We start from the raw sequence: 72,089 nt of genomic DNA, 5'->3' as shown, positions 1-72,089 counted from the left end.
TGTTGGGACACATTCTTTTTGTGTGTCCTAGAGTTTGACAATATGAACATTTTTTGGTTCGACTATGTTGTTCTCTTATGTTCATATTAGTCCTTATTCAACTTGACTTAGGCCTCCCCTTTGAGGTTCTTTTCATGTTGGGAATTGGGCATAATATTTGACTAGTATATGCAGACCAATACTCTTCATTTCTGCATTCACCAAATACTCCTTCGTAAGCATGAAAGACCTGTTGCAATGTGTACACATGTGAGATGTACCCAACAAAATCATGGTGAGCATATTTTCATGCAGCATGCACATGGGAGCATGGTAGGTGTAGTTTTTGGAATTTCCCACAGTCACACCATAATTCGTTAAAGCCAACTGCAAATCGGCCTAGTGGTCGTACTTGTCTTGGATTTTTTCTTTCTTCTACCAAAAATTTGGTGTTTCTCCTATCAAAGGAAAGCACTGTATGAGTGTTTTTCCTTTGACTGTGCATCTTCCAATGCTTTTGCTACAACTTCAGAGTATACATGTCCAACAACATCATGGCTTCCACTTACCTGCCTCTATCTGTGAAGAATTTATTTCAATGGGTATATGTTGTTATTAGATATTATGAGATATTATACATATTGTTATCTATTTCTATTTATGTAATGGGCTTAACCCCTATATTTTTTTTCCTTTATAAACATAACCATATGTGTTCAATGTACACAAGGGATTTACCCTATTCTTTTTTTTTTCTTTAATGTGGTATCTGTTGTTTTATTGGTGAACCCACTATTCACTGGAATTTTCCAGCCACCGCCCCATTGCTTTGCTAGAGCTTCCACCGCCGCCGACTCGCCGGAGTCGCCGTCAAAATATCGTCGGAGTCGCCGCCGGAGATGTTGTCGGAAACGTTGTCGGAGCCTTCATCATTGTTGCTGCCGCCAATTGACCAGTGACTGGATTTGTCCTTATCATCTATGGCTTATTCCGTTCCCTCTTCCGCTTTCCCTGCCACTTTGGCTTCTTCCGTTGCCATTATTTCGGATCTCTTTATTTATACTAATTATATCAATGTTCATCTCTTCATTGACAAATTGGATGAAACCAATTATGACACTTGAGCCTCAGATATTAAGTAATGGCTTAAGAGTTAAGGTTATATTGATCATCTTACCTGTCCCAATGTTGCTAAAAATGAGGTTTTTCATTGGTTGAAAATTGATGCTCAATTATGCATTATTATCAAATCTACCATTCACTCATCTTTAAAACAATTTTTTCGTACCTATGAGACATTTTCAAAAGTTTTGGGAACAAGTAATGTTATTATACACCAATGATACTCGACATCTTTATGGTGTGTGTCAAAATCTCCCCACAGTTGTTACTTCCAAGCGTCTTGATGGTACAATGGAGGAATATTTGGGTAAACTTCTTGCTTATTTTCATGATTTTAATGAGTTATTACCTCATGACCCCACTCCTTCTTAAGAACTAGAACAAAGATCCAAGTTCTTGATGTTATTGGATTTACATGGCGTTCCTGATGATTATTCTCATGTTCGTGATCAAGTTTTGGGACCTCCTATCACGCCTAATTTTACTTCCACTTGTTCTACCCTTCTGCGTGTGTCGAGTAAACACACCACTGGTATAATGCCTCATGTTGATGACTCTTCTGCTTTAGTCTCTCAACATAATGATTGTACTCGCTCTTACAAGCCGGGAAAAGGGTGTCAAAAGTGTGACCATTGTGGCAAACTTGGGCATAAAATTGACAGATGTTATGCCTTACATGGTTGTCCTCCTAAATCTGTTGTGGTTGCCCAAACTGCTCATGTGCAACCTTCTACTGTGGACCATACTTCATCTTCATTTGATATCCCAGGCCAGTCTACTATTTTCAATGAATTTCTTAAATGGTATGAGGATCGTTAGAATCTTGGTTCCACTACTTCTGTTGAACATAGGTACATTTTTTATTGGCATTATTCATTCTACTTCCCTTGGCCCTTGGGTTCTAGGTTCAGGTGCCACAAATCACATTTCTGGTAATCAATCTTTTTTATCTTCCCTATCCATCTACGAAATCTGTTGTTGGTTGCAGGTGGAATTTTGCTATCAAAGTTGGTTCTGATGGTATTATTGATCGTCTCAAGGCTCGTCTTGTGGCTAAGGGTTATACCCAAATTTTTGGTTTAAACTATGGTGATAGTTTTTCTCTAGTGGCAAAGATGGCTTCTATTTGCTTATTCACAACCATGGCTACTCTTCAACAATGGCCTTTTTATCAACTTGATGCCAATAATGCCTTTCTTAATGGGGATTTGAAGGAAGAAATTTATACGGAGTAACCTCTCGGTTTTGTTGCTCAGGGGGAGTCTTCTGGATTGGTATGTTGTCTTCGCAATCCTTATATGGATTCAAGCAGTCTCCTAAGGCTTGGTTTGGAAATTTTAGCAATGTCTTTCAACATTTTGGTATGACTCGCATTGAAGTAAATCATTCAGTTTTTTTATCTTCACTCGAGTGTTGGGTGTATCTATCTTATAGTATATATTGATGACATTCTTCTTACAGACAGTGATCACAATGGCATCTCACAAGTAAAACAACACCTTTGTCAACACTTTCAGACCAAAGATCTTGGGAAACTCATATATTTCTTGGGGATTGAGGTAGCACAATCCAATACTGGTATTGTTATCTCTCAAAGAAAATATGCATTAGATATTTTGGAGAAAATTTGGTTGATGAATTCGAAATATGTGGATACTCCCATGGATCTCAATGTCAAACTTTTACCCAATCAAGGGGAGCCTCTTTCAGATCTTGAGAAGTACAGTTGATTAGTTGGAAAATTGAACTATCTCACTGTTACTTGCCCTAATATTTCCTTTGCAGTCAGTGTGGTGAGTCAATTTCTTAATTCTCCATGTGAAGATCATTGGAATGCAGTCATTCGTATACTGAAGTACATTAAAGGCTCTCCTGGAAAAGGTTTGTTATATGGTCATAATAAGGATACTAAAGTCGTTTGTTATTCAGATGCTGATTGGGCAAGATCTCTATCTGATAAAAGATCAACTTCCGGTTATTGTGTCTCCATTGGTGATAACTTGATATCTTGGAAGAGCAAGAAACAAAGTGTTGTTGCGAGATCTAGTGCAGAAGCAGAATATAGAGTTATGACCTCAGCTACTTGTGAGCTTATTTGGCTTAAACAGTTACTTAAAGAATTGCAATTTGGAGAGGTCACTCAAATGACACTTATATGTGATAATCAGGCTACTCTTCATATTAACTCAAATCCAGTTTTTCATGAAAGGACCAAACATATTGGGATTGATTGTCATTTCATTCGACAAAACATTATATCGGGAGATATCAAGACTGAGTTTGTTAATTCAAGTAGTCAATTATAAGATATTTTTACTAAACCCTTACGAGGGCCTAAGATTGATTACATTTGTAATAAGCTGGGTATATATGATCTATATGCACCATCTTGAGGGGGAGTGTTAGATATTATGAGATATTATAGATATTGTTATCTATTTCTATTTATGTAATGAGCTTAACCCATATGTTTCTTTTCCTATATAAACATAACCCTATGTGTTCTATATACACAAGGAATTTACCCTATTCTTTCTTTTCCTTTAATAGTTGCCATCACCATGGAAGATAGGTTTCTTATTTTCTTCAAAAAAGAGTTGATCGTCTCAGCCAGATTGGTTGTCATATGTCCCCACATTTGACCGTTGTCCCATGCAAGAGTCCACTTCTCTCTCGGGATATCATCTAGCCACTGAGCTGCCTCAGGATTTTCCTCTCTAACTATGTTGCAGTAGTAGAAAAAACATGGCTCTGTCATTCCATTTGTAATCACTAGTGCAAAAAGAAGAAAAGGATACGCTTTATTTAGTGCGGCTTTTGCGCTACCCGCTTTCGAAAAAAACGCGGTGGCATTTTTGAAATTATTTTGATTTACGAATGCGGTTATTTGAATAACCGCATTCGTAAATCAAAGCGCTTGATTTACGAATGCGGTTATTTGAATAACCGCATTCGTAAATCAAAATTGTTTGATTTACGAATGCGGTTTTACCTTTAACCGCATTCGTAAATCCTTTTTTACCTTAAATTTTGAAGCGCGCCTCACACAATTTCAAACTTTATTTCTCGTCTTTGCCTTCGTTTCGCGTTTGCACTCTGAGTTCGTCTCCTTCTACTGCATCTGCATTCCATTTGTGCAATGTAAGTTTCTTGAACTCTCTTTTTTCCTCTTCATCTTCACAAATATATGCATAAATGTTTTTCGTTTTTCTTATATATGTTTTTTTCCTTGCATTAGTGGTCTCGAAGCACTCTTTCATTGTCTTCGTGGTTTCTTGTGGATTTTTTGGTTTGCTCCGTTGCTGCTTCCCTGTCCGTCGTCGCTTCTGCTGCCGCCACCGTTGTTCGCTCCCGTGACTCTTCATCAATCTTGGCTTCACACAAGATTGACGATGTTTTAAAATTTTTAATTTTTTTTAATGATTCGGCACATACAAATGCGGTTAAAGCAAATAACCGCACTTGTAAATGGTATTTATAAATGCGGCTCTATATAGCCGCATTTATATTTCTTGATTTACAAGTGCGTGTTGATCAAATGCGGTTATAAAGCCGCATTTATAAATTCAAAACAACCGCATTTGTTTTATGTTTCTGCACTAGTGAATTATTTGTTGTACATGTAGTTAGTAAATAAAATTGACAAAATCAATATATATAATTTGAAACAGTTGATTAACTTAATGTATAAGGACAATTACCCATGTTGACAACATCTTTCTTTAGTGTTGTATTTCTAAACCACCTCATGAAATTCTGTGTTATGTGCCGAATGCAATACACATGCACAAAATTATTGTTGTTCTAACTCTACCATCTCTAGAGTATGCACTCTTTATTGATTCGTGGCGGTCAAAAATGAGATAGAGACCATCTTGCAGAGTGACATATCTTCGTAGGTTTCGCAAGAAAAAGAACCAAGTCTCAGCAGTTTCACTCTCTACGATGGCGAAGGCAATTGGTAATATGTTGTTCCGGCATCTTGTGCAACTGCGACCAATAACATTCCTCTGTATTTCCCATTCAAGAAAGTTTCATCAACTTGGACCATCGACTTGCAAAATTTGAAACCATCAATGTACGGTTTGAACGTCCAAAATATCCTATTAAAGATGATCTAGTTAGCGTCCAATTGATTTCCTTCATAAAAAGGTTGGGTCTTTATTTTCCAAATAAACCTAAGAACGTAAAGTTGTATTCCATTTAGGAGTGCTGAAATTTTTTTATATAAATCTTCCCAATTAAGTAAAAAATGTCCAATTAGTAGTTGTGGAATAACCAATCGTATTATTTGAGTAAAAAAGTTTAAAGCGTTTTGAGTAAAAAAGTCCAAATTTGGTAGTTGTGGAATAAATCAATAGTGACAACTTTCTTCTCATAGGGAAATAATTATATTCCAATCAATGGACTTATAAGAAGACTTGTGAAAAGACAATTAACTAACACAAACTTGGAACTTTTAGGTTAAACGAGAATTTTGTATAAAAGATAAACCATCAAATTCGTCCTTAAAAACTAGTGAGAGAATTCGAAGTTAATAATTGAAAGATATTAAAAAATAGTGAGAGAATTCTAAGTTAGGATTTGAAAAATAATAAAATTAAAAGTACTTTGAAAATGCATTTAGCAATGCAATTGTTTTGAGCAAGTTGTAATATTTGCAATAACTTCTTCTAGAAAGATGGTTAATTTTTCATAACCGCATAAAAATAGTTCAAATTATAATACAGCCTAATAGTTTACATGAGTAACAAAATAGTGTTATACAAAAATAAATACTATTAGAAATTTTTTATTTTGTGTGATTTTTTACAAAAGTTCATAAAATTAAGTTTTTTTAAATTATTTTAAAAAATTTATGTTTTACAAAATATTAAAAAAAAATCCTACAATAATAAATATTTTAATAATAAAACAGTTTCAGATAGGAAATGAGTTTGTTATAGTAAATTATTTTAGTGTAAATGTACAAAATATAAAAAAAAAAATATTGATCAATATAAAAAGGAAACTTTTTGTTTAAGACAATAAAATATAAATTAATTAACATTTAAGACAACAATTGCTTTACTCAAATGTGAACTATAATTTATTTTCAAGTAAATTTTCATTTATTGATATTTATATTTTAATATAGATTTGTTCTCTTAAGAAAATCGAGAACTCAATTAAGAAAATTTAAAGTTTTATCTCATCAAGTATTTAGTTAGAGACTAATTGTTCGATATGTGTAATAGATAAATAACTCGAAAAGTATAGATGATAATTTATTAATTTTGGACAGCACAAGAAAGAAAAAGAGAGAATGGGAAAAGTCAGAAAAAGTAGTATTACATTGACTGAATAGTTGAAAAAGTGTAGAACTAAACTACTACAATATAAAATTATTCTATTATTCTATGTCATTCATATGCTCAGATGCACTGTATTTATAAAGTGCTGAAACAAAGAAAATTATGCACCTTAACAACTGCACAAAACTTGACCCACCTAACTCAACTAGTAAAACTACAAAAATATCCAAATCTTGTAAAAACTACTTCTTTGTTGCAACCCAGCTCCAAAATTTATGTTCTGATATTCCAACTGAAATTGTGAGTTAGAATTCCAACAAAAATCAGAGACATCTATAGAAAAAAAAAAACATAAATCAAACAATCAGCTGAATTTAGTGCAGGAAAATACAGGTTTTTTAAAAACCTGCATTTAATCTAATTTCTTGCAGAAAATAAATCTAATCTAAAAACAGAAAATAAATTTAATCTAAAAATAGAAAATAAATCTAATTTAAAAATAGAGAATAAAAATAAAATAAACATTGAAAAGATACAATTAATCCAAAAATTAAGACAGAATTGAGTTATATAAGTAAAACTATAAGTTAATAACACACAAAAGCATTAACAAGTGTATCACATAGATAACACATAAAAGCATTAATAAGTATATGACAGACACAAACAGATCACAAAGCATATTGGAAGCAAATAAACACTTTGTATTTGATGTTCAAGTGAATGTCTTTCCAAAAACTTCTTGATAGATGAACTTCCAGTCACATATAACCACATAATAAGGAGGATGAAGACCTAGAGTCTGTTTACGGACTTACTTACAAATATGAGTCTAATTGAGCTTTTGTCTATTTTGTAGGCTCAACCAAGAGGACAACTCTAGAATGAAGGAATGCACAAAGCATATCCAAGAAGACCTCCAACTTATCAAAACATAAATCAGAGCTTTGGTCAGAAGAACAAGAAGATTGAGTTTCGGCTGACTAGTCAACATTATTTTTGGGCCAAGCTTTAACTTAAATAAATTGTATAAAGTTATTCAGGATTTTATGAGCCATATATTGGGTCTAGTAGAATAAAATAATTGGACCAAATGTTAGGGCCACATAGCATAGGTTTTTGGGCTTGTATTTTGGCCAATACTAGAATAAGTCTAGTTAGGGTAAAAATTAAACATTTTTTAACCCAATGTAATCCTAGAACGTCTAGGGTATAATATAGGACGAAAATTAGCTTGGCAAGGAGCACATGGACGTCCACACAAAAACCTAGGAGTGAAGAGGATTTAGCATGAAAGGTGTGACCTAAACATGGAAAACATGAGTCCACATGACACCTCATTGGAGAGTTTTATTTTGAATTTTTAAATTTTGGCTCCAAAATGTTTAGCCCTTTCTCCAATAAATTGAGGTGTTTGGCTCATGAAAACATAGATCAAATATATGAGTGTTATGCTGCCAAATTGCAAGCCTAAGCACTCTCTTGTCTAGCCTCACTAGAATAGACACTTTTGTCTCCTTCTCCACCTTTTCCAAGTGATATGCCTGAACCAATCACTCTTCCTACTCTCCATGCAACTCCAAGGAATCCATAGCTCCAATGGAGCCATCCTTGACATATTCCTTTCATTAATCTTCTGCCGATCTCCCTCAAATTTAAAGAAAAACTCAATTCGGATGAGAGGATGCTATCATTTGGTATATAGAGCTTTGATTCTTCAAGAGCCAAGTGTCTTCTCTCCTAATTTTCTTTTTTTAAATCCGTGTTCTTCCTATGGTGTTCTGTTATATGGTATGAACCTTCCATATTTTGTTATATGGTTTTCTATTATGAACCTTCCATACTCTGTTATATGGTATTTTGAACCATATTTTTGAAGCAATCATTTGTTACACTTTTGTTCATATTTTTCCTTTTGCATAGAGCTTCTTGTAATCAATCTTTTGACTAAGAGGCTCTTCTAAGAAGTTATCACCATATAGCTTTTGTACAATTGTGCCAATTCCATAGTAAATCGCTTCCCTCTTAGGATAAAAGCAATTAAGAACCCTTTCCTAGTGATTGCATTAAAGATACTGACTAGATTGATGGACACTTCTTTATACTAACCTAACATAGTTCCAAAATATCCAGACCAAATCCTGGTAGATGGTTTGATTCAAGAAGGAAACCTTGAATACAACATTCAAGATCCACATTAAATTCCAAAACCTCTTTCATGAAGTTGTTGTAGATCATATATACAAAAGGATTTTTAGGTTATACGAAACGATTAAAAATAGTAACTGAGCAATGGTAATATTAAAAAGATTACAACTTATATTTTTCTTTCTAAAATTAGAGAAATTAAAACCCTCGAGAATGTAAATAATCACATGCTCAAACAATTTTCAATCAAATATTCAATCAAAACATAATCTAGTATTCACGAAATTAACCAATATTCATTAATATAAATAAACTATTCAGGAAATTCAAATCAAATGTACAACAAGATTTGTGGTCATTCCCAATACATGAAGTTTGGCTTTACAAAAAAAAGGATATTTAATCATCAATCACTTTTACCGCCTAGACTATCTAAATGCACACGCAACTTAGACCATCTAATACTTGAAAATACTATATTATCTACAAGTAGACACAATATAATTGCAAATTAATCAAATGCATTACGAAGTATGCAGTATTTTTAGATACATTTAACACATACAAATATGATTATATTGTTAGAATATGTGGCTTGAAACAAGAGGGAAGGTGAATTGTTTTCACAATATTTTCTCAAATACTGGAGTTAGACTGAAAAACTCAATAAAATTAACTAATTGATTTACCTGTTGAATTGATTATAAAAAGCACAACAAGCATTTAATCAAAATATAAACCAAATGTTTCGAGAATTCAATCAATTGATTTAAACGTAAAACACTGTAAAAAATATTATATAAAAGATATTAGAGTAAGAGAGAGAGAGGTAATGCACATGAGATTTATACTGGTTCACTTTTAACAAAAAGCTACATCGAGTCCTCAGCACACCACTGAGAAATCACTAAAAACAATCAAACAAGATTACACAAGAACAACCAAGAGTGTTGATCTTGAACCCTACAAGAATACACAACACTCTTAACCATCCACATAATTTAGAAACTCTATCTGAGTTTTTTTACAGTACAAAACAGTGAAAAGAATGAAGTTCAAATACACCTGAGTTTAATACAAATGAAGAACAATAGAATTGATATCCCAAAAACCTTCTTCACATTACAACAATTATCCAAGATCCAAATGTAATCTCCAAGAATGATTTAAAGCTTTATGTTTTTCTGTCTATGAAAAGTGTTATGTTAAATGATCAGAAAACATCTTTATATAAGCTAAGAAAGATTGTTAAAATAGTTTGATCATTTATTGAAATTAGTTTTATCAATTAAAAACAATTTGATTAACATAACACAATTTTGTTAAAAAACATTTCATTGATTTCTGAAAATAAATGACTATTTTCTTGTACAGAATTACCAGATTAAAAAGAGGTTCATTTATTGAAATAACTGGTTGATTTTATTTAATAGAAAAGAAAGAAAAGAAAACAAATGCCCTGGTAGCGGGAAATGGCGGATGTGTGTTGACTTCATGGATTTGAATAAAGCCTGCCCAAAGGATTCTTATCCTCTGCCAAGTATAGATGCCCTGGTAGACAGTGCGTCAGGGTGTAAGTTGCTCAGCTTTTTGGATGCCTTCTCAGGGTACAACCAGATTAAGATGCATCCCATGGACGAGGAAAAGACCGCTTTCATGACAGAAAGGTCGTGCTACTGCTACAAAGTAATGCCCTTCGGGCTGAAGAATGCGGGGGCCATGTACCAGAGGCTAATGGACAAGGTACTCTCCCCAATGCTCGGAAGGAATGTGCAAGCGTACGTTGACGACATGGTCGTAACATCCTTGGAAAAGAGCAGGCAATGTCACTGACCTAGAAGAGTTGTTCACCACAATAGCCAGGTACAAGCTGAAACTAAACCCTGATAAGTGTATTTTTGGCGTGGAGGCCGGGAAATTTCTGGGTTTCCTCTTGTCGGAGAGGGGAATTGAGGCAAACCTCGACAAATGTGCCGCCATTCTGGCGATGAGGAGTCTTGCCACTGTGAAGGAGGTGCAGCAGCTCACGGGTCGGATGGCCGCATTATCTCGATTCGTGTCCGCTAGTGGAGAGAAGGGTCACCCGTACTTCCAATGTTTGAAGCGGAACAACAGGTTCGTCTGGATGAAGGAGTGCGAAGAAGCTTTTGTCAAGCTTAAAGAGTACTTGGCGAGCCCGCCGGTTCTGTGTAAACCTCAAGTGGCAACGCCCCTCAGGTTATATTTTGCCATAACTGAGAAGGCGATAAGTGCGGTGCTTATCCAGGATCAATATCAAGTCCAGAGACCCATCTATTTTGTTAGCAAGGTGTTGCAGGGCCCAGAAGTAAGATACTAGGCTTTGGAGAAAGCAGCGCTGGCGGTTGTGTTCTCAACGAGGAGGCTGCGCCATTACTTCCAGAGTTTTACAGTGTTGGTGATGACTGACTTACCCATCCAGAAGGTTTTGAAGAAACCGGATGTGGCTGGGAGGATGGTGAAATGGGCAGTGGAGTTGTCGGAATTCGATATCAAGTATGAGCCCCGAGGACCGATTAAGGGCCAAGTCTTCGCTGACTTTGTGGTCGAGCAATCCTCCGAAACAGTACAGAACGCCGGGGATGATTTTCGTTGGGTCCTCTCGGTGGATGGGTCGTCTAACCAGCTGGGTAGCGGGGCTGGGGTTATTTTGGAGGGACCCAACGGTGTGTTCATAGAGCAGTCTTTGAGGTTCCCTTTCAAAGCCAACAACAATCAGGCAGAATATGAAGCTTTGATCGCCGGCATTCTGTTGGCAAAGGAAAGGGGGGCAAAGGTGCTGATGGCCAAGAGTGATTCATTGTTGGTCACTGGGCAAGTAACCGGCGAGTTTCAGGCCAAAGATCTGCAGATGGCAGCTTACTTGGAGAATGTGCAAGAGTTGAGGAGGTCCTTTGTTTTGTTTGAAGTGGTGCACGTGCCAAGAGAGCAGAATGCCCGATCTGACCTGTTAGCCAAGCTCGCCAGTTCGGGCAAGGGGGGCAGACAGAGGACCGTTATATAAGAAACTTTGAAGACACCTCGGGCTTTTGTCGCAGATCACCAGGTCCTTCACGTTTGCAGATCGATGGAAAGGACGGTGAGGAGCCATAGATCTCTAACACAGGAGACTTTGAGGACGCCGAGAGTCAGAGCGCGCCCAACGGAAGAGGTAAAAATGATGCAAGTTTGCGCTATCCACGAACCAGATACGTGGATAACGCCATACCAGCGCTACTTGGCAGATGGCGTGCTCCCAATGGACTCAACAGAGGTCAGAAAGATAAAGAAGAGCTCCAGCAAGTTTACCCTCATCGATGGCGAGTTGTACAGGTTCGGGTTTACACACCCTCTTCTTGTATGCGTACACGGAGAGAAGTGCACGAGAATTATTGCCGAGCTCCATGAAGGGATTTGCGGGAGCCACATCGGGGGTCGAGCTCTGGCAACAAGGACTTTCCGTGCAAGTATTTACTGGCCCACGATTTGGGAAGATTGCAAGAGATATGTCCAGCGTTGCAAGCAGTGCCAGCAGCACGCCGATTGGCACAAGGCGCCCCCAGAAGAGTTAAAGTCAATCTACAGCCCCTGGCCGTTCCACACGTGGGGAATCGATATTCTGGGACCCTTCCTGTTAGCGATCAGGCAAATGAAGTATTTGGTTGTGGCGATCGAGTACTTCACGAAGTGGATTGAAGTAGAACCAGTAGCCCAGATCACCGCGCACAAAATCCAGAGTTTTGTGTGGAAGAATATTGTGTGTCGTTTTGGTGTGCCCAAGCGTTTGGTATCAGATAATGGGACTCAGTTTGCAAGTTACCTGTTGAAGAAGTTGTGCTTGGACATCGGAACACAACAGGTGTTTGCTTCTGTGGAGCACCCGCAAACGAATGGGCAAGTGGAGTCGGCCAATCGGGTTCTGCTGAGAGGTCTGAAGAGAAGGTTGGAAAAGGCCAAGGGGTCTTGGGCTGAAGAAGTTCCCCACATAGTGTGGGCATATCACACCACTGAACAATCGGGAACCCATGAAACCCCGTTTAGCTTAGTGTATGGATGCGATGCGATGATTCCAGTCGAAATCCAGGAAAGCTCGCCGAGGTTCCAGAACTTCGTGGCGGAAGACTCGAACGAAGAAAGAAGAATGAACTTGTATTTGTTGGATGAGGTCAGGGAGGAAGCACGGGTGAAGGCTGAGGCAGTAAAGAGAAGAGTTGAGCGTAAATACAACTCCAGAATAAGGCCGAGGCAATTCAGAGGTGGCGACTTGGTAATGTGGAAGGCCCACCAGTATGAGATGGAGAACAAATTATCGCCCAAGTGCACAGGACCGTTCAGAATAACCGAAGCACTCGGGAACGGCGCCTACCGCTTGGAGACGTTGGAAGGAGGGGCGATTCCTCGCACTTGGAACGCCACCCATCTCAAGTTTTATTACAGTTGAAAGCATTGTAAGTAGCGATTACTTTGAACAGTTAAGAATGTTTCAGTTTGAACAGTTTTTCAAGGGGGCACTCTTTTTCCCTAAGAAGGGTTTTTAACGAGGCCACCCAATAAAGAAGTTTTTGAAGTTTATCAAAGTTTCCCAGTTATTAAGTTTGCATGCTCATAGTTTTTTAAGCTTTCAGAAAGAGGCTTTATCGCCTTTGTGTAGTTTTAAACAATGGTGAATCCAAATCGCATGCATCCAGTACAAAGTTTTCAAAGTATGAAGTTTTAAACCCTCATTGCCACCTGGCGATCGGAGGTGCAAGTTAAAAGTTTTAAGTCCTCATCGCCACATGGCGATCGGAGGCATATGAATAAAAGTTTTTTAAGCCCTCACCGCCACTCGGCGATCGGAGGCACAAGTGTAAAACTTTCTAACCTCCTCGCCTCGAGCGAGTGTAGGCGGGAAAGAGATTAAAAAGACCTCCTTGCCTCGAGCGAGTGTAGGCGAGAAAGAGATTAAAAGACCTCCTCGCCTCGAGCGAGTGTAGGCGAGAAAGAGATTAAAAGACCTCCTCGCCTCGAGCGAGTGTAGGCGAGAAAGAGATTAAAAAGACCTCCTCGCCTCGAGCGAGTGTAGGCGAGAAAGAGATTGAAAAGACCTCCTCGCCTCGAGCGAGTGTAGGCGAGAAAAGATTAAAGTCCTCCTCGCCCTGAGCGAGTACAGGCAAGAGCAGATCATAAGACCTCTTTGCGTAAGCAAATTGAGGCAAGTTGAAAGTCTTCAGTGCATCTAGGGGGTGAGGAGATGTAACCCTTGGGCAAGTTGAGGCATCAGGAAAAGTCTTTCTCACCCTCGAGTGAGTTCAGGCAAGATGAAACTGAAAGGTCAGAGGTGTTAATGACCTTAAGTGCAGGAAAGGAAGGTCGATAGAAGACGCCTTTTCCCTTGAGTGAAACATCAATATTGACCTAGTAAGGCCAGTTAAAGCCTCCACGCTTGCGGGCGTTGTGAAGGTAGTTAAAATCCTTCTCGTCTTGAACGAGTTCAGGTGTGGCGCAGAGGGTGGAAGAGGTTACAAGCTAGCTGAGGTAGGATCGTAAAGGAAACCTCGCTACCTAGATCATCGTTCTAAAACTCAGGAAGGCAGAGAAGGATCTGAAAGGCAACTCTTCCCCCAGATGAGGGAACAATGATCAAGGTCAAGTTGTTTCAGAGTAAAGGCTTGGGGAAGGCAGAGGGGAATCCGTTGAAGGTAGTCCTCCCCCCCCCCCCCCCAAGAATGAGCAAACTTGATAGCTCAAGATATGAGGCAGCTCCGCAGAGGACGCCTTGGCAGTTAAAAGGAAAATAGATTCCGTGGAAGCCTATGGCTTTGTGGTTGAAGCTCGAAAGAAGAGGTACATGGCAAGAACTAAGCTAGCAGAGTTCTAGGTGATGACACAGAAATGTGCATGACACTTGGCAATTCTGGCGAACGATGTTTCAAATATTAAGATTGACCCAAGCCTACTTCCCAGAAAGTGATATTGCATTAAGTGTTATTGTTACGAGCTAATAGTTTGTTCAGTTCAGTTGATTTTCACAGAATTAAGCAGCAGTTGGTGCTAAGTTGATTTCTTTAAGACAAAAGTTAGTAAGTTATATCAGATGATTACACAACAGATAAAGGCGAAACCATGTGCGTATTTATGTGTATCCAAGCAGTTTGAGCGGAATGAAAATAATTACATATAAGTCAAAATTAAATACAAGAGTTTCAAAAGCAGTAAAGTTGAAGCGGTAGATAGGAGCAGCAGTTAAGTCGGAGGCATGATTTTGCCATCTACCACTTCATTGTACAACGAAAACTCGGAAAGGTCAAGATCGGAAAATTTACAGGCGAACTGCTCCAAAGCTGCTCCAAAGCCGGAAGTAAGAACTTGGGCAGCCTCAAGCTGAAGCTTGTCGATCTTTGCCTTGAACCCGTTGTTCGCTTCACGAACCTGGGTGATTTCAAGTTGAACCTCGTTGTTCTCTCCGCGAACCCGGGTGATCAAAAGCTCAAGCTCGTCGACTTTCTGCTTGAACCCCCTGTTCTCTTCACGAACTCGGGCAAGCTCGGTAGCCGTTTCGCTCAATTCTTTGTTTGCCTTATCCCGATCTTGTTCAACTTTGCCCAGAAGAGTTTCTCGTTCGATCGACCTTTTCTCCAGTTTGGACATTTGATCTGCGTCGGTCCTTCGGGCCTCCACCAGCTCTGCGATCTGCTTCCTCATAGGAACGATTTTGCTCTCCAACTCAACGGCGTCCTGAAGCTTGTCGTGCAGTTTCTTGCGCAGTTCTTTCTTGTCCTCACGCAAGCTCCGGAGCTCTTCATTGAGAGCGTTTTCAATCCACGAGAACTCTAAGCCTTGCATCATCATGTCGCATTTGACCTTCTCGGCTTTGGCTCTCGCAGTGCTTGCCACCTCCTGGTGGATGCGGCAATCGAGCTCAAGTTTGTCCAAGGAGCCTTTTATCCCTTCGCCGACGATTTGAGGAAGGCATTCGTCGGCCATGGCATGTAGGCGCACGTTGAAAGATTTCAAGGCTTCTTGGAGGGGAGTTGGAAGGCCCGGTGTTGGAGGAGTAGGTAGGGGTTGGTGCTCACCACCACCCTCGCAAGGTTGGATGGCAAGGGGAGCCTCGAGGCGTGGTGGTGAGGCTGGTAGTTCTATTGCAGCCTGGGAGGAAGCTTGTGTATCAGCAAGCTGTTCAGGCGCAACTTCAGCAGCCGAAGTGTTGGAGGCGAGAACGTCCCTAGCGGACTCAAAGGGCGTGGAGGCACTGGGGGGATTCTCGGCGTAGTCAGGAGGGGCGACCTCAGCTGCTGGTGGCTCAGTTGCAACTCCCCTTCTCCTTTTGCAAATCAGCCCGTCCTCGGTGCTCTCGTCCGCTTCCTCGTCTGATACAACCCTGGGGGCTTTCCTCTTAGCCCTTTTGGGTGGTAGTTTTTTCCGCTCAGGGGCGGGAAGAGCAACAGCGTTGGACGGGCCAACTGGCGGAGACTGGCCTTGGGCAGCGGCGATCTCCGCGACAGAGTTTGGGACAGTTTGGGAGCCCGCCGCAAGATTGTGGAGCTTGGCTATGGAGCGTAGCTCTGCCATCCTATCCTTCCCCAGCATCATATCTGCATAAAGGGGCCAACAGTTACCAACCAGCACAAAGATTCGACAGTTAATAATGCACAGGAAGATAAGCAGTGTAAATCAATGCGTGGAAAAAGTTAAAACCATACGCAAGTCAGAACAGTAACATCAAAGTAAAGACAAGGTGATGCAAGTTTGAACTAGGGGAACTCAAAAACTTAAGGACAAACCTATGTGAACATCCAGTTGGCCTTCGAGAAACTCGTAGTTGATGATGGAGGAAGTAGGCAGAGTCACGTTGGAAGAGGCAACTCCTTTCCAGAAGTTGCACAAGTCTTTGTCGAGCTCCCCCATTTTTTCTAGCCTTCCTGAAGCTTGACTCCTTCTTTCCCTTGTTCACCCAATACAAGGGAAACCCGTCGAGGAGGGAAGGGTCTCGGTCGTTGCAGCGAACGCGCACGAATTTCCCCTTCTAGTCCTTATAAGATTGCTGGAAGATGGAAAGGATGGACCTCCCAGCAACCCCGTTGAGGCTAACCCATAGACGATCGCCCGGGTTCTTGGCCTCGAACAGGTAGAGGAACACGTCCACTGAAGTCGAATGTCCCAAATGTGAACAAATGATTTGGTAGGCCCGGACGAACGCCCAGCTATTGGGATGAAGCTGGGCGGGGGCTATGTCAAGCTCGGTCAGGAGCTCCCTCTCGAAGCGGGTGAAAGGGAATCAGAGCTTGACTTTCTTGAACATTGTGGCGTAGATGAAGCAGAAGGGGCCGCCGTTGCTCCCCTGGTTATCGATGCAAATAGGCTCTCCAGGAGGACAAGGATGCACAAATACCTTATCATCGTGTTCCTTGCTGAAAGAAAGGTGAGTTTGGTCACCTTTCTTAAGGCGGAGGATGTCGCGGTCGGTGTTGATGGATGAAGTCTCACCCAGCACGGCTGAAGAGGCCCAAGGGTATAGTTGCTTGTAGTTTGGAAGGGACCTCACAGCTACGCTGGTGTGAGGTGGGTTTGGTTGCGGTTGGCTGGATCGAGAAGGCACGGGTCTCACGACCTGGCTCGAAGGGACGTTAGGATCCCTTGGGGGGTCGCGGGAGGAGGAAGGGTTTGCCCTACAGGTGTTCGTCGGAGGGTTGCGAGGAGATGGAGGAGGGTTTGGTATAACTTTGGAGCGAGCCATCGGAGAAGCTGCAAGAAGACGAAAAGGGGAAGAGATGAGAGTTTGTAAGCAGAGAGACTCAACAGAAGAGAGGGAGATAGAAGAACAAGCGGGGCTCGTAGAGAAAAGGTATAGAAACCCTAAACGCAGAAAAGAAAAAGCAAAGCAGAGAAAACATCCCACAACGTATGCTCCAGACAGTTAATGGATGATGCAAACCGATTAAAATGTAGCAAATATCAGTGGGAGTGATAAAAAAGTTACCTTTTGATGATCAGAAAAGTGTTCAGTAAGATGGAGATTGAGGGAGTCGAAGCGTTCGCTGAGGTGTTTCGAGAGTTTGGACTGAGGAAGAAGATAATGGAACAGTGAAGTGGCGCAAAGTGTTTAAAAGTTTTGAAGAGTCTCGAACGTTGCGAGAAGCGCAAGCGACACAGAATTATGATCGTTGATAGGTCCATGTGTCGAGCGATCGAAGGGGTTGGTGAAATGTCAAATCCGTGAACAGTATGAGCGCCAGCGCGCACGACCACGTAGGTCGCCGAAAATTCAACCCGTTAGTCTTTTCGCTGAACAAGTCGCAGCTCAAGACTGGGGGGCTTGTGTACCGACCAGGTCATCGGGTATGATGACGTGTTTAGCACGTGACTATGTGGGACGTGCTCAGCAGAACACGTGGACAAGAGAAAGATGAATAGTTCATAAGTGAGCATAGTCTCCGATTCGTGGAACTGGCGTTCTATAGTGAACATGGTCGGTTGTCGCCGGATTTCTGTTTGATCGACGCAGTAGGTAATGGAAGGTCAGGTGGTCTGACATCGCCACAAGGAGCACATCGCCGAATCTCCCAGTAAGCTTAGTTGGAGCTGGTGGAGGTTCAGAAGAGTAAGTTCAAGCGTATAAGTTCAGTAAGATGATTGTTGCGCCAGCATAGGGCGTGAAGGTCGTGTGGGTTGAAGGGAACAGCTTGCCCACCAGCGACAGGATTCCCAGAGTGGACATTCGTTGGTGGCAAGGTTTCCTCAGCTAGAACATGCATGGCGTAGCAATAAGGAAGGTGCCACTTGCGACAAGCGATATCACAGAGATGGTGCACTTTGCTGCATCCGATACTCGCCTTGTCAGGTGGTGCTCCAGAGCATATCACGGCTAGATTACTCCTTGAGTAGGAGACTTAGCCGCGCGACTGGTTATTACACAGAAATAACGCTCAAGTTACCCCAACCCAGATGACGATACGTGTAGGGTTGGATGCTACCTGTTACCCCAACCCGGATGATGACACGTGTAGGGTTGGATGCAATATGGAAACGACGCTCGAGTTATCCTAGCTCAGATGATGACACGTGTAGGGCTGGGTGCTACCTGCTACCCCAGCCCAGATGGTGACACGTGCAGGGTTGGATGCGAGCCACGCGTCCAAAGCGTAACTGCCTGGAGAGAGAAAAAACCTAGCTATAAAGGTAAACTTAACAGAATTTGCAGAGGTACATTTTTCATTACGGCTCATTGTTTTGGGTTGAGTACACTTTAGTACGGTTCTGCAGAGTATATTTCTCTTAGTTTTTGGGTGTTCTTGTCACTGACTTGAGCGTCAGAGCGCCACCGGCCGCAGAGGCGCCACCGTGTGTTTTTCAGGTTCTGAGATAGGCCATCTGTGGAGTGGACTTGAAGGGCACGTGGTGTCAAGCTGGTGAGGGAGAACGTGACGAGGCAACGCTCTTGCGCTAGGTCAACCGGCAGGAACAACAAGTAAGAAGATTGAAAAGAAGGGCAAAGCAAGAAGACCCTTTGGGAAGATAATGATGATTCATCCTCTAGTTCATCATCAAAGGAAGATGAAGAAGCCAATCTATGTTTGATGGCAAAGGAAGAATCAGAAACAAGTAGTGTAAGTTCCAACACTTCCATTAACTTTGAAAATTATAGCCAACTTCTTGATGCCTTCAAAGATACTGATGAGGAAGCTAATAGGCTGGCCATTTCGAACAACCAGTTGAAGGGATTGAATAATTGGTTGGAAAAAAGAGTCAAGACCCTAGAAGAAGAGTTGAACAATTCTAAAACTGATTTTGAAAACCTAGAAATGATTTACAAACACTCTTTTTCTAAGTGTGTTGATTCAAATTTTTTTGAAAATTGTGAATCTCTTCAAAAAAGAACGTCCACTATCTTTTAAAGATTGTGGACAAGTTTTCCAAAGGCCAATCCAATCTTGAAACTGTTTTTGTTTCTCAAAACTATGTGTTTGGAAAAGCTAGGTTGGGGTTTAATCCAAATAGCAAGAACAAACTATTTTCAAAACCCTTTACCAGTTTTTTTGAAAAACAACTGATTGTTTGTCGAAACAACCGGTTAAAACATGCTTTTACTGCATGAAAATGGGCCATAGTGTTAGATTCTGCAGAGTGTGGAGGTTTTTTATTTCCAAAGGTTTTTTAAAGTGGGTTCCTAAGAATTCTAAGATTCCTAATGTTCTAGTTAATGCCCATGGACCAATATTTGTAGGGGGAGCAAACCTTGCTTTTTTTATCTTGTTTCTTGCAGGGAGTTTGATGGCAAATCAACACTTGTGGTACCTAAATCGTGGTTGTTCTAAACACATGACAAGAGAGAAAAGAAAGTTTGTCAAATCTACTCCTTAAGCAAGAAAGTCATGGGGACAACAACAAAGGTATTCCAGGGAGTTAAGAAAACCTTGGGTCAAAGAAGAATTGCTCTGGTGAAAACTAATCAAAGTAATGTTTGTTCCTATGGTTCAAAAGTATACACCTTACTCAGATTCTTGACAAGTCAAAAATTCATGTTTTATTTTTGTGTGCTTTGTTTAGTTTTTGTTTAAGTTGTGTGTTATATGGTGAAAGCAAGTTTGATGACCACAAAACAGTTCAAATTGTATGTTGCATGACCTGGGGATAAGTATGACTATTTTGGAGGGGCAGGTCCAGCAGATGAAGCAAGGTCATTTACAACTGTAAATGGGATTTTTAAAACATAGCTGGATGAGTTGCTAAGAAGAGAAGATTGAGCATAAAACATGGTTTTATCTTTCTAGTTATTTCCTCTCAGTTTGTTTAATTTGTTTATTTTTTTAATTGTTTAATTTTCTTATATTTTTAGTTTTATTTTATTTGTTAAGTTGTTTTTATAGTTTTATTTTGTTCTTAAATAATATTATTAGAATTGGAATATTAATTTGAATTGTGGGGAAATTATTAATTAGATTTTGTGTTTAAAGATTAGACTAGTGAAATGATATAGACACGGGTTGTAAAAGAAAATGTGTTGATTTTAAATTCAAATGTAGTTGAGATTGTGGTATATGAAAATTAAATAGGATGATTAGTTGGAACAAAGAATTGTACTCGACCAGAGCGCTGGGCTCAGTGCTCTGTGATCCGACATCCGCACCTGTGTCAAGCAAGTCAGCTCGATGGTCTGGTCAAGTTAATGGGCCACGTAAGTTGGCCTTAGGTATGTGTGCGTTGAGGTTCATTCATATACTCAATATGTATAAGGCCTGGTCAACGAAAAAGTGCGAGTGGTGTGTTTAGTACATTCGGGTCTAGCACAAGTAAAATAATCTCTAAAGACGCCTAAAGCCCAAGAGCGCTAGGGTTTTGGGGAATAAGCTGCATGCATGATACGTAAAGGCTTGTACGCCTACAGTGGACAGATGGGCCCCTGATGTTGGGACATGAGTTGGTACCCCGACAACCATGCTGTTAAGATTATTCACTCCAAGGAGAAAGATTTTGTACGGTTGTCGTACTAAGATTGTGTGATTGTAACAGACTCTCCTCCCATCAAACCTACTTTAACTCGAGAAAAGGTTCTCGTGAGAGAAGGGTTGTTACAAGAAGTAACCTAAAAGCAGTCTATAAAAGGGACTTGAGATCACTGGTAAAGGTACACCGTTTCTAAGACTGAAACTACTTGCTTACTTACTCATTGTTTCTATAAGCCCTGTACTGACTTGATCGTCAGAGTGCAATCAAAAGGTAGGGCCCCCTCTGTTTTAAATGGAGTCGCGTTCCAACATTTAAAGGAAAGAGCAAATTCCAGTAGAGACAGACGGAGTCACAATCTGTTCCCAGAGTCAATCGATGACCAGGTCAACCGGCAAGAATAGATAAGCTATTAGGAATTAAACTAATTAAGCCTAAGAATTAAATTAATTGTTGCATTTCAACCCGCTTATAATTCCACACTGTCTTGCTCCTTCAATCTTCTCTTCTTTGTGAATACATCGTTCATAAATTTGGCATAAGTGGGCATCTGTTCCAAAGGTCCAGTAAAATAAATATTGATCTATAATTGCTTAAGAATTTCACAAAATCTAATAAATTTTTGCTATATATTCTTCCTCGAGGGAACATGTGGGTAAGGTAAATCTAGAATTGGAGCACTCTGTTTTACACTCTCTATTTTTTTCTTTTTTTCTTTTCTATATGTACACTTTCTTTTCTTTTTTTTCTCCTTTTCTTCTCCTTCACACTCAATTTTTCTTTCTTCCTTTTTTCTCTCCTCACAAACAATCAAATTGTCTTCAATCCTGATGTGAGTTGATTTTAGAATTACACATAGTATGCGTTGCACTTCTTTATGAGTTTTTTTTAATTTTAGCAGAATATGGTGAGAAACCCAAAGAAGATCCCCACTGGACACGAACTTCACCAAGTGGTTAAGTGTGAAGGTTCACTTCTAGAGGGCAAAGAGAAAAACACAATATGGGGATTATGATGATGAACATAAATGGTGGAAATGGAAAGAACATAAGATGAAGAATGACAGGTAATAACCAAAATTAAAAGACAAACATGGAATCGTAAAGAGGAATGGAAATTGAAGACACAAAAAGGAAGATAAAAGGAGGAAGGGATGAAGAAAGCTTATGGAAGAGAAGGGATGTCAAGTCATGCCACTTGGAGAAGAAGTACTCCAAGATGAGTGGTGAAAGAGCCGCCACTTGAAGTGCTCACACACTCAAGATAAGACCCACTATGAGAACTCTTAATTTTCACAAAATATCTACTGAAGATTTTCTTTACTATATTCAAATTCAATGTGTGAATACATGGAGGAAGGCACCCTTTATATAGGAAGGAGTGACTTGGAGGGCAAGATGAGTGAGGGGTAGAAAAGGAAGCGGGAGAGGGGCTACCTAGGGTGTTTGTCCATGGTAAAAAATGTCCCTTAAGCATAACTTCTAGAAGTTAGGTTAAAATGCATAATTCCAGGTGCACGTGTCATGAAAAGTGGTTTGGCACAAGCCCATTTTTCTAAGTACAACAGAACACGTTCTTATTTGAGTTTGAGGATTCTTCAAACAGCTTCTATAGTACTGCACTTTGTTGAAGTTTTCCACCACACCAATGTTTCCTTTATTGATTCTCAACCCAGCATATTTTAATCCAGTTACAGCAGCCCATACATCATGGGTAATCTCCATATCTACACCTTTAACATGTGAAACAAGAATGTTTCCTTCAAATTTCAAGTTTGTGTAGAAGACCCAAACTAGATATGCATATATGTTCCCCTTCATCTCCAAGAACCTCTTCAGCAGCTGTTCCTTGAGAAGCCTTCTCACATTGTCCAGCTTTTGGATTTTCAACCAATCAAGGGAGACAAATTTTGGATTGTTTATCACTTTTCTACTTGTTTCAAAGCGATACTTCTCAATCAATTCATTATCTCCTGAAAACCAGCCCTCAAGACGTCCTCCTGACCTCACAACCCTAGTTTTAATCCTCTTTCATGTAGGAGGAGTGGAATCCATTAAAGCAGAATGAGAAAAAGGCACACACACAAGGAGAGAAAGAGATGTTGCAAGAGATGAGCCAATGGGTTGTTTTTGTGAAGAAAAACAGTTGCAATAGATTTTATAGCAAAGCAGAAACCTTATTTGATCCTTTGGTGATTGTGGGTTTTAGTCTTCAAGGTAGAAAAATTGGTCCAAGCCTTGCATAGAAAATGTCAGCCCAGAGCAGAAAATCACATGGTCAGCACATGTGATTTTGACTAGTCATAAAGGCATTTGAATTTCCAAGATATGGATCATATTCCTTTTATGACAAGATACAACTGCCTCCTGAACTAGATCAGACTTTCAAGAAAGCGTTATTGACTCAAGATCCCTTTATGATTAAAATCTGTAAAAGACAGAATGTATAGAGAAATTAAATCAATTCTTTATAGTGCTGTCAGATGAGAAACAATTGGTTGTTTCAAGGAAACAATCAGTTGCTTTTCTGCAGCAGTTAACAGAATGTGAATTTCAATCATAAACTGAGAAAGGTTCAAAACAAATGTAATTGCTCATTTGTAAATGAAGAAATTAATCATGAATTAGTAATTTGAAAAGCAAAGACAAGGAAGGTCTTATCCTTTTGTTATGAAGTCCCTTCAATGAGTCATTGTTTGTGATCAAGAATGCTTCTTTTAATCCAGTTCCAGACACACTACTTTTCTTCCAGAAGCTTGATCTGCTAACTCAGGACTTCACACTTTACTCAGTATCCCTGCATCATAGTGAGTTCAAGCAACAAGATTTGGTCCCTTAACGAATGTGGGTCCTTTTGATTTACCTTTATCATTTGAAACTTCACAACCTTTGGGAATCCATATCACGATACCTTTAGGAACAAAATATTTCCTAATTTTATAGAATCTGACAGAATGGCCTCTCTTCATGCAGTAAAAGCATGTAACAACCGGTTGTTTCGATTTAACAATCGGTTGTTTTTCTAGCAGTTTTGAAAATGACTTTGAAAATTTATCTTGCTTGTTCTGTGGATTAAAACCTAATCCTGCTTTTCCAAAAACACAATTTTAAGATGCCAAGACTTTCTCAAAGTTGGATTTACCCTTTGAAAGCTTGTCCACAGTTCTAACCAGATAATGAACTTTCTTTTCAAGATTTTCACAAACGAGAGAGTCACACACATGAGAAGAGTTTTTCCAATGCTTTTCAAGAGTTTCAAGATCATTTTTTGACTTTTCCAGTTCTTCTTCAAGTGTCTTGACCCTTTTTTTAAACCAGTTGTTCAAAATCGGTTGTTTGAGAGAGCCAATCGGTTAGCTTCTTCATAGTTTCTTTAAAAGCTTGAAGTAATTGACTATAGTTTTCAACACTTAAGGAAGCACATGAACTTACACTACTTGAGTTGCTTGAATCATCATCTCCTTCTACCATTAAACATAGGTTGGCTTTTTCATCTTCACTTGATGAAGAGAATTCATTTTCATCCCAAACAATATATGCTCTTTTTTATTTTCCCTTCTTTTCCTTGTAGCTTGACTTCTTCTCCTTACCTTCTTTAATTGGGCAATCAGCTTTTATATGCCCTTGTTCACCACAACCAAAGCAAGTATAGTTGTTAGAATTGAAATCACTAGTTTTCTTGTTTCCATACATTTCTTTGTTGGAATCTTTGTTGCGATTTGTCTTCAAGAACTTACTAAACTTTTTGGACAGCAAGCTAAGGTTTTCTTCCTCACTTTCATCACTTAAATCTTGTTTACTCTTGTGCTTGGTAGCTTTCAAGACAATGCTCCTCACATGCTTGTCTTCACTTTCTTGAACATTGAGTCTATTCATATCCAACTCATGTTCTCTAAGCTTACCAAACAATGTGGTCGTAGTCAGGGATGTTAAGTCTTTTGATTCAGATATTGTTGTTACCTTAGGTTGTTAAGATCTATCAAGACACTTGAGAATCTTGATGTTTAGTTCCTCTTTATCAAAGGTTTTCCCAAGGCTCATTAGATGGTTGATGATGTGAGTGAACCTCTTTTGCACTTTAGCAATAGATTCTCCCTTGAGCATTTTAAACATCTCATACTCTTGTATTAGAGTATGTTTCCTTGCTCTCTTCATATCATTTGTTCCTTCATGGGTGACTTCCAAAGTGTCCCACATCTCCTTGGCCGATGAACATTGTGAGATCCTGGAAAATTCATCCGAATTCAAAGCAGATGTTATGATATTCTTGGCAATACAATCAAACTTGGCCTTTTTATTTTCAGCATCAGTCCATTGGGACAAGGTTTTTCAATAGAAGATCCATCCTTTTCAAATTTAGGAATAAAAGGGTCATTTTCAATTGCATCCCAAATTCCTTTATTAAGAGATTCAACAAAGATTTTCATTCTAACTTTCCAAAATTGATAATTCAAACCACATAACAGAGGTGGTATGTTAATTGAGGCACCCTCCCCAAAAGGTAGTTTTTCAGCCATAGAAAACAGATTTTAGGATCAAACTTGAATATTTTTCAAGTATCAAGCTCTTGATGCCAATTGTTAGAATATATGGCCTTAAACGAGAGGGGGGTGAATTGTTTAAGAGGGGTTTTTGAAAAAAAATTCAGCTTGAACAAAATTCTTTGTGTGAATCCAGATCAGAATTTCAGTTAGCCAAGAATTAAAGCACAAAACAACAAGGCACCAGAAAAACAATTGGTTGTTTCTGCGAAACAATCGGTTGTTTATACCAGTAAAGCAATAACAGCTGAATTTAAAAGAGTTTAAGGGAAGAAAGAGATACACCAATAGTTTATACTGGTTCACTCTTAAACCAAGAGCTACATCCAGTCCCCAGAAGCCATTGGGCTATCCACTAAGCAATCAAAACAGATTACACACAAACTACCAAAGTAGTGACCTTGAACCCTTCAAGAAACACACTCACTTTGGCACAACACACACCAAGAGTATTGATCTTTACCACCTCAAGAGCACACAACACTCCTTGGCAACAACTTCAGAAAATACAAAAGATTCATAAAGACGTACACTTGTTTACAGAATAATCTGAAATCAATACAAATGCAATCATATTCCACTCTTTCTTGAGAAAACCCAAAGCTTGATTGAATGTTCAAAACTTGAAACCAATCTTTACTTACAACTAAAAAAACAAATTTGTTTCACTTGTTAGTTTTGAAACATAAAGAAACCATTTATACTTTTCAAAGATTGGTCAAAGCATTTGATAGAGGAGCGTATTCAGTTGGAAATTACTAAAAGCACATTCAACCATCAAAACAAAATTTTGTTAGGATTTTCAAAGAAACAATTGGTTGAAACCACGAAAGAACCGATTGTTTTGGTTTGACAGCAAGTCAACCAACCAAAACAGTTTTCAACCTTTTCAAAAACACCTAAGAGTAAAACAATCGATTGTTTCGACAAAACAACAGGTTGTTTTTCACTTAGTTTGAAAAACACTTAAATTAAAAAAGGTTTTAAAAACACATTAGTTTTAGATTCAACAAAGAGTGGATTACACTTTTAAACTACCCAGATCCCACCCCAAACACAGCAACAACTCCAGCCTTGCATCAAACACTTGGAGTTGGATTCTTCAAAGCCCTTGATCACTCTTGATCAACACTTTTTATCTTGTTTTTATGGACTCAAAAGTTCCATATCTTTTATTGTTTTTTTGCACGCATATTCTTTTGTTGTCATTTCACTTTTCACTTTTCCCAAAAAGATGTTGGTTTTGGATTCAAATCACATGAACACTTGCATTGTATGTTTGGAATTAAATCAACCACTACTCAAACAGCTTTTAATTTGATTTTAACTCTTCACAATTAAAATAAAAATAAGTAGAATATAGTTAAGACTCATAGAACACTAAGAAAATAAGACTCAAGCAAAAGATGTAAGGAAAAAAGATTTGACACAAAATAATATTCAAAAGTGGAATTTAAAGTGCTTAATGAATAAAAATGCGGAATTGTAAATAATAAGAATTAAAAGGCGGAATAGAAATTGTTTGAAGGTTAAAGCAAGAATTTAAATGTGCTAGAACTTTAAAGATAGAAATCAACTCAAAAGCAATTAAGCACAAAATAACCATGCTCTAAATACCACATTATGTGAGTTCATTTTAGAGTTGCACATTTTATGGTGGCACTTTGTTTATGATTTTTTATTTTTAAGCAATGCAAGGTGAGAAACCAAAGAAGATCTCCACTGGAAACGAACTTAACCAAGTGGTTAAATAAGTGTGAAGGTTCACTTCTAAAGGGCAAAGGGAAAAATACAATATGGTGATTATGATGATGAAGATAAATGGCGGAAATGGAAAGAATATAAGATGAAGAATGACAAGTAATAACCAACATTAAAAGACAAACATGGAATCATAAAGATGAATGGAAATGTTAGACATAAAAAGGAAGATAAAAGGAGGAAGGGATGAAGAAAGCTTATGGACGAGAAGGGATGTCATGCCACTTGGAGAAGGAGGTACTCCAAGGGGCTTCATGAAATGGATTCCTAAAGGATGTGAGGTTCCAAATGAGAAAAAGAAATCAATTGGACTCACATTTGTGAAGGGGCCAAATCTTGTTGCTTGAACTCATGTTTGTGCAAGAAATCTAAAGAAGTGTGAAGGACTGAGTCAACTGATCAAGTTCTTGGAAGAAAAATACCAACATTGAAGCTGAATCAATGTTCTGTATCTATCCAAAGGCCCTCAACAGTTAAATGAGGCTTCTTGATCACAAAGCACATGACTCATTGAAAGAACAACTTAAAGGATAACACGTTCCTTATCTCTATTCTTAATTCATGTTTTTAACTTCTTTTTCATGATTAAATATCCTCTTTAAAAATGTTTAATTTCATCTGCTTTGAATTCTTTCTGCTCATGCTTAAAAACTCAAAATCAGTTTTATTGCTTCAGAAAAACAACCGATTGTTTTGTGTCTGACAACATTGAGAAGAAATCAATTTAATTTCTTTTTTGAATTTCTATCCATTGCAGATCAAATTAAAGAAAGAATCCTTGGTCAATGAACCTGTGTTGAAAGCTGATCACGCTCAGAAAGAAGTTACAACAGTCATAAAGGAATATATTCCACAATCTTGAAAATTTAAGAGCTTTTATGACTAATCAAAATTCACATGTGATGACCATGTGATTTTCTACTTTTTCTAACGTTTTCTGTGTAGGGCTTGGTCAAGTCTTTTCTCTCTGAAAATCTGGTACCCACTCATGTCATTGAATGCTTTATGATTCTGTTTTTGCTATAAAAATCTGTTGCAGCTGATCTCTTCCACAAGAACAACCAATTGTAACATCTCTAGCAATTCTTATGTGAGCTTCTCTCTGTTTCTTCTCTGCCATCATGGAATCAACTCCTCCCACCTCAAAAAGAGTTAAAACCAGAGAAGTAAGGTCTGGAGGAAGGCTAGAAGGATGGTTTTCTGGTGATAATGATTTAATTGAGATGTATAGGTTTGAGACTAGCACTAAAGTGATAAACAACCCCAAAGTTATTTGCTTTGATTGGCTGAAAAGCCAAAAGCTGGATAATGTCAGAAGGCTGCTCAAAGATCAATCTCTCAGAAAGTTCTTGGAGATAAAGGGGAACATCTACCCAGATTTGATAAGAGTGTTCTACACAAATCTCAAATTTGAGGGAAACAACCTTGTCTCTCATGTGAAGGGTGTAGATATGGAGATCACATATGATGTGTGGACTACAGTAGCTGGTCTAAAATATTCTAGCCTCAGAATCAACAAGGGGAACCTTGGTGTAGTGGAGGATTTCAACAAATTCCAATACTACAAGAGCTGCTTGAAGAACTAAAATGCTCAAGTTAGGACTTGTTCGGTTGGTGGCTTGAGGCTTGATGAAAGTTTGTTGGCCCTTATTGTGACTTGGATTCTAACTCCAGGGGGGAGCAATCATTCTGTTCTTACAGAGGAGGACCTGGTGTACATCTACTGCATTATGAAGAAGATCAGAATAAATTGGATCCACATCATCAAAGAGCACATGCAAAAGGCAATGAGGTTAAGTGACTATCACTATCCATATGTTGTTTTGATTTCTAAATTTCTACTGTATTTTGAAGTGATTCTAGAAGATGAAACATCTAAGTTGGTCAAGTCAACTCAAGAGTTGAACAATGGATCTCTCAGCAAAATGGGATTCACCAAAATAGGTGGCAAATGGATAAGCAAAGATGGTGATCATGGTGCCTCATCAAGTGTTGCTGCTGATCTTGAAGAAGGTGAACATGCTGCTGATATGGATTTTCAACATGAAGATCAACCTGAAACAAATCAAGATGCTGGACCTAGTGTTGGTGCTGGAAATCGGGAAGATGGAATGCCAACCATGTCTCCTTTTGAGAGATACATGGTCAATAGGCTTGATGGCTTTGCGGAGAACCAAAGGAATCTCCATGATCTATGTGTCAGCAACTTCCAGAGCATTGATAACAGGTTTAACAGCATGGATGCACGCTTCATGACTTTAGATGAACAGATTGAGGCAGTCCAGAACCAGATCTTTGATCTTTAATATGTTGATGATGAATGAAGAGGAAAAAGAACCGGTTGATATCTCCAAACAACCGATTGATTTTTGGTGTTTGTATCAGTTTGTCTGTTTCATGCTTCTGCTTTTTAATTCTGATGTACTAAGAACAATTATCTTTTTCATCTCTTCTTTTTGTCTATTTGTGAAGACAAATAGGGGGAGATTTATGCTGTGTTTGGTTTTCGTTATTAATTTCTGCAAAACAGTTGTATGGGTGAAACCTTATAGGTTTTTGCTCTGATATTTTGCTATGATATTATGCTTTGAATTTCTGTTTTTGTTTCTGTGCTAACCAAATATCGAAAGTTCTATGCTTTGCTTATAACTGTGTCTTGCAGGAACTGCTTCAGATATAACACAAGCATCAGGGATTTGTCTTCATCAAATAGGGGGAGATTGTTGAACCAAGTGGTGTTCAAGCTTTGAAGAATCCAAACCCTTTGAAGGATGACGAAAGGCTGGCTCTGCTTGCTGTTGTTGAGCTGTCTTTTAGATAGGATCTGGGGTAGATTTTTATATGTAATCCACTCTTGATTGAATCCAAAGCATAGGCATTCTCAATCCTTTTCAAAGAAAAGTGTTTTTCAAACTAAGTGAAAAACAACATGTTGTTTTGTCGAAGCAACCGATTGTTTTATACTTAGGTGTTTTTAGAAAAGGTTGAAAACTGTTTTTATGGTTGACTTGCTGTCAAAACCAAATCAACCGATTGATTCGTGGAAACAACCGATTGTTTTTTTTTGTACCATAACAAAAAACTGTTTTGTGCTTTGACTAAGCATTAAATGTTTTTCTAATTGTTTACGCTCCAGTTTTTAATGCTTTGACCAATCTTTAAATGCAATGAATAGTTTGTTAAGATTTGATAACAAACAACAACTTTGAATATATACATAAAAACAAATTTGAGTTTTTAACTGGATTTTGCTTAAGAGAAAAAGTTGAGATTGCTTAGAGATTGAGTTTGATCAAAAAGTGTGAGATAGGATTTTCTCTTGTATTGATTTCAAATTCGTTCTATAACAAGTGTAATCCTTGTATCTGTTGAAAGAAACATTTTGTGTGTTGCTGAGAAGTGTTGTGTGTTCTTGAGGGGATCAAGATCAGTATTCTTAGTGTTGGTGTGTTTGACCAAGAGAAGTGTGTGTCTTGAGGGGATCAAGGTCACTTCTTTGGTTGTGTTGTAAGTGATCTAGGTTTGATTGCTCAGTGGGTTTCCTCAGTGGTTTCTGAGAAGACTGGATGTAGCTCTGGGTTTAGAGTGAACCAGTATAAATCTCTGTGTGCATTTTCTCTATCCCTTAACTCTTTAAATTCAGTTTTGATATTTGCAAACTGGTATAAACAACCGATTGTTTTTTTGGTGTTGTTGTTTTTGCTTTTTGTTTTGGAAAACTGAATTCCTTATCATTTGTTTCTCAAAATAATTTCATTCTTGGCTTAAAAGTTTGCGAAAACCCTCTTTAAACCATTCACCCCCCTCTAGTTTAAAGCCATCCATTCTTACAATTTTTACATAATCAAAGAACATGACTCAAAAATCAAAAAGTAATTAGCATTTTGAAGATTCATTAAATCATTGTATGACTTGTTAGAATTAGAGACCTTAAACAAGAGGGGTGTAGATTTTTGCAAAGATTGAAGATATAGTGAAAGACTATGAAAAATCAATCAATTGGAAAAATGTTCAGCCAATTCGAAAACTGTTTTTAACTTGATTCCAGAAAAATAATCGATTGTTTTTGCGAAATAATCGGTTGTTTATACCAGCAGTTTAGGAAATCAAAACTAAAGCAGTTTAAAGAGTGTAAAGATAGAGAGATTCACACAAGATGTTTATACTGGTTCACTCTTAACCAAGAGCTGCATCCAGTCCTCAGCTAATCGCTGAGAATTCACTATGTAATCAAACCTAGATTACACAACACACACCAAGTGTGATGATCTTGAACCCTTCAAAAACACACACCACTCTTTGGTAAAACACAGTTTTCAGAACAACCCTTTGAAACTGCACCACACCAAATCACATAGAAATACAATGATTAAGGTAAGAGGGGAATAAAATACACCTTGGGTAAAATCAAAGATTAAAGTTCAGAATACAAGACACAATCATATTCCACACTTGAAAGTGATCCAAAAGCTCTTTGAAATCTTTGGAACTGTTTTTGATTAAGCTCTCTTTCTTACTCCAAGAATACGAGCGTAAAATAACTTTTTTATACACCAACCAAGTGGTCAAAACATTTTTATCCAAAACCAAAAGCAATCAAGATAATTAAAATATACTTTACCCAACTTAACAATATTCTGTTAAGGTTTTCAAAATTTCAATTAGTTGAAATCTCAAAACACCCGGTTGAATTGGTTTGACAGCAAAGTCAACCAAAGTTAAGCTTTTCAAATCTGATAAGTGTCTAATTTCAGTAATATTTCATATTAAAATATAGGCACTTATGAGGATTTATTGCTAATTTACATATAAAATAATCCATAATTTATGAATTTATACCTTTTTACATTTTTTATGATCTTTATTTGAATAAGAGTATTTTATTCCCAAATTTGGTGTTAATTGCAGATTTCTAAGGAAGATTGGAGATATGGATTAAAGATGAATGATTTGAGCTAAAAAGATAAAGATAGAAGGTCCCAGAATGGAAAAAGATGCAAAGAAAGATTGGGCATTTTTTTATGTTTTATCATTTAGCCCATTAGCGCGACATAGGAAACAACCTAACCCTAGAAAACTAGGATAAATAGAGGGCTAGAGGCTCAACCTTAGGGTGCCAGATTGAGAGGAAAACACCATAAAGTGAATTGTAACCCAATTGGGAGAATGGAAGGTGATAGAAGTATGCGTGGCTAATTCTACCCTTTGGGATTGGGAGTAATCTTCTCAAACTCTTATGTATTGAGGTGATATTTTATATATTAATATTCAGTTCTTGATTGATTATTGGTATTGTTGTCTTACTTTTAATTTTCCGTGACAAATTGAGAATCTTAAATATGACCGGGAGGTATTTTTAGGGTTCGGACCTAAACAACAATACTTAACATATTTGAGTGCTAGGAATAGACTTGAAATGTTAATTGTTATTAAACGTCTGAGCTTCGTTCTAAGTTGTTCTTATAAGTATGCGAGGGATCGATAGTTAGGGAACATTCTTAAGGATTTTATATGCGAGGAATCGATATAAATGATTTTTATACGGGTATCAATTTCAATTAAAGAACTTAATATTGACATGCTAATCAAAATACATGAGAGTGAGAGAGATGAAACCTACTCCCTATTTTTCCAATTGAAACAATTAATTCTTTGTCTGTTTTCTTATTGATCATCGCCAACACAACCACTTTCAATACACTTTTAATTGTTTTGTTCTATATTTAGCGATTATTGTACATGATAATTCACTGTTCCTTGTGGGATCGATATCCGTCCTTAGGGACAATTATTACTTCTGACAAATGCGGTGCACTTGCTGTAAAAAGTCATACTTTTCAAAAACCACTAAGTGTAAAAGAACCGGTTGACTCGATATTTCGACAGGTTGACTTTTTACACTCTTTAGAAAACAGATATTTTTCAAAAGGATTAAGATTCAATTAATCTTGGATCACCATAAAGAGTGGATTAACAAATCAATAACTACTAGACACACAAAACACCAACAACACAGGTTTTCAAGCATTCCTCTTGAATTTGGAGACATCAAAGCACCTTGTTCAACATAACTAACAACTTGAGATGAAAGAGTAAGCATATCTAAAGGCTAAGCTATGAACACAATGCTTAGGAAAAGGAAAATGAAAAACATCACAATCACAATTGGCTCCCTCAAGTCCAAAGGTGTTCAACAACCCTTTTCAGTTCTCTTTTTCCAAATCCAAGTGGCTATTTGTTATGTTCTTTAATGTCCTTTACCCTCACAACACTTTCAATCTTCAATAACAAATTCATTTTTCCACATACACTACTTCACACCTCTTATCCAGATTTCCTCTGCCAAAAACAGAAATAATAAGAATGATGAAAAAAAAAACATAAATCCAAAGAAAACTCGAATATTAAAAGCAAAAGGAGTATTTATAACAATAATTATAATTATCACCCATGGCATAAAGATTACAATGTTTAAATATACAAATGAGAAAGCAACTTAGTATGAAAATGACACAAAACAATTTTGACACATTCCCTTCAATATTAATCTTAATATCATAGGAAAAATAATTTCTATTCTAAGATATATGTTCAATAATTTTGATAAAGAGAAACTGAGGTTTGTGAAAATTATTTATAATAATAATAATAAAAAAAGGGAAAATAGAGTTTGTAACACAACAATAGAAGAATATTACCTGTTATCTTCTCTGCCACCACTTGAAAACTTTCATTGCTACCATGATGTAAAGAATGTCTCCTAAATTACTTAATAGCTTGAAATATGCATGACGCCAAGAACGTATTATTAAGATTGAGCCAAACACTCCCCAAAAGCTCATAACAAATCCAATTGTCATACTTATGTAAAATTCACGATTGAAAATCAAATTGTCATTCTCGTGAAAATTAGCAATTTGTTCTTGTCTCGATACTTTATCAATACACAATTTCTTTAATGGCAGTCCACACAGATCAACATTGCCTTCATATTTTTTTGAATCGAAACTCTGTAATTGTGTGCCAGTAGGAATTTTTCCAGATAAATAATTATGTGATAAATCTAATACCGTGAGTCGATCAATTTGAGCAAGACTCAAAGGAATTGAACCAGAAAGTTGGTTTCTTGACAAATCAAGAAATTCAAGTGAGGTTAACTTTCCAATATTTGAAGGAATTTTCTCTGTCAAATGATTTCTTGATAAATTCGATTTCTTGATAAATTCAATGAAATCAATCCAAAAAGATTATCTATTTCTTTTGGAATTTCTCCCGATAATTGATTGCTCGAGAGATCAATGCTTTTTAAAAGTGATAATCCATTATTTTTGAACATTTGCTCTGATCCTTTCCACATCAAGAATAAATTCAAATTGTATGAAAGATAAGTCGAGAAAGAGTTTGTATAGGCCATATACGAATGAACTTGATAATCTCTCAAAGAAGGCACTTGAGTCATTGAGGAGAAGTTTTTTATGCATTTAGGAATTTGTCCAGATAGGTTGTTTAGTGAGAGATCCAAGAGCTGAATGCTTTTTAGATAACAAATTTGTAAAGGTAAAATTCCATTGAAGGAATTATTTCCCAAGCTTAAAAATTGTAACTCTATCAATTTGCTCCCAATCCAATCTGGAATAGATCCTGATAATCTATTTTCTGTCATATCTAGCATCACTAACTTTGTGCAATTTCTCAAGGAAGAAGAGAATTCACCTGTTAAGTTATTGTTTCTCAATAACAATACTTGAAGTTCAAGGAGTGATCCCAGTGAAGTAGGAATTTTTCCAGAAAATTTATTCTGACTCATGTTTAAATAAACCAATGATTTGAATTGGGTCCAACAATCTGGAATTTCTCCAGACAAATTATTATTTGAAAGGTCTAATTGATATAAAGTTCCAACTACACCGCCAGAACATAAAAACCAAAAAGAATCTGTAAATTTATTGTTTGATAGATCAAGGTACAGTGAATCTCGTAAAAATGATGGAATAGGACCTTCAAATTGATTTGAACCCAAATTAAGGTGAAAAAAATGGTTCTCTGGTGACAAATCAGGAATCATACCTCGTAGATTGTTGCATGAAATGTCGATACTGATCTGATCTCCCAATTCAAATTTATTCCAAAACCATATTGGAAGAGTGTCTGATATTCCATTATTTGAAATGTCAAGACTGTTAATTCTCTTTTGTGACTGTATCCATTTTGGAAATAATGGACCAACCTTGCAAGATCTCAGTCCAATATAACCCAATTGAAATGATGGAGCCCAATTTTGACTGAATTTCAAGACTAATGAGTTATCTGATAACTCCAATGTTTCTAACTTTGACATATTAGAAAAATGAGAGTCCTTTATCACACCTTTCAAAGAGTTTGACATTAAACATAGTTCTTCAAGTTGAGTAGGAAACCGAAGATCTTCAGAAATTGTCCCATTTAGCTTATTTCTATCAAGGTATAACCCTTTTAATGAAGGTAACATTGTGAGGGTGTTAGGCAAAGTGCCGCTAATTTGATTCCAGCTCAGATGTAAACGTTGCAATGAGTATCGAACATATTGGGATAAGTGATGGATTATTGTGGGAAGATTTTCACTCAAACAATTATTGGATAGGTCCAATATACGCAAAATAGTAGCATTGTGAAGTGACTTTGGAACTCCATCCTTTAATTGATTCCCTGATACATCTAGCATTTCCAACTTGGAAAAGATTGAGAAATCAGGAAGTGCACCGCTGAATTTATTTCGACCAAGATATAGTTCTCGCAATGAATATCTACAACATCTGGACAGATGATTAAATACGACAGTCAAATCTTCATTCAACTTATTATATGACAAATCCAATGACTCCAAATTACATGTGCTCTCAAATGACATTGGAACACTGTCTTCTAAAGAGTTAGATGCAGTGAACAAATGTTCCAATTGATTGCCAGAAAGATCCAATGATTTTAAGGATGAGAATATTGAAAGGTCAGGTACGGATCCCGTGATTTGATTGTATGGCAAATGCAACTCTTGAAGTGAGTATCTAACACAACCATTAGAAAAATTACGAAGAATTGACGGAAGGTCTTCGGTCATATTGTTGTTATACATGTATAAAGAACGTAGGGTGCATATATTCATGAATGATTTCAAATCCTCACCCTTGAACACATTATAGGAGAGGTCAAGGTGTTGAAGCGAATTCATTGCCAAGCCAAAATGATTTGTTGTGGAGCCCTCCAAGAGGTTACTCCAAAGGTCAAGCTCAACAAGGTTGGAAGTGGTGTTTGCCACCCACTGGAATATCATTGTTTGTGTGAAGGAGTTCTGAGAAAGATCAAGGACAGAAAGGGAAGTAGAAAAATTGAAGTTGGAAGGCTGGAATGAATGGAGAAAATGATTGGAAAGGCCACAGTCAATTAAACTCAGTTCTCTTAGTTTTGGTAGCTTGGCAATCATTTGAAAGTAGCTAGGTGAAGTGTTAAAATTAGTTATGTGTTCTAAGGAAAGATGAGTTAAAGAAATGAGATTTGAGAGCCACTGACCTCCTTCATTAATTTTTAGAGTACCATAGCATCTTCTAAAATCATTACATCCTCCAAGATAGAGCTCCTGCAACTGGGAGAGATTTCCTAGTTGGGAAGGAATGTTTCCTTCCAAAGAATTATATCTGAGATCAAGATGCTGCAACTGGGAGATATTACCAAGCTGAGATGGTACATCTCCTTCCAAAAAATTACTTCGAATATCAAGATACTGCAACTGAGAGAGATTCCCAAGTTCACGAGGGATGGAACCTTCAAGAGAATTACGACCAAGATTCAAGTATTTCAAATGAGAAAAAGAGCCAAACTGAGTTGGAATTTCTCCGATAAAATGACATGTAGAGAGATCAAGGTATTTCAAGTTTGTGAGAGAAGCAAGAAACTCAGGGATGTGAGTGCCTCGAAAAGAATTAGAACTGAGGTTCAAATACTCTAATTGTCGCAACTCCATCAATGACTCGTGGATCTCTCCGCTCATATAACGTTTAGAGTATTCTTGATATTCGAAATAATAGTGTCCAGGAAGGTGGAGGCCTAGAATATGGGCGGTGAGGTTGCTGCAGCGAATCCCCTCCCACTGACAACAATCGGGAGTGGACCAAGAGGAGAGCATAGCATTGGGATCGACAATGGCAGCCTTGAATTGGAGGAGTGCTTCCCTCTCCTTTGGAAGGCATCTCATTTTGAGTTCTCCATGAACAACCTGCAACACCACACACACCACAAACATCATCACTTTGAAATTCCTCATTATCATGAGAGAGAGAGAGAGAGAGTGTGAATATTAGAAATACACTGATAGGGCTTTTGAATTTAGCATTCCCAATACCCACATATATACATACCAACTCGTTAGCATTTTTAGTGTTATTTTAGTCATTTTTCTGCTTATTAGAACTATGATTGATACATACATAAAGTAGTAAATAAAATAAATAAAAGGCAACAAATATAAAGTAATGAAAGGCACACATCAGTGCACTACATGATTACTTTTGAAATTCATTTTATTTTTATCTCTTCAAATAATAAAAAAAATGAATGACATTTCAATTTTATATTTATTATTCATTTCAATAGATTAAATTTTTTAATCAGTATTTTATTCAATTCACATAAAATAATATAACTTAATTTATCTTATGCATAAAATAAACTATAAATTACATAGCATCCACAATGAAATTGCCGCCAAATGAAATGTTGTTGGTTTTATAGTATGAACACAAATTTGGTAGTTGTGGAATAAATCAATCATCGGAACATTTTTTAGGGCAATAATTCTATTTTAATCTGACTTCGAAGACTTCTGAATTTTCATTTTAAAGGACAAAATTATATGAAAAAATAAACCATCAAATTCCTCCTTGCAAATAATGAAAGAATTGAAAGTTAATATTTGAAAGATACAAATTAAGAAATTGCTCTGAAAAGGCATTTCACAATGCAATTGTTTTGAACAAATTGTACTATTTGCAATATCTTTATTTGAAAGTTAATAAGATGGTTAATTTTTCGTAACGAAATAGAAAGAATCTTGTACCGTCCCGTCCCCGGGCATTGACCAAAGGTTAAAGTCAACACATGGTGGGAGGGGACCCAAGAAAGAAAGTCAACAGGTTGATCGCTTGGGGCATCGCCAGGTTAAGGCGTCGCCTCGCAAAGGCGTCGCCCAAGAAAGGCGTCGCCTCGTAAAGGCGTCGTCTCGTAAAGGCGTCCCAAGAAAGGCGTCACCAGGTAAAGGCATCGCCTAAGTAAGACGTCGCCAGGTAAAGGCATCACCAAGATAAGACATAGTCGAGTCAAGACGTCACAAAGAGGGCTCGGGCCTCCTTGACAACTCAGAATGGCGACAAAGAGAAAGAAAAAGGTGGTTTCAAGGCCACAGTCCTAGTACCAGTAGGGAGTAACCTAACTCGTGAAGTACCCACGCCACCGCTGGGAAACCTTGGGACAGATACGACCCATGAGGGGGCCACGCCCAGGGGAGAACCACGTGCACGGTACGAGAGAAAGGTAGATCCACTCCCAAAGGTGAATGACTAGAAGTTGGGGCGTATGAGTTGACACCCAGAAAGTCACCCCCTTGCGCCAAATGCACTTCGAGAAAGGAGGGTTTGCACGATGGAATAACCTTAAGTTGTGTTACAGCGCTGTAGGGCCCTCCACGAAGAGTCGCGATCAAGTCAGAAGAACACGTGGCAATAAGCACTGAAAACATCAAGGCTTTCCTAAAAAGTTCGCTAAGGTACGCGTTAATTCAGTTAAGATTCGAACGTTCCAAGGAATATTTTTATACGCTTTCAATGCGCTTTAACGCGTTTTAAATTCGAGAGGTGTATAAAAAGGGACTTTGGGACGTTTGAGAGGGATCCGAGTTTTGACCTAATTCTCGCAGTTTTACACAGAACACAAACCCTAGTTATTTTCGCTGCGCACCCACTGTGTGCACAAGACGATTAGGGCAACACAACTTTAGTCATTCAGTATAATTTTCGACCACCCTCAGAGCATTCAGTCACAGTGTTCTGCACAGGGGTGCATGTTTCTCGCTAACTGACTTGATCGTCGAAGTGCAAACGACCGCGAGGGCGCTCCTTTGTTCACTTCTTTTCAGGTACTCACAGACGGAGCAGATCGAAGGTGCCCTAGGTTGTGAGGACAAGCCACGCATAAAGACAACCCAGATCAACCGGCGGGAACAAATCCAAATTAATACAATTTAATAGGGTACTTGAATAACAAAATAATGTTATTTACTTTTATGTAGACATAAAATATTATATAAAAATAAATACTATTAGAAAATTTTCTAATTTCAGTGATTTTTTTTTTAAATTCGTAAAAATTATGTTTCTTTTAGATTACTTGAGAAAATTTCCCCAAAAATATTATGTATTTTAGTAGTGAAAGCAAAAATATTATGTATTTTAGTAGTGAAAGCTTATGTCACGAGTTTTCTCTTCTTCATAGTATTGTCATCTCATATTACTAGCAAATCAGTTTTTTTATAATAAATTATTTAGGTATAAATTTAAAAAATGTAAATAATATTGAAAATAAAAAAGGAAAACATGAATGAATCTAGTCATTACTGCAAAAATAAATATCGGTCTAGCATACAGATATTAAAAAAAATTAAAAAGATGTTTTTTTATAAAAAAAAATTAATTAAATTTAGGAGACATTTCATGGGTGTCTCAGCTCTTATAAAAAACCAACACTTACAAATCAAAAACATAATTAATAAAAAGAGCATGATACATAAGAGGTTGCAAAACAAAGAGTTTGTTTCCCTATTCCTAGTTAGGCATTAGCTTGAAAGCTGAGAATGCCTCACAAGGATAGCAACAAAACTGCACCTTGAAGTCAAGCACACCAGCTACTCTTTAAAAAATTTATGATATAACAGAAAACTCATCCTAATCTGCACCTGCAAAAAAGGCTGCATCACACCAAAACAGCACCGCAACATCCCCTTAGGGATAGGTTCCTGGCCAGGTTTTAGTCCCCCTTCTTCACTCATCAAAGAAAACCAAAGTATCAACCCATCATACAACTTCCATTTATTAGTTGGTTTGGTGGTGGTTATTCCATCTGATAACAGCACCTTCAGATGCATCTTATGAGCTCCAGACAAAAAGGAAACAGCCGCAACACATGATTTGAACCTACCCTGCTTCTACCAATCAAGACCCAGCAAATCTGTCCTCCAGGCCGCAACTTAAACCAGCCTAGCTTAATACAAAGCACATATTAAGCCCCTTGAGTGATGCCTTGGCTGCCAAACAGGCTCCACAAACACTAAAAAAACCAACAGCTTAATACAGCTCAAAACCTGAACCGAGAAGCCCCTAACACAGATGAAATATACTGCACTTGATGGCCCCATACTACAAACCATTGAACGACACCTGTAAGCATCAACCAACATTTCTTTCACCAAAACCAAGACATCTTTGTCAACATAACATCAGCTTCATGATTACCATTCAGATTATTAGACACATTCAATCCAGCCAGTGCTTGTAAAATGAATATGCCCTACATCTACCAATCTGAACCAACAATAATCCCCTCCAAACAACATCAACATCCATCCTATCTTTTAGACTCCAACACTGTTTCTCATATTCCTTCAGCTTTGCATACACCAACACTTGTTTATCTACCAAACCCAGCAACCAGCTAAGCAAAGCTTAATCCCATCCAACCTTAAGTTGAAACAAGACTGCAACTCTGTTTATAGCATTGTGTACCTCTTGAAGCGCTGTTACCAGCCCTCTGTAGCACCCAAACCTGCACCCAGGACCCCTCTTAACCTAACACTGGTTCACTAAAAGGACCGCAGATACTCATACTGCCCCTCTACCACTCACACCTTATTACTTAATGCTTTTTATACATGTAACCGGATTAAGAGTCCAATCCGCTAAGGAGTAATTAAAAGAGTATGACCTATGCTTCATCTATGACCATGACTTCAGTTGGACCATCTGGAAAATCTCTTCAGCATCTACTACTCCTTGTTTAAACATGATAGTATTTCTCTGGTCCCAAATCCGGTGTCTAAGGGAAGAGTTAACCACTAGACCAAACAAGTTTTTTGGTCATATAATCATTTTTATTATACTTATTATTATTAACATAATTTATACATATTAATATTATTATTAATAATAATAATAAAATAAATTATATTCATATTATTAATATTATTCATATTATTAATATTTATTAATATTATTCATATTATTAATATTTATTAATATTATTCATATTATTAATATTTATTAATATTATTGATATTATTAATATTTATTAATATTATTAATATTTATTAATATTATTCATATTATTAATATTATTATTAATATTATTCATATTATTAATATTATTATTAATATTATTCATATTATTAATATTATTATTAATATTATTCATATTAATATTATTATTATTATTATTAATATTATTATTAATATTATTATTAATATTCATATTATTAGTATTATATTCATATTATTAGTATTATATTCATATTATTAATATTAATATTGTTAATAATAATAAGTATAATAAAAATCATAATCATACTAAACCATTTGTTTGGTGTAGTGGCTAAGTCTTCTTTGAGTTATCTGAAGGAACTTGTTTTCGGATCCCATTCATTGCGAATTTTATATTTTAGTGCCAAAATTTACATACGGATTTAATTCCGTATGTAATTCGCGTTTTTCTTGTAGTGGTAGTTCCAATTCTTCTTAATAAAGTTGAAACTAAAACCATCCGAGCCAGGACTTTTTGAACCTTCGCATTGCTATACTTCTTCTTGCTTTAAATCTGGTTTCAAAAAGCTTTTTTGCTTCAAAACGGACAATGTTAGGCTCCTCAAACCAAAAGCCCCCAACCTCAACACCCCTTCACTTCATTCCTTACTCTCCTCCACCTTAATGAAGAATGAAAAATCTAGAACTAGAGTCACCATATTTGAACCGGTTGGTTCTAGCCTTTTGACGAAGAAGAGATTCTAACTTTGAGTCAGTCTCCCAAAGCCTCCTTACCAAATCGATTCTATTCTGCCTCTCACTTTCCATTGCTAGACCATTACTATCTTGGCAGTCAAAGTTCTCAATATCATGCAAAATAGACATCTTAATAGAATTCAGATTCCCAAAGACATCCCTATTCAATTTTTTTTAAATCAACCTTCAAGAGTTTAAACTTTTCCTTGAGCCCTTTTATGGCGTAAGTAGGACTTCCACTTTTCCTCCATCATCCCATCAAAGCCTCTTTCCAAATGTCAAGCATCAATAGATCTAAAAGGTTTGGGACCCCAATCCTTATCCAAACACTTAATCATCAAAGCACAATGATCAAAGACTTCCCTCCGTTGGACATATCGCTTACACATAGACCAACACTACAACCATTCTTCAGTAACGAGAACTCTATCGATCCTACTCTTTTACATACCGTTTTATTTGAACCATGTATATTTTTTCCCCACAATAGGCAGGTCCAATAACATGTTTGATTCAATAAAACCATTGAGGCCCTTTATCTCACTGGTAAAGTAACCCCATCTGCCCCTTGCCTTTCATTTTTACTTCTTATTGCATTAAAGTCCCCAAAAAAGCACCACACTGCAATTTGAGAAGCTTCTTTACAATTAGACAATTCCTCCCAAAGAAGTTTATTTTCTTTCAAGGTGCATGTCCCATACACATTAACCACACAACACCTGTGCGCAAATTTTTCATGTTGGCGCACAATAGCTATATAACCCTTCCCCATTGAGTGGCTCTCACAACTAAAAGCTTCTTTGTGCCACATAGAAAGAAGACCTCCATTTTCATTATCCCCTCCATTATGAATCCATCTGATTTTGTTGTCCCCCCATAAAGAGTAGCACCTAACATCAGTAACTTCTACTGCTTTTTTTTTCTTGGAGACACAAAAATTCTGCTTCCTCTGTAGACATGCATCGCCTTAGATACCTTGCTTTTGTTCCTCCCCCCAGACCTCTTATATTTAAATTAAAAATCAACATAAAAAACCATTCAGATTTCCCACCTCTAAACTATTCATAAACTCCAAATCTCTCACTTTTATACATTGGAATTCTTGGACCACCTCTTATTACTCCCCATGGCAAGCAAGCCCAATCTGTTTTCCTAGATCCCATAATTTGGTTGGCTCCTCCCTAACTTCAAGGTTGCGTACACGAGCGTTACAGTTGTTAATGTCCCCATCAGAAATGGATGTTGTTAACGAGCCTATTCTAAGCACCAGCTCCTTCCTCGCCTGCAACGATCTCTCGCTCAACCTGACGGACCGCCTTGGGTGGGTGCTTGGCTCCCCCAACTCGCTAAGCCCTTTCATCTTTCACCGTCGTGGAGGTGTTTTACACGTACTTCCCTTTTCTACTTCTTCTCCATTAAGTGAACCTTGCATTTTCAAACCTACTTGCTTCCTTAATTCCACGGGAGGCCCAATTGCTTGTTTAGGATTGGGATGGTTCAACCGATTGCCTGATCCACATCCTTCTTCCATGCAATTAGGTAGCTTCGAGCCTCCTGCTTGAATGCCACCGCCGTCTTCCTCTAAACCATTCTTCCTTCCATTAGAGAGCACAACTTTCGCTTCATCTTCTCCGTTTTGCAATTGGCTCTCTTCAGGGACTCCCCCAATACTTAGATGGGCCTCCTGCTTCCGCTCCTGGCCTAAAGATGCATTGGGCTCTCTTCGAGAACCCCTACATTCTACATCCACCAACAACTTAGCCAACTCAGTATGCATAAAATGGTAAATATGTGAAAGGAAACACGCTTGTTCAATCTGATTAATAAAAGCAACTTCCACAGACTCCTTCTGGCCCTTAGTTTCCTCATTGGTGAATAACAGAGATTCTTTTCTCTGTGAAATAGTGTTTTTCATAGTAGCTCCCTTAGAAAAGGAAACTTTTGTCTTATTCGCACTCAGAGCCTCTCCTCCCTCCATCTGCTCCTCTACCCTCCGCACGTGACCTCTACCTCGCCGCTATACACCAATAAAGTTGTTTTCTCTACATAGGTCTCTAAATTCCGGTACCATATAAATTCCGGTGACACATACACTAGCCTTCGAATCTTGTAGGGTGTTCTTCAATGTAGATATTGATCGTTTGATCATTTATCCTCACACTCTTAGCCATTTTAGCATTACAGTTTTTAAGCAAACGAACATGGAGTCTCGCATACTCCAAGTTTTCCCACATCGTCATTCATTCATCAATGGATACTAGGGACACTACCTCTCCTACCACTTTTGAAAAGCAATCCTTATTCTAGAACGTTATTGGTAGCCCGTAGCATCTCACCCACACAACTTTGTGCCCCGCAACATTCTCCGCCGACCATGGCTCAATGTAATGGAAGACACTCTCAAACCTCTCCTTATTAAGATTAATCAGCTCATCCATGTTGTCCCCTTCTCGTGGAGTAAGAAGGACAAGATTATCCCCCATATACCTCACTCTAACCATGCTCGTACCTCCTTTCACAAATTTGTCACCCAGTTGTTCAAAGTCCAACTCTTCTCTAAACTGCCCAATCACACTGTACTCCATCCATGGTAAAACCTGTTGTTCTGTTTTGATGATTGGCCCCTTCCACCTCCTTTGTCAATCATCTTTGACAACATCTACGAAAGATTTTCTCCCTGTCTTCATCTTCCAAATCTCCTTTGTTCTCTTTTGTTCGTGAAAGACAAGGGCCTCCTCTTGCAACTATCTGGGGTTCCTTACCTTCTTCATATGTTTAACTTGGTTTCACTCTCCATCCTATTGCATTCCACCTCACTCCTCATGTATCTCAGAATGTTTACGTGTAGCTTCTTGTTACCAATGTATATATGGTCTATATCCCTCTCTAGCTGCCCCACATTCCTCACTTCGAAAAATCTAACGAACCCAAATCTTCTCCTCCATTTGTTAAGTCTTCTTGAGATAAACACTTCTTTAACCCTAGCCCATCTTCTGAAAATCTTGATCGATGGAAAGTTTTTCAGACATAGGTTCACTCACCCTATCCTGGTATGTGTAAGTGGGGAGCAGTGTGCATGCATTATGGCAGAACTCCATGAAGGGATATGCGGGAGCCACATCGGTGGCCAAGCTCTCTCGTCGAAGGCCATTCGCGCAGGATACTATTGGACAACCATGAGGGAAGATTGCACAGGGTATGTGTTAGAATGGATGGCTTTAAACTAGAGGAGGGTGAATTGTTTAAAGAGGATTTTCGTAAACTTTTAAAACAATAATGAAGTTATCTCTAGAAACAATTGATAAGAAATTCAATTTACCAAAAACAACAATCAGAAACAGCAGAACCAGAAAAACAATCGGTTGTTTCACCGAAACAATTGGTTGTTTATACCAGCAAACAACAAACAAAACTAAATTTAAAGAGTTAAGGATAGAGAGATTGCACACAGATGTTTATACTGGTTCACTCCAAATCCAGAGCTACATCCAGTCTTCTCAGAAACCCTGAGGAAATCCACTAAGCAATCACAACTTGATCACTTACACAACAACCAAGACAATGACCCTGAACACCTCAAGACACACACTAACACCAAGATTGTTGATCTTGATCCCCTCAAGAACACACAACCAATCTCAGCAAACACAGAAACGAATACTTGTTTCACAGAGTACAAGGATTACACTTGTTACAGAAGATAATCTGAAATCAATACAAGCAGAATCCTATTCCACAAACTTTGATCAATCACAAACTTTCAGCAATCTCAGCTCTTTGAAAAACTCAAAAACTCTTTTCAAAATCAGATTCAGATTATTACTCTATTCTGTTTTTCTGAATTTATTCAAAGATATAGTTTGTTATTAAATCTTAACAAACTCTTAAATTGCATTAAAAGATTGGTCAAAGCATTTAATGACTGGAGCGTAAGCAGTTTAAATCATTTAAAGCTCAGTCAAAGATAAAACCATTTTTCTGTTATGGTCCTAAAACAAACAATCGGTTGTTTCTTCGAATCAATTGGTTGTTTTGGTTCTTAACAATTCAACCATTTGAAAAACAGTTTTCAATCTTTTTCTCAAAACATCTAAGTATAAACAATCGGTTGTTTCGACAAAACAATCGGTTGTTTTAACTTAGTTTAAAAACATTTTACTTTCACAAAGATTGAGATGCTTATGCTTTAGATTCGATCAAGGGATGGATTACAATACTCAAACTACCCCAGAAGTATACTAAACCAGCACAACAACAACAAGCACAGCCAAGGCTTCAACATCCTTCAAAGGGTTTGGATTCTTCAAAGCTTGAACACCACTTGGTTCAACAGTATGCACAACGGTGCAAGTAGTGCCAACAACATGCTGACTAGCACAAGGCACCTCCAGAAGAACTCAGATCGATCTATAGCCGATGGCCGTTTCATACTTGGGGGATCGACATTCTAGGACCTTTCCCTTTAGCGGTGCGGCAGATGAAGTACCTCGTGGTAGCCATAGAATACTTCACAAAGTGGATAGAGGCTGAGCCAGTAGCGTAGATCACAACTCACAAGATCCAACACTTTGTGTGGAAGAACATAGTATGCCGCTTTAGAATCCCAAAACGTTTGGTATTTGATAATGGCACCCAGTTCGCAAGCCAACAGTTGGGCAAGCTATGTACGGAGCTGGGAATAAAGCAGGTGTTCACATCAGTCGAACACCCCCAGACAAACGGGCAGGTTGAGTCTGCCAACTGAGTTCTGCTCAGAGGACTGAAGAGAAGGTTGGAGAAGGCCAAAGGGACCTGGGCATAGGAGGTTCCTAGAATTGTGTGAGCTTACCACACTACTCCCCAGTCCACTATCAAAGAAACACCCTTTAGCTTGGTGTATGGTTCGGACGCAATGATTCCTGTAGAGATCTAGGATAACTCGCCACGTTTCTAGAACTTCGTGGTTGAAAAGTCAAATGAAGAAAGAAAGGTGAACCTAGACCTACTGATTAAGTAAGGGAGGAAGAAAGAATCAAGGCTGAAACTTTTAAGAGAAGGGTGGAGTACAAGTACAGCTCCAAGCTGAGACCTCTGTAGTTCCAAGTCGTGGACTTGGTGATGCGGAAGGCCCACCCATACCAGCTAGAGAACAAGCTGCCTCCCAAGTGGACTGGTCCCTTCAGAGTGATAGAGGCCCTTGGGAATGGAGCATACAGGCTCGAGACATTAGAAGATGAAGCGATCCCTCGTACATGGAACGCAGCTAACCTTAAATCTTATTTTAGTTAAACTATTGCATTGTACATAGTCTTTAGGAGACACTCTTTTTCCCTTATAAGGGTTTTTTAACGAGGTCACCCAACAAAATTCTAGTTTTTAGCTAAAGGAATATATCTTCAAGCATTTTATACAGTGCAGTTACGAACTTTCGCTTGGGTTAGAAGTCTCAAGATCGGGAGAGGATGGTTTGTAGAGAACACCTCCCCCTTGAATGAGAACGCCAAGGTTGAACAGTATGGTTCGCTAGTTAAATCCTTTCTTGCCCTAAGGAGCAAGGACGAGGTCAATTACGAACCTTTTGCTTGGGTTAGAAGTCTCAAGATCGGGAGAGGATGGTTGATGACTTTTTACGGCAAGTGCATCGCGTTTGTCAGAAGTAATAATTGTCCCTAAGTACGGATATCGATCCCACAAGGAACAGTGAATTATCGAGTACAATATTCGCTAAATATAACAACAAAACAATAAAAAGAGTTTGAAATGATTATATTGGCACTAATCAATAAGAAAACAAACAAAGAATTAGTTGCTTCAATTGGAAAAATAGGGATTAGGTTTGATCTCTCCCACTCTCATGTATTTTGATTAGCATGTTAATATTAAGTTCTTTGATTGAAATTGATGCCCGTAGAAAATTCATTTATATCGATCTCTCGCATATAAAATTCTTAAGAATGTTTCCTAAATACCGATCTCTCGCATACTTATAAAAACAACTTAGAAATCACAATCAGACGTTAATGGCAATTAACATTTCAAGTCTATCTTTAGCACTCAAATATGTTAAGTATTGATGTTTAGGTCTGAACCCTAAAAATACCTCTCGGTCAGATTTAAGATTCTCAATTTGACACGGAAAGTTAAAAGTAAAACAACAATACCAATAATCAATCAAGAACTAAATATTAATATATAAGATATCACCTCAATACATAAGAGTTTGAGTAGATTACTCCCAATCCCAAATGGTAGAATTAGCCACGCATACTTCTAGCACATTCCATTCTTCCAATTGGGTTACAATTCACTTTATGGTGTTTTCCTCTCAATCTGGCACACTAGGGTTGAGCCTCTAGCCCTCTATTTATCCTAGTTTTCTAGGGTTATGTTGCTTCCTATGTCGAGCTAATGGGCTAAAAAATAAAACATAAAAAAGGCCTGATCTTTCTTTGCATCTTTTTCCATTTTGGGACCTTCCAGCTTTCTCTTTTAGGCTCAAATTATTCTTCATTACTTTAAATCTTCAATCCTCCCTAGAAATCTGCAATTAACACCAAATTTGGGAATAAAATACTCTTATTCAAATAAAGATTATAAAAAATGTAAAAAGGTCAAAATTCATAAATTAGGGATTATTTTATATGTAAATTAGCAATAAATCCTTATAAGTGTATGGATTTTAATATGAAATATTACTGAAATTAGACACTTATCAATGGTTCGTAGAGAACACCTCCCCCTTGAGTGAGAACACCAAGGTTGAACAGTATGGTTTGCCAGTTAAATCCTCCCATGCCCTAAAGGGTGAGGACGAGGTCAGTTCCGAATCGTTCACTTGGATTAGTCTCAAGATCGGGATAGGATGGTTCGCGGAGAACGCCTCCCTGTTGGGAGAGAACCCCAAGGCCGAATAGCATGGTTCGACAGTTAAATCCTCTCTTGCTCTCATGGAGCAAGGTCGAGGTTAGAAAGAAAACCTCTCCCTTGTTTGTAAGTCAAGGTTAAGAACAGCATGGTTCACCAGTGTCATCAGTAAGACATCCCCTTGACCTAGAAAGGCAAGGGTGAGATCAACAGGAAGACCTTTCCCTTACCCTGCAAGACGAAGGTCAGAAACAACAGGTGAGGGTTTTCCTTATCCTCGTACAACGAAGGTAAGGCCAGTTAAGAGTTTGTGCGCACATCACCAATACCTTAAGACAATAAAGGTCGCAAGAAGGTAAAGCAGGTGGGAGAAAGCGTGCTACTTAGGGCATTGAAGGCATTGTTTGCAAAATTAGTGCAAGTCACCACAGATAACAACCAAGACAAGAAAGCAAATCAGAGAAAAACAGATTTCATTGATAAATATATACAAATTAGCGAAAGTGCTCATCGAGTGGTTAAGATACGAAAAGAGGGGATTACTCCTTGGCAACAAGCTGCCCATCAACGACCCACTTTGTGACATCAAATTGGGAGAGATCCATCCCAGGATGCACGCAGGCAATCTGGGCTATGGCATCTTCAAAACCTAGCACCATAAGCATCATCAACATCGTTGGTGAGCTCTTCCTCAGTCTGCTTCAAGAGTTCGACCGTGTGGGCTAACTCCTCCTCTAGTTGGCCAACGTGGACTTCTTGTGGAGTGGCCCTTTCCTTCAACTTGGCCATCTTGGTTTGCGTCTCTTCAGCTTTCTCCTTCATCTCGATAATCTCGTTCTGAAGGGGCAAAATCTTCGAATGAGCGAGAAGGGCCTCCTAAGATTTCTCAAATTGGAGCTTCTTAGTATCCTTCTCGATTTGGCGAAGATTTTCCAATTCTTGGTGCAAGGCAGTTTCGCGCTGGGAGAACTTCTTGGTCGGAAGGGTTGATTCCTCCCTCAGTTTCAATACCTCAACCCTTAGTTCTTGTGCTTGAGTTTAGGCGCGACTGGATGCGATGAGGAAGGCCCCAAGACCTCTAGCCGTAGGCCCTCCTAGGAGATCTTCATCCTGGCCATCTACTTCCCCGACTTGGAAGGCTTGGAAAACCTCCTGGAGGAAGGAGGGCAGATCAACAGTAGGGGCCACGCCATGACCACCTCCAGGGGTGCTCTCCCCCCGCCTTCGAGAACCACAAGTTCACGGGGAGAGGAAGCACTGGGAGGGTGGTCCCTGAAGGACGGAGCGTGGCCATCTGAAGTCGAGTGGGATGGAGCCACGATGTCAATCCCCCTCTTCCTCTTGAAGACGAGGCATGTGCAGGTATACTCGTCTTCGGAAGCAGTGGCCTCCACCACCCCTTTTTGCCTCTGATTGATGGGGGTTGGTTCGGGAGAGATTGGAGCGGAGGTAGTAGGAGGGGGAGGGCCCGCAGGGGTTGAGGTACCCACGACGGTAAGAACAGCCTTGCGACGAGTGACCAACTCACCCAGTTTCCTCCTTTTCTCTGCATTAAGCATCATATTTGCACAAGAAGGCGACAAAGCATAAGTGCACAAGAAGGCAACAAAGCATTAGAAGCTAAAAGCATGCAACTCGCAACAAATATGAAGCAGAAATAGGAAAGGTACCAATGTAGCTTTTGAGAGCCTTGGCGCAGAACTCGAGCTTGATCAGTTCAGCAGTGTCAAACACCACTCCGAAGCTCGAAAGGGGCTGGCACACCTCACGATCAGGAGGGTCCAAGTCCTCGAGGCTTCTAGGTTTCTTGACTCCCGGTTTCTCCATCCAGTAAAGCGGAAAACCATCTAGCAAAGTGGGGTCATGAATGCTGCAACATATCTTCAAGAACTTCTTCTTGAAGACCTTGTAAGATTGCCAAAAGAGAGTCAGGAGAACTCTCCCTGCCACCCCATTGAAGCTCATCCACAGTTTCTTTCCAGGGTTCTTAGCCTCAAAGAAGTAGAAGAAGACGTCCACAGAAGGCGGATAGCCAAGATGGTTGCAAAGGATACCGAAAGCCCGCACAAAGGCCCAGCTGTTAGGGTGCAGATGGGCAAGGGCCACGTTGATCTCAGTAAGGAGAGCGCGCTCGAACCCCGTAAAGGGAAGGCGGAGCTTGACTTGCTTGAAGACGGTGATGTACATGAAGAAGAAGGGCTCTTCGGGGTCCGCGCGATCGCCAGAGCACACGAGAACGCATCCCATACAAGGCAGAACCTTTAGATATACGTCGAGTTCCTTCCCGAAGACATGGAAATTATCGTTGGACTCGCCTTGCTTGTACGTCTCTATGTCTTTAAAGGTTTTCATTTGGGAAGTCTCGGCCAGAATGTCATCAGGAGCCCATTGATAGAGGGCTCTGTAATCAACGAAGAGGGAGGGGGGATCGGTTTGTTTTTTGTTCTGGTCATCCCGATAAGAAAGCTAAAGAGGGAGAGGAGAAAGGAAGAAAAATGAAGGTTTAGAAGAAGATGATGGTGTGACTCAATAAACCAGAAAAGCAAAGACTCGAAACGAAGAATAGAGAAACGAAAAATGCAGAAAACATAAACAGTCCGAAAACAGTTATGTCATGTTATGAGCATCGAAATCATAAAGCAAGAGTGATCGTAGAGTAAAGATCATACCTTTGAATAAATTAGGTTTCAGAGGTAGAGGTTTTTGAAGAAGAAGAGAGAGCATTTCGGGAACGAGAAATGTTTGGGAAATGCTTAAGTGAAGTAATGAAACAGTGAAGGGAGCGTAATGGTTTAAGAGTTTAAACATACACGAAGGAGCGCAAGCGGCAACGAGCCCTAGCCGTTGATCCTGCCACGTGTACACTGATAAAAAAGTATGGTGAGATGTCACTTCGGTGCACTGTTCACGTCCTATCACCCAGTGCCACGTAGGTCGCCTAGGGCGATTACTTAGTCTCTTCGCTGAAACAAGTTACAACTCAAGACTGGGGGGCTTGTGTACCGACCAGTCCTCGGTCATCGACTCTAAAGAAAACCTCAGACATCAGACATCGGTTTCTGATAGTAAGGAAGAGCCACGTAAGGTGGGCCCTAGAAGTTTGATTCTCAGGCGGAGACAGGCGAGCCAAAGACTGTCGTTCGAGTCAACCGACAAGCGAGTCAACCGGTGAGAACAATACTCATATTACTTCTAATCCACGATTCACCAGGTCATATTTTTTCATTTATTTTTGTTTACATTTTTCTTGATTTTTCCAAGTTTGTTTTTGGTTTTAGACATACGTTTACTTTTTTAGTTATTCGTATGAATTTTTGACTTTTTAAAAAACAAAAGACACTATAAAGAAATATCAATACAAAGATAATGAAATAAAATATTTTATAGGTATTTTGATGTAAGTAAATATTATGGGTAAAATAAATGTAAAGTTGTAACATTATTTTGTTTTTTTTTTTGTATTTTTATAGTAAATTTGAATTGTGGAGAATAAACTATAATACATTTGTAAATATATTTTTATAATGTTTGTATCAACTTAAATGTTGGTATTTTTTGTTTGTTAAAAAAATATAAAAATAAGTAAGTAAAAATTAAGTAAAATTATTTGGATATTTTATTAAAAAAAATATTAATTGAATGGTTTTGTTCTTGCCAGTTGACCTGGTCGCCGGTTGACTCCAAAGGCACGCGGTGGCTCCTCCTATTTCTGGTGGATTTTAAGGTACTTGTTGGATGTTGGAGAGCAGCTCCGTTGGAACAGATGGGGCCCTACCTGTGGATTGCACTCCGATGATCAAGTCAGTTCAGGGCTTAAAGTAAGCAGTTTCAGTCTTAGAAACGGTGTACCTTTACCAGGGATCTCAACTCCCTTTTATAGACTGCTTTTAGGTTACCTCATTGTAACAACCCCTCTCTCACCAGAGCCTTATCTCTAATGAAATTAGGTTTGCTGGGAGGACATTCTGTTACATTGTTACATAATCTTAGCACAACAACCGCACATAATCTTCCTCTTTAGAGTGCACAATCTTAACAGCATGGCCGCCAGGATACCAACTCATGTACCAGCGTTACGGGACCCATCTGTTTTGTAGGAGCCCTAGTCCTTTACGTATCATGCATGCAGCTTTCCCCTGAAAAAAACTAACGCTCTTGGGCCTTGGCGTCTTCAAGGGACATTTGCTTGTGTTATACCCGAATGTATTATACACACCACATGCATGCACCTTCTCACTAAATAGGCCTTTCATATATACGCGTTTCAACACACACATCTCTAGGGGCCTACTTACGTGGCCCACTATCGCGACCAGACCACCGAGTCGACCTACTCCACAGGTGCCAATGTCCGATGTCGATGCCGATGTTCGAAGTCTGGTCCAGTAAAGGTTTAAAAAATAATAAATAAAAATTAAGTTATTCACTAATGATATGTATGTAATAATAAAAAAAATTAAGTAAATAAGTTTATTATTAGGTTTAATAAAAAAAATAAAAAATAAATTACATTTAAATTGAAATATTATGTAAATAATGTGTTATATATAAATATATATCATAAATTATAATAAAAATATTATATAATCATATTTAATTATAAATAAATATAAGAAATTATAAAGATAAATTAAATATGTGGTAACAACGAATTAAAATACAATTTATATATTAGTTAAAGGTGGAAAATATAATACATGAGATTTAAATAACATAAATATGACAACAATGAAAGCATTACTAATTTATAAAAGTGTAGATGTTGATTTGTGAAGATGGTTTTTGTAGGTACTATCCTCAGTCCTGCGCAAATTCTTGTGGTGTTGCACTGCGTAAATTTTTAGTTTGGATAAACAATTCAATTTGTGTGGTTGAATCTTCACGTTGCACACCTAGATTAAGAAGTTGAGTAGTTTTCCAACGATTAATCATTTGTTAGACAACAACAACATTTTGTATTAGCACTGTGTCGTGTACAAGTTTTTTATTGACAACTCTAGTTGGACGACAATAGTTTATTTACGTAACCTGTTTTTGGTCTCCATATTGTAGTATCTCTGATATGTTGTGAAATAGTTGATTAAAAGAGGAGTTATGTGGGATTGACATTCTTTTAGGGTTGACACATCTGTAGGTTAGACCATAGTCATTTCGACTTCCTATTGGATAGGTTCTCCATAGTAGATTATTGCTTTAGTTGAAGTGATTGAGTCTTGAATTGATGTAGATTTGGATGCAGTCAGTACGTTTAGAAGACGTAAAATTTCCTCTGCATATCTTGTTAACTTGACATATACTTCAATCATTGTAGGAAATGGAAATTGAGACTTCCAAGTTAACAATTCTGAAACATTTTTATCAGTTATTATCAGAACAACATCGTACCTCGTTTGCCCTTATGTGGTTTGTTGAGGCCGACGGTAGTACAAATTAATCAACAATGTTTTATCTTGTAGTCCCAAAGTGTCACACACTTTCTCCTTTAAATGGGAGAATGTACAATTATGAGGGATGCGGAAAAATTTAGGAGACGAACATTCAAAGTGGACGCTTTCATCATTTTCTATTACCCGACCATGTGCAAAGACAACAACAAGATCAAAATTGTAAGAATTCTCATTGTTTGTTAAGCAACAATGGTCCATTTGAAGATGAAAGCATAATTTTTGGAAAGAAGGAAGAATTTGTATATATTTTGTGTTAGCTAAATGGTTTCAAAGTGTTGTGTGGGTGAAAACTTGAATCTATAGCTGGAGAATGATTGAGATAAAAATAAAGAGGGTTATTTATGACGTGTGCAATGAACCGTGTGTATTAAATGATAAATTTATTACAAGTATTATCATGCGCATATTAAAAGAAAAGATGATAACCATTCACATTATTCTGTTGTGTGGCCTTAGGAAAAGCAATAATGGAGGAGTGATGTGATAATTCACATTATTGTGTTGTCTGGCCTAAGGAAAGAATCTTTGGAGAGTGATGTGACTATGCGTGTCATTGTGTTGTACAACCTGAGGAAAAAAAACACAATTATAGAGGAGTGATGTCACGATGCACATTATGTTTTATGACTTGAGCAAAAACAATTATGAAGATTTGATGTGACGATGCACATTATTGTGTTGTGTGACCTGAGGAGAAATATTTATGGAGGAGTGATGTGACCATTCTCATTATTCTGTTGTCTGACTTGAGGAAAGAACCCATGGAGAGTGATGTGACAACGCATGTTATTGTCTTGTACAACCTAAGAAAAAAAGCAATTATGGAGGAGTGATGTGACCATTCTCATTATTGTGTTGTCTGGCTTAAGTAAAGAACCTATGGAGAGTGTTGTGATAATGCATGTTATTGTGTAGTACAACCTAAGAAAAACGCAGTTATGGAGGAGTGATGTGACCATGCACATTATTATTTTCTGTGTGACCTGGGAAGAAATAATTGTGGAGGAATGATGTGACAATGCACATTATTGTCATGTGTATCAGTTTTTTCACACATTTTGTACCATTATTAACATTGTGAATTGTTTTAAATGTTTTCATGTTTATTAGGTGTAAATTGTTGTTAATTATTGAAATAATGTAGTATATGTTGACCATAAAAAGGAAAATAAATGAGAAATGGTTATTCATTTAATATTTTTTTGAATGGTCAATTAAATAGTTTGTGCAAAATGAAACATAATTAAAGACGAGAAGTGGACGTTCCAACAATGTTGGGATGCATTCTTTTTGTGTGTCCTAGAGTTTGACAATATGAACATTTTTTGGTTCGACTATGTTATTCTCTTATGTTCATATCAATCCTTATTCAACTTGACTTAGGCCTCCCCTTTGAGGTTCTTTTCATGTTGGGAATTGGGCATAATATTTTACTAGTGTATGCAAGCCAATACTCTTCATTTCTGCATTCACCAAATAGTCCTTCGTAAAAATGAAAGACCTGTTGCAATGTGTACACATGTGAGATGTACCTAGTAAAATCATGGTGAGCATATTTTCATGCAGCATGCACATGGGAGCATGGTAGGTGTGGTTTTTGGAATTTCTCACCGTCACACCATAATTCGTCAAAGCCAACTGCAAATCGGCCTGATGGTCGTACTTGTCTTGGATTTTTTCTTTCTTCTACCAAAAAATTTGGTGTTTCTCCTATCAAAAGAAAGCACTGTATGAGTGTTTTCCTTTGACTGTGCATCTTCCAATGCTTTTGCTGCAACTTCAGAGTATACATGTCCAACAACATCATGGCTTCCACTTACCTGCCTCTATCTGTGAAGAATTTATTGCAACAGGTATATGTTGCTATTAGATATAATTAGATATTATGAGATATTATAGATATTGTTATCTATTTCTATTTATGTAATGGGCTTAGCCCCTATATTTCTTTTTCCTTTGTAAACATAACCGTATGTGTTCAATGTACACAAGGGATTTACCCTATTCTTTTTTTTTTCTTTAATATGGTATCTAGAGCATATGGTTAGGGTTCAATTTTTATTGGTGAACCCACTATTCACTGGAATTTTCCAGCCACCGCCCCATTGCCTTGCTAGAGCTTCCACCGTCGCCGACTCGCCGGAGTCGCCGTCAGAATATCATCGGAGTCGCCGCCGGAGATGTTGTCAGAAACGTTGTCGGAGCCTTCATCATTGTTGTTGCCTCCAATTGACCAGTGACTGAATTTGTCCTTATCATCTATGGCTTATTTCATTCCCTCTTCCGCTTTCGCTGCCACTGTGGCTTCTTCCGTTGCCATTATGTCGGATCTCTGTATTTATACAAATTATACCAATGTTCATCTCTCCATTGACAAATTGGATGGAACCAATTATGACACTTGGGTCTCAGATATTAAGTTATGGCTTAAGAGTCAAGGTTATATTGATCATCTTACCTGTCCCAATGTTGCTGAAAATGAGGTTTTTCATTAGTTGAAAATTGATGCTCAATTATGCATTATTGTCAAATCTACCATTCACTCATCTTTAAAACAAATTTTTCGTACCTATGAGACATTTTCAAAAGTTTGGGAACAAGTAATGTTATTATACAACAATGATACTCAACATCTTTATGGTGTGTGTCAAAATCTCCCCATAGTTGTTACTTCCAAGCGTCTTAATGGTACAATGGAGGAATATTTGGGTAAACTTCATGCTTTTTTTCATGATATTAATGAGTTATTACCTCATGACCCCACTCCTTCTTAAGAACTAGAACAAAGATCCAAGTTCTTCATGTTATTGGGTTTACATGGCCTTCCTGATGATTATTCTCATGTTCATGATCAAATTTTGGGACCTCCTATCGCGCCTAATTTTACTTCCACGTGTTCTACCCTTCTGCGTGTGCGGGGTAAACACACCACTAATATAACGCCTCATGTTGATGACTCTTCTGCTTTAGTCTCTCAACATAATGAGTGTACTCGCTCTTACAAGTCGGGAAAAGGGTGTCAAAAGTGTGACCATTGTGGCAAACTTGGCCACAAAATTGACAGATGTTATGCCTTACATGGTTGTCCTCTTAAATTTGTTGTGGTTGCCAAACTGCTCATGTGCAACCTTCTACTGTGGACCATACTTCAACTTCATTTGATATCCCAGGCCAGCCTACTATTTTCAATGAATTTCTTAAATGGTATGAGGATCGTTAGAATCCTGGTTCCACTACTTCTGTTGAACATAGGTACATTTTTTGTTGGCATCATTCACTCTACTTCCCTTGGCCCTTGGGTTCTAGGTTCAGGTGCCACAAACCACATTTCTGGTAATCAATCTTTTTTATCTTCCCTATCCACTACGGGTTATTTACCTTCGGTTACCATAGCCAATGGATATAGGGTACCATCACATGGTGTTGGTATTATTAATATTTTTCCTTATCTATCTATTGATAATGTTATTTATGTCCCTGGGTCTCCATTTAACTTGTTATCCATTAGTCGTCTCACTCGTTCCCTTGATTATGTTATTTCTTTTACAAAAGATTATGTTTTTGTACAGGACCGGAGTTCGAGATGGATGATTGGCATCAGATGTGAGTCACATGCACTTTATCAACTACAGATCTCTGCACATGTTAGTGCAATTATGGATTCTACATCTCTCATTCATCTCGATTGGGTCATCCTAGTCTTGCCAAGATGTAAAAGCTTGTTCAAAGTTTGTCTAATGTATCTAGTTTATCGTGTGAGTCGTGTCAGTTAGGGAAGCACATTCGTAGTTCTTTTCCTAGTAGTGTCTCACAACATGCTTCATCTCCTTTTTCCTTATTTCACTCTGACATTTGAGGACCAAGTCGTATTAAGTCTAATTTAGGATTTCAGTATGTTGTTACTTTTATTGATGATTATTCAAGAGGCACTTGGGTGTTTTTAATGAAAAACCGTTATGAGTTGTTTTCTATATTTCAAAATCTTACAATGAAATTAAAAATCAATTTGGAATTTCCATTCAAATTTTGCATAGTGATAATGGACGTGAGTATCGTTCTCATTCTTTTAAAAATTTTATGGCTTCTCATGGTATTCTTCATCAAACTTCATGTGCTTATACACCTCAAGAAAATGGGGTAGCTAAGTGTAGGAATAAACATCTTGTTGAAACAACTCGTACTATTTTAATCCATGGTGATGTTCCTCAGCGTTTTTAGGGTGATGTTATTCTTAATGCATGTTATCTCATTAATCGCATGCCATCTTTGATTTTAGATGACAAAATCCCTCATTCTATTTTATTTCCACATGACCCTCTCCACTCTTTACCTCCCAAAGTTTTTGGGTCCACATGCTTTGTTCATAATTTTAGTCCTGGTCTTGATAAATTATCTCCTAAGGCACACAAATGTGTCTTTTTATGGTTCACTAGATCACAAAAAGGATATAAATGTTTCTCACCTTCTCTAAACCGTTATTTTATTTCAACAGATGTCACCTTCAGTGAATTTTCCCTTTACTCTAAGTATTGTCCTTCTCCTTTTATGTCTTCATCTAATCAAGTTAATATTCCTCTTGTTGTTCCTAGTGAACCTAAATATTCACCACCACCACCAACTCTTCAGGTGTATAGTCATCATCAAATGTCTCATCATCCATCAGATGACTCTCTTCTAGTGCCAACACCTCATCCCCATCTGGCTCCGACAGTTGAACCTCCGACAGTTGAACCTCCGATAGTTGAACCTGATCTACCCATAATCCCTCTCCACATATACTGTTTTGAGTTACCATAAACTATGTCAACCCTTTTATACCTGCCTTTCGTCTATTTCTTTTGTATCCATTCCAAAATCTGTAGGTGATGTCTTAGCTCATCCTGGTTGGCGTTAGGCCATGCTTGATGAAATGAATGCACTTTAGAATAATGGAACTTGGGAAATTGTTCCTTTGCCATCTAGGAAATCTGTTGTTGGTTGCAGGTGGATTTTTGCTATCAAAGTTGGTTCTGATGGCATTATTGATCGTCTCAAGGCTCGTATTGTGGCTAAGGGTTATACCCAAATTTTTGGTTTAGACTATGGTGATACTTTTTCTCCAGTGGCAAAGATGGCTTTTATTTGCTTATTCACAACCATGACTACTCTTCAACAATGGCCTCTTTATCAACTTGATGTCAATAATGCTTTCTTAATGGGGATTTTAAGGAAGAAATTTATATGGAGTAACCTCCCGGTTTTGTTGCTCAGGGGGAGTCTTCTGGATTGGTATGTTGTCTTCGCAAATCCTTATATGGATTCAAGCAATCTCCTAAGGCCTGGTTTGGAAATTTTAGCAATGTTGTTCAACATTTTGGTATGACTCGCATTAAAGCAGATCATTCAGTTTTTTATCGTCACTCGAGTGTTGGGTGTATCTATCTTATAGTATATGTTGATGACATTCTTCTTACAGGCAGTGATCACCATGGCATCTCACAAGTAAAACAACACCTTTGTCAACACTTTCAGACCAAAGATCTTGGGAAACTCATATATTTCCTGGGGATTGAGGTAGCACAATCCAATACTGGTATTGTTATCTCTCAAAGAAAATATGCATTAGATATTTTGGAGAAAATTTGGTTGATGAATTCGAAATATGTGGATACTCCCATGGATCCCAATGTCAAACTTTTACCCAATCAAGGGGAGCCTCTTTCAGATCTTGAGAAGTACAGTTGATTAGTTGGAAAACTGAACTATCTCACTGTTACCTGCCCTGATATTTCCTTTGCAGTTAATTTCTTAATTCTCCATGTGAAGATCACTGGAATGCAATCATTCGTATACTGAAGTACATTAAAGGCTCTCCTGGAAAAGGTTTGTTATATGGTCATAATAACGATACTAAAGTCGTTTGTTATTCAAATGCTGATTGGGCAGGATCTCTATCTGATAAAAGATCAACTTCCGGTTATTTTGTCTCCATTGGTGATAACTTGATATCTTGGAAGAGCAAGAAACAAAGTGTTGTTGCGAGATCTAGTGCAAAAGCATAATATAGAGCTATGGCCTCGGCTACTTGTGAGCTTATTTGGCTTAAAAAATTACTTAAAGAATTGCAATTTGGAGAGGTCACTCAAATGACACTTATATGTGATAATCAGGCTACTCTTCATATTAACTCAAATCCAGTTTTTCATGAAAGGACCAAACATATTGAGATTGATTGTCATTTCATTCGAGAAAACATTATATCGGGAGATATCAAGACTGAGTTTGTTAATTCAAGTAGTCAATTAGAAGATATTTTTACTAAACCCTTACGAGGGCCTAAGATTGATTACATTTGTAATAAGCTGGGTATATATGATCTATATGCACCATCTTGAGGGGGAGTGTTAGATATTATGAGATATAATTAGATGTTATGAGATATTATAGATATTGTTATCTATTTCTATTTATGTAATGGGTTTAACCCATATGTTTATTTTCCTATATAAACATAACCATATGTGTTCTATATACACAAGGAATTTACCCTGTTCTTTCCTTTCCTTTAATAGTTGCCATCACCATGGAAGATATTGGATGGTTTCTTGTTTTCTTCAAAAAAGAGTTGATCGTCTTAGCCAGATTGGTTGTCATATGTCCCCACCTTTGACCGTTGTCCCATGCAAGAGTCCACTTCTCTCTCGAGATATCATCTAGCCATTGAGCTGCCTCGGGATTTTCCTCTCTAACTATGTTGCAGTAGTAGAAAAAACATGGCTCTGTCATTCCATATGTTGTAATTATTTGTTGTAAATGTAGTTAGTAAATAAAATTGACAAAAACAATATATAATTTGAAACAGTTGATTAACTTAATGTATGAGGACAATTACCCATGTTGACAACATCTTTCTTTAGTGTTGTATTTCTAAACCGCCTCATGCAATTCTGTGTTATGTGCCGAATGCAATACACATGCACAAAATTATTGTTGTTCTAATCACTACCATCTCTAGAGTATGCACTCTTTATTGATTCGTGGCGGTCAAAAATAAGACAGAGACCATCTTGCGGAGTGACATATCTTCGTAGGTTTCGCAAGAAAAAGAACCAAGTCTCAGCAGTTTCACCCTCTACGATGGCGAAGGAAATTGGTAATATGTTGTTCCGGCATTTTGCGCAACTACGACCAATAACGTTCCTCTGTATTTCCCATACAAGAAAGTTCCATCAACTTGGACCATCGACTTGCAAAATTTGAAACCATCAATGTACGGTTTGAACGTCCAAAATACCCTATTAAAGATGATCTAGTCAGCGTCCAATTGGTTTCCTTCATAAGAAGGTTGAGTCTTTATTTTCCAAATAAACCTAGTAACGTAAAGTTGTATTCCATTTAGGAGTATAGACAATTTTTTATATGAATCTTCCCAATTGTGATATACTTTTTCTATGCAGTTGTTTTCTTAGCCAACCGTATTATTTGAGTAAAAAAAAGTTGAAACCGTGTTATTTAAGTAAAAAAAAGTCCAATTGGTAGTTGTGGAATAACCAATCGTATTATTTGAGTAAAAAAGTTTAAAGCGTTTTGAGTAAAAAAGTCCAAATTTGGTAGTTGTGGAATAAATCAATAGTGACAACTTTCTTATAGGAAAATAATTATATTCCAATCAATAGACTTATAAGAAGACTTGTGAAAAGACAATTAACTAACACAAAACTTGGAACTTTTAGGTTAAACGAGAATTTTGTATAAAAGATACACCATCAAATTCGTCCCTAAAAACTAGTGAGAGAATTCTAAGTTAATAATTGAAAGATATTAAAAAATAGTGAGAGAATTCCAAGTTAAGATTTGAAAAATAATAAAATTAAAAGTACTTTGAAAATGCATTTAGCAATGCAATTGTTTTGAGCAAATTGTAATATTTGCAATAGCTTCTTCTAGAAAGATGGTTAATTTTTCATAACCGCATAAAAATAGTTCAAATTATAATACAGCCTAATAGTTTACATGAGTAACAAAATAGTGTTATACAAAAATAAATACTATTAGAATTTTTATTTTGTGTTATTTTTTACAAAAGTTCATAAAATTAAGTTTTTTTAAATTATTTTATAAATTTTTTTGTTTTACAAAATATTAAAAAAAAATCCTACAATATTAAATATTTTAATAATAAAAAAGTTTCAGATAAGAAATGAGTTTGTTATAGTAAATTATTTTAGTGTAAATGTACAAAATATATAAAAAAAAATATTGACCAATATAAAAAGGAAACTTTTTGTTTAAGACAATAAAATATAAATTAATTAACATTTAAGACAACAAAAATTCGTAATTGCTTTACTAAAATGTGCACTATAATTTATTTTCAAGTAAATTTTCATTTATTTATATTTATATTTTTTTAATATAGATTTGTTCTCTTAAGAAAATCGAGAACTCAATTAAGAAAATTTAAAGTTTTATCTCATTAAGTATTTAGTTAGAGACTAAATTGTAGGATTTGTGTAGTAGATAAATAACTCTAAAACTATAGATGATAATTTATTAGTTTTGGACAGCACAAGAAAGAAAGAGAAAGGGAGAATGGGAAAAGTCAGAAAAAGTAGTATTACATTGACTGAGAAGCTGAAAAAGCGTAAAACTAAAATTATTCTATGTCATTCATATGCTCAGATGCACTGTATTTATAAAGTGCTGAAACAAAGAAAATTATGCACCTTAACAACTGCACAAAACTTGACCCACCTAACTCAACTAGTAAAAATATCCTTATAACCAAATCTACTAAAAACTACTTCTTTGCTGCAACCCAGCTCCAAAATTTATGTTCTCATATTCCAACTGAAATTATGAGTTAGAATTCCAACAAAAATCAGAGACATCTATAGAAAAAAAAAAAAAAACAAACAAACAATCAGCTGAATTCAGTGCAGGAAAATACAGGTTTTTTAAGCTGAAAATTTATTAAATTTTTTAAAAGTTCTAATTTCTGGCAGAAAATAAATCTAATCTAAAAACAGAAAATAAATCTAATCTAAAAATAGAAAATAAAATAAACATTGAAAAGATACAATTAATCTAAAAATTAAGACAAAATCGAGTTATATAACAAAAACTATAAGTTAATAACACATAAAAGCATTAACAAATATCACATAGAAACACATAATAGAGCATTGGAAGCAAATAAACACTCTGTATTTGATATTCATGTGAATGTCTACAGTTATTTCAAAACAAATAAAGTTCTCCTTAAACATTCTTTTTCCAAAACTTCTGCATAGCTGAGGTTCCAATCACATACAACCACATAATAAAAATGATAACCTAGAGCCTGTTTATGAACTTATTTACAGCTTTTGTTTATTTTTGTAGTCCCAATCAAGAAGATAAATCTAGAATGAAGGAATGCACAAAGCATATCTAAGAAGACCTCCAACTCATCAAAACATAAATTAGAGTTTTGGTCAGAAGAACAAGAAAACTGAGTTTCGGCTGACTAATCAACATTATTCTTGAGTCAAGCTTTAACTTAAATAAATTGTATAATTTTTTTTAGGATTTCATGGATGTATTGGGCCTAGTAGCATAAAATAATCGAACCAAATATTTGGGCCAATTAGCATACATTTTTCGGCTTGCATTTGGACCAATAGTAGAATAGGTCTAGTTAGGGTAACAAATGAACTTTTTTAGCCCAATGTAATCCTAGAATGTATAGGGTATAATATAGGACGAAAATTAGCTTGGCAAGGAGTACATGAGTGTGCACATGGCAACCTAGGAGTGAGGAGGATTTAGGATGGAAGGTATGAGCTAAACATGGAAAGCATGAGTCCACATGGCACCTTCTCATTAGAGAGTTTTATTTTGAATTTTTAAATTTTGGCTCCAAAATATTTAGCCCTTTCTCCTATAAATTGAGGTGTTTGGCTCATGAAAACATAGATAAAATATGAGTATTATGCTGCCAAATTGCAAGCCTAAGCACTCTCTTGTCTAGCCTCTCCACCTCTTTCAAGTGATATAGCCGAACCAATCACTCTCCCTACTCTTTATGCAACTCCAAGGAATCCATAGCTTTAATAGAGTCATCCTTGACATACTACTTCCATTAAGCTTCCACCAATCTCCTTCAAATTTCAAGAAAAACTCAATTCGGATGAGAGGATGCTATCATTTGGTATCTAGAGCTTTGGTTCTTCAAGAGCCAGGTGTCTTCTCTCCTAATTTTCTTCTCTTTAAATTCGTGTTGTTCATATGGTATTTTGTTATATGATATCAACCTTCCATACTCTGTTATATGGAATTATGTTATGAACCTTCCATACTCTGTTATATGGTATTTTGAACCATATTTTTGAAGCAATAATTTGTTACACTTTTGTTCATATTTTTCCTTTTGCATAAAGCTTCTTGTAATCAATCTTCTGACTAAGAGGCTCTTCTAAGAAGTTATCACCATATAGCTTCAATACAATTGTGCCAATTCCATAGTAAATCGCTTCCCTCTTGGGATAAAAGCAATTAGGAACACTTTCCCAGTGATTGCATTAGAGATACTAATTGGTCTGATGAACACTTCTTTACTAACCTAACATAGTTCCATAATATCCTTATCAATTCTGGGTAGATGGTTTAATTCAAGAAGGAAACCTTAAATACAACATTCAAGATCCACACTAAATTCCAAAACCTCTTTCATCAAGTTGTTGTAGATCATAGTAATGTTCCATATACAAAAAGGTTTTTAGGTTATACGAAAGGGTTAAAAATAGTAACTGAGCAATTGTAATATTGAAAAGATTACAACTCATATTTTTCTTTCTAAAATTAGAGAAACTAAAACCCTCAAGAATGTAAATAATCACATGCTCAAACGATTTTCAATCAAATATTCAATCAAAACATAATATGGTATTCACGAAATCAACCAATATCATTAATATAAATAAACTATTCAAGAAATTCAAATCAAATGTACAACAAGATTTGATATGATTCCAATAACATGATATGGATATAATATGAACATGTTATGGATTCAACAAGAGTTGGAATATGATTAGACACTTTCTAAGAATTGGATCAATGTTCTTAACATTCAAGAACTTACCAAATCACAAGTAACCAAGCCAAACTCATATAGAAACCCATAATATGGCAAATGAACCGATTAAAACAAGCTAGAATGCAAATGAACCGATTAAAACACAAGGAAACTCAAATGAACTGATTAAAACTCAAGGAAACTCAACCACAATCAGAAGAACAGCAAGCTAGAAGAAACTACCGAACAAAAACACAAAATAAGCAAGTTCTACCGATTGAAATGACTAGAAACATCAAAGACATGTTTTAGAGTTTTTTTTTGGAATGGAAATGGATGAAAAAGATGAAAAGAACTAGGAAACTTATGTGGTTGTAGCTCTTGGAGATGTGCACGCCACTTGAAGGATGAAAGGTTTCAAGATGAGTGTAGTTGCTGCCACTTGAGAGTCCAAGAATGCACTCAAGATAAGACTAGAAGAGAAGAAGACACAAGTCTCTCTCAATTCACTCACCAATTTTGGGAGAGGTTCTTTACTCAAAATATCAATTCTTCTATTTCAAATACTCAAATCCTCCTTTTATAGGGGGAAGGACCGGTCACCAATTACAAAGAAGCTTACAAGAGAAGCTTTCCAAGGTAGCCTATAACTCTTCCACTTCTAGCGCCTAAAATGGAGAGTGAAGGGGCACCTTCTAGACTTTTCCTAAAGCTAACGCCTATAGATGCTATACAGAAGAGGTGTCTTTAAGGTTTCCCTCTTTAGCACATCCTAAAGTTATTCTATATTATTTTACAAATTTATACAAAAGAAACTATAAAGAGAGATATTAATTGGAGCCTATTCTTGAATGCTTGTAGTCTTCTTTTGGCTTTAGGCTTGATCCTCTCTTTATTTAATTCTTCTTTAATTTTTGAGAAGACTAGAAGGAAGAACTTTAAATGTTTGGGTGGATGGCCTCTTCCTCCATTAGTAAAATCCTCTCTTATTTGATCTCTTTCAAGATTTGTGGTCATTCCTAATACAGGAAGTTTGGCTTTACAAAAAATGATATTTAATCATTTGTCGCTTTTATTGCCTAGACTATCTAAATGCACAAACAACTTAAACCATCTAATACTTGGAAATACTATATTATCTGCAAGTAAGCACCATATAATTTCAAATTAATCAAATGCATTACGAAGTATGAAATATTTTTAGATACATTTAGCATATACAAATATGATTATATTGTTAGAAATTGTGATTTGAAACAAGAGAGAGGGTGAATTGTTTTCACAATATTTTCTCAAATACTGGAGTTAGATTGAAAAACTCAATAAAATTAACTATCTGATTTACATGTTCAATTGATTATAAAAAGAACAACAAGCATTAAAAAAAATATAAATCAGTTGTTTCGAGAATTCAATAAATTCACAAACTTAACCAAGTGGTTAAGTGTGAAGGTTCACTTATAGAGGGCAAAGAGAAAAACATAAATATATGGTGTGGATGATGCAATGGTGCGAAATTAAACACAAGGAACAATAAAGAAAAATACCAAAGTAAAGACCAATCAAAGAGTAGACAATGACATATATGGAATGGAAAATTGCAAAGAAGCTACAGCAGCCATGTCTTGACCCCAAGTCCTTCTAGTGACCAAGGAAGCGTTAACCACTAAACCAAACAAGTTTTTTGATCATATTATCATTTTTATTATACTTATTATTATTAACATAATTTATACATATTAATATAATTATTATTAATAATAATAAAATTTATATTCATATTATTAATATGAATATTGTTAATATTGTTAATATTGTTAATATTGTTAATATTATTAATATTGTTAATATTATTAATATTTTTAATATTATTAATATTTTTAATATTATTAATATTTTTAATATTATTAATATTGTTAATATTATTAATATTGTTAATAATAATAAGTATAATAAAAAACATAATAATACTAAAGAATTTGTTTGGTGTAGTGGTTAAATTTACATACGGATTTTTGTTCCCGCTCCATGGCGCCAAAAGTTACATACGTTTACATACAGAATCTAATCCGTATATAATTCGCATTTTTCTTGTAGTGAATGATTTAAAACTTTATGTTTTTCTCTCTATGAAAAGTGTTTTGTTAAATGATCAGAAAACATCTTTATAAAAGCTAAGAAAGATTGTTAAAACAGTTTGATCATTTAATGAAAAACATTTAATTGATTTATGAAAATAACTGACTATTTTCTTTAAGAAAAGAAATTATCAGATTAAAAACCAATTCATTTATCAAAATAACTGGTTGATTTCACTTAATAGAAAAGAAAATAAATAATTTTTAATCCTTTAAAAACCATAAGTGTTTTCAACTGACTGATAGGATAAATCAATATGTTAAAATACTTACTATAGTCAACAAACTTGAATAGAAGTAATTTCAATTGATTAATATATGAATCAACTAATTAAAATAAATATTGATTTGGAAAACAAAACATTTAAAGGAGATTTTAAATCAGGTTTACTTGGATCATACTGAGATGCAAATTTACATAACAAAATCTACCTAACTAAACACACATACACACGCAAAAGTAGGTCTTCAAGACAAATTTGGAATCATCAAAGCTTCTTATTTCAACATATATAAACATAAGCGTTTAATGCATACAAGATAAGGAACTTTAGATCGTCTAATTTATATGAATGCAAAGGAACTTTAGATCGTCTAATCATATGCAAAACCTAGATCATCCAATGCAAAGTACTGAGACATATAAGTTTGAAATACTTATCTCGTAGACCTTGTGAAAACAAATAAAGTTTCATCTTTATCAAACTAGCTTCAACGTCCTTTCCAGTTTGTGTTGAGATGCATCCTGCTTAATTTCTTCTTTAGTTCTTCCACACTGGGAACATAACATTTTTTGTCATTGTGATTGTTATAATTTATGGCCTTAAACAAGAGGAGGAGGGGGAGGGGGGGGGATTGTTTATGAAAGATTTTCGCAAATTTAGAAGGTATAATGAAAGCCAATGAAGAATCACTAAGAAAGAAACTAAGGAAACCAAAAACCAAAACTGATTTAGTTGATTTACAGAAAATCAACCAGTTGTTATTGCGATTCAACCGATTGTTTTTATCAGCACTGAATAAAAATAACTTAAATCAAATATTAAAGAATTAAGGGAAAGAGATAACCACACAAGCAAATTTATACTAGTTGCAACAAAGACGAAAACCAAAAAGCAAGGAGTAAGTTTTGTGAAAAGAGAAAACGAAAACTAAATGCGTAAATGGTGCGCTTCGAATTAGAGTAAAAAAAATGAGTCTAAAACTGCGGTTTCACTCACAATCGCTGTTTTACACTGGTTTTAATTTAAAAATGTCACCGCATTTTGATGGATAACATTTTAAGGTAAAAACGATGTGTATTGAGTGTTGTAAATGAGCTTTTTGCACTAGTGATATAATTTACTTTTATATTCTCTATCTAAAAAAAAAGTGTTGCAATTTAAGTTTAAGTGATAAATGTTTTATTTTCTACAAGTTACAACTATAGATATTTGGTGACTTAGTCAAATTTTTTATGTAGACCTATTTTTGTATTTTTATGTTTGAAGATTTTAATTTTTTGCGTATTTGTGGGTGTTAAACTCAATAAAATATGACTTTAGTGATATTAAGTCTTAATTTTATTAGTTTATTATTTACTATACTTATTAGATTTTTAATAACATATTTTTTATATTTTTTATTATTATAATTTAACTTAAAAGATGAAAAAGAGAGTAAATTCTTAATAAAAAAATAAAATTAAAAATTACAAAAACTGATCAAAAAAATTTAATTTAGATTTTTTTTTCCTTAAAATCAAACTAGATCGAACCAAACAAACGTATTCATTCTTTTATATTTGACTTATCTATATTTTAAAAAAAAAAAAACTAATCAAATCTGATAATACACTACAAGAAAATTGTTAAATAAATACTAATTTTAGAAACCAAAATAATTAGTCATTATATTAACTAAATTAAAAATTATTTTATAAACTAAAAAAATATTAATATCTAAAGTAGTTTATATTATTAATAAACATTTACAAAATAGTTTATAAATTGGTATCTAACTATTATAGCTACCAAGTTTTTAATTATTAGTTACTTATGTTCTAAATTAGTCTTTTAGAAACTAATTTAAAATCAAAAAATATTAGTAGTTGTATATTATTCGGTCGTGATCGGGTTATGACCCGACCACTTAAGGTATACCTCTTCGGCTCACTTAACTCGGGCCCAACAGATAGAAATCGACCGAAATAAAGGCGAACCCAATGGCCTTAAAAGAGGTCAGGTTGAGCAGATAGTGAATAAATTAAATGCGTTAGGAAGAAAAACAAAACAACCTAAATATCTAATACTCAATTGAAATATGTTGCTTCAAATCTCAACAAACGTAGACGATACTCCATATATCAATACCAAAAATAAAGGGGGATATATTAACAACTTATTATGCGGTTACTAACTCTTGAAGAGGGATATACGAGTGTTATAAAAGGGCTTTAAGACCCCGAACAAAAGGTAAGCATGATTCTATGCAATTTACACTACACTCATATTTTTATGCTTTCACTGACTTGATCGTCAGAGTTTTATTAACAGGTGAAGCTCCTCTTATTGTGATCTTCAAGCATCTCGAAGCGGCAGTCTTGAAAGGTTGACCCAAAATCTACTTCCAAGATTTGACCCAGGTTTGTTAGTGAAAACAGTAGTTAAAACTTTGTTAGCTAATTTATATATCAATTTAGAAATTATTTTATTAATCATATGAATCACATTAGATGCTAATAATTTTTTAGTTAATATAGTAACTAATTATTTTTATCTCTAAATTTGATTATTATTTTTTTTAGTGACATTCATAAAAAAACATATATAAAAATAACTAATTTCGGATTGACTTGGAAATAAATTTCTTCTTTCAGGAATTTATTTTATTATAGATATAAAATAAAACACATGCAAGAGGACAAAATAAACAATCTAAATATATATCATAAATGAATTTTGAATTCATAAGTATAAAGTTTAAATTTTTTAATACACGAAGAATTTTACCTGTGCGAAGTACAGTTTATTTATTTTTACAAGATAAGTATTACTTTAACATAATCGAACATGGCAAAAAAAATTCAAAATCAAAGAAATAATATTAACGAATGTTATGAAGATTAATCAAATTATATGACTAATAACTTTACAGGAAATATGAAATTTAGATTTAAAGGCTAAAAGTAAGGAAAATGAACAAAATTGAGCTTGTCATATCTCTTTTAAGGGTAGAGTAAAATTAAGTTTTTTTTTTCATACCCTTATACAAATAAAAAAAACCTCATCTAAAACATTATATACTACGTTAAACCAAACATAAAGCTCATGAATTCCTAAACTATTTTTATCAAAGTTCCCACTGTCCTTGCATGACCAGATTATGCAGCAAACCTGCATAGTGATTTAACATTCAGATTGTGTAGCAGATAAAAGTTAAGCAACAAATTTTAAGAAAATACCAAATCGCAAGGAGAGTTTTTATTCTAACTCCTATCCCAATAAGGAGTATAAAAAAGAAAGGAAGGATAGTTTCTCTAAACATAAATCCAAGATAGAAACTTCCAAAAGCCAAGAAAAAGGAAAAGACGTGTCTACTCCACTTACTCGCACTAGAGATATACAATGCTTCAAATGTCTTGGTAGAGGTCATATAGCATCCCAATGTCCAAATAGGAGAACCATGATCCTAAGGGGCAAAGATGAATATAGTAGTCAAGAAGATGAGTCTAGTGGGGAAGAAGAAAAAGAAAAGAGTGAGGGGGCATAACCTCGTGAGGGGGAGTTATTGATGATTACAAGAACCCTCAACAATCAACATAGCATGAAATATGAAACACAAAGAGAGAACATCTTTCATACAATATGTAAAATATTAGAAAATACTTGTTTACTTATTGTGGATAGTGGTTCTTGCTGTAATTGTTTGTAGCACAAGATTGGTTGAGAAGCTTAATCTACAAGTTTTACCCCACCCAAAACCTTATAAAATGCAATGGCTAAATGAAGATGGGGATATAACTGTAGATAAGCAGTTAAAAGTCAACCTTTATGTGGGGAACTATAATGAGAAATTTTTATGTACTTATGGAAGCCTGCCACATCTTATTGGGAAGACCATGGGAATTTGATAAGAAAACCACCCATGATGATCTTACCAACTAGATTACTTTTACTCACAGGGAGAAAAAGTTTTTAGTATATCCTTTAACACCTTGACAAGTGGTAAATGACCAAGAACAAATGAAGATGAAAAGAGAAAGTGAGAAAAAAAATGAAAATCAAGGGATATTCGTTTGGGACAATGC

At 36.7% G+C, this 72,089-nt stretch overlaps 2 protein-coding genes and 1 pseudogene across 2 annotated transcripts; 2 read left to right on the top strand and 1 right to left on the bottom strand.

Moving 5' to 3' along the window:
* The first annotated feature begins 1,500 nt into the window (after nucleotides 1-1,500).
* Nucleotides 1,501-3,407, top strand: LOC137838688 (uncharacterized). Its single transcript, XM_068647920.1, has 4 exons — nucleotides 1,501-1,904; nucleotides 2,090-2,332; nucleotides 2,887-2,894; nucleotides 2,983-3,407. Exons 1-4 carry the CDS (start codon nucleotides 1,501-1,503, stop codon nucleotides 3,405-3,407), a joined length of 1,080 nt encoding a protein of 359 aa, XP_068504021.1.
* A 7,609-nt stretch (nucleotides 3,408-11,016) lies between these two features.
* Nucleotides 11,017-11,565, top strand: LOC137838687 (uncharacterized). The gene has a single exon (XM_068647919.1). It carries the CDS (start codon nucleotides 11,017-11,019, stop codon nucleotides 11,563-11,565), a length of 549 nt encoding a protein of 182 aa, XP_068504020.1.
* Nucleotides 11,566-33,484: 21,919 nt separating this feature from the next.
* LOC137837540 (receptor-like protein EIX1) lies at nucleotides 33,485-37,600 on the bottom strand (annotated as a pseudogene).
* Between the last annotated feature and the right edge of the window lie 34,489 nt (nucleotides 37,601-72,089).

Source organism: Phaseolus vulgaris, chromosome 4 (assembly GCF_000499845.2).
Source record: "Phaseolus vulgaris cultivar G19833 chromosome 4, P. vulgaris v2.0, whole genome shotgun sequence".
Lineage (NCBI taxonomy): Eukaryota > Viridiplantae > Streptophyta > Magnoliopsida > Fabales > Fabaceae > Phaseolus > Phaseolus vulgaris.
This window is presented reverse-complemented; position numbering and strand designations above follow the sequence as displayed.

What these genes read in the sequence shown, in the direction of transcription:
- LOC137838688 (XM_068647920.1), top strand. Translation starts at nt 1,501, where the DNA reads ATGTTATTGGATTTACATGGCGTTCCTGATGATTATTCTCATGTTCGT. An exon ending in TTCAATGAATTTCTTAAATG is followed by an intron (nt 1,905 to 2,089) that starts GTATGAGGATCG and finishes TGTTGGTTGCAG; the next exon opens with GTGGAATTTTGCTATCAAAG.
- LOC137838687 (XM_068647919.1), top strand. Translation starts at nt 11,017, where the DNA reads ATGGTGAAATGGGCAGTGGAGTTGTCGGAATTCGATATCAAGTATGAG.